Below are 70485 nucleotides of genomic sequence, written 5' to 3' on the forward strand. Positions count from 1 at the left end.
TCCTGAGTTGGAAGGGATCCTTAAGGATCATCAAGTCCAACTCTTGACACCGCACAGGTCTACCCAAAAGTTCAGACCATGTGCCTAAGTGCACAATCCAATCTCTTCTTAAATTCAGACAGGCTCGGTGCAGTGACCACTTCCCTGGGGAGCCTATTCCAGTGTGCAACCACCCTCTCTGTGAAGAACCCCCTCCTGACGTCCAGCCTAAATTTCCCCTGCCTCAGCTTAACCCCGTTCCCGCGGGTCCTGTCACTGGTGTTAATGGAGAAAAGGTCTCCTGCCTCTCGACACCCCCTTACGAGGAAGTTGTAGACTGTGATGAGGTCTCCCCTCAGCCTCCTCTTCTCCAGGCTGAACAGGCCCAGTGACCTCAGCCGTTCCTCGTACGTCTTCCCCTCCAGGCCTTTCACCATCTTCGTAGCCCTCCTCTGGACACTCTCCAACAGTTTCATGTCCTTTTTATACTGTGGTGCCCAGAACTGCACACAGTACTCGAGGTGAGGCCGCACCAGCGCAGAGTAGAGCGGGACAATCTCCTCCCTTGACCTACTAGCGATGCCGTGCTTGATGCACCCCAGGACACGATTGGCCCTCCTGGCTGCCAGGGCACACTGCTGGCTCATATTCAACTTGCTGTCTATCACGACCCCCAGATCCCTCTCTTCTAGGCTGCTCTCCAGCATCTCATCGCCCAGTCTGTACATGCAGCCAGGGTTTCCCCGTCCCAGGTGCAGGACCCGGCACTTGCTCTTATTGAACTTCATGCGGTTGGTGATCGCCCAGCTCTCCAACCTGTCCAGATCCCTCTGTAAGGCCTTTACGCCCTCATTTGAGTCCACAACTCCTCCAAGTTTGGTGTCATCAGCAAACTTGCTCAAAATACCCTCTATTCCTACATCCAGATCGTTTATAAAAATATTGAAAAGTACCGGCCCTAAAATGGAGCCTTGAGGGACCCCACTGGTAACCGCCCGCCAGCCTGACGCAGCCCCATTTACCATAACCCTTTGGGCCCTGCCCGTTAGCCAATTGCTCACCCATCGTATGATGTTTTTATTTAGCTGTATGGTGGACATTTTGTCCAGTAGGATCCTATGGGAAACCGTGTCAAAAGCCTTGCTGAAGTCCAAAAAAATCACATCAGCTGGTTTCCCTTGGTCCACCATACGGGTGATCTTATCATAAAAGGAAATCAGGTTAGTTAGGCAGGACCTACCCTTCACAAACCCATGCTGGCTGGGACCAATGACTGCTTTGTCCCCCAGGTGCACCTCAATAAGTCCGAGAACCAACTTCTCCATGATTTTACCACACACTGACGTGAGACTGACAGGCCTGTAATTGCTAGGGTCTTCTTTCTGACCCTTCTTGAAAATTGGCACAACATTTGCCAGCTTCCAGTCTACCGGGACCTCTCCAAATTCCCAGGATCGTTGAAAAATAATTGAAAGAGGTTCCGCGATGACATCCGCCAGCTCTTTCAGCACCCGGGGATGAATCCCATCCGGACCCATGGACTTGTAGGGATCCAGGTGGAGTAGCAAATCCCGCACACGTTCAGGGTCAGTTGGGAGTTTGTCATCCCCGCCGTCCCGGCCCTCCAGCTCAGGGCACCCTGGGTCCCAAAGCCCATCATCGGCATTGAAGACAGAGGCAAAGAAGGCGTTAAGCGTCTCTGCTTTGCCTACGTCATCGTCTGTGAGGGGACCTTCCTTATCAAGGAGTGGCCCTATGTATTCTTTAGTTCTCCTTTTTCCATTTACATATCTAAAAAAAAACTTTTTATTTTCTCTCACAGACACAGCCAGCTTCAACTCTAGCTGTGCTTTGGCCACTCGAACTTTCTCCCTACAAACACGAACAGCATCCCTGTATTCTTTCCATGACACCTGGCCCTCCTTCCAGTAGCGAAACACTCTCTGTTTCCGCCTAATCTCCATTAGAACGTTCCTGGTCAGCCACGCCGGCCTCCTGCCCCGCCTGCCTGACTTGCGATATTTAGGAATTGCCTGATCTTGTGCTTCTAGGAGGCATCGCTTAAAGAGTGACCAGCACTGGTGGACATTGAGGCCTTCAAGAGCAGTTTCCCAGGGGACCTTGCTGACTAGTTCCCTGAGCAGCCTGAAGTCCGCTTTCCCCATATCTAGGGATGAGGTTTTGGTGACACTTTTCCTTCTGTCACCATAAATTTTGAACTCAACCACTTCATGGTCGCTATGACCGAGGCGGCCACCAATCACCACATCTCCCACCAGACCCTCTCTGTTTTCTAGCAACAGGTCTAGGAGGGCACCTTTCCTAGTTGGCTCCATTAGCACCTGCACCAAGAAGTTATCATCTAGGTGCTTCATGAATCTCCTGGACTTGCTCGTGTCAGCCGTGTGGCACTCCCAGTTAATGTCCGGCAAGTTGAAGTCCCCCATAAGGACAAGGGGAGTTAATCTCGAGGCCTCTCTTAGTTCTGTAAAGAATAATTTATCGGCGCTATCGTCCTGGCCAGGCGGTCTGTAATAGACTCCCACAACGACATCCCCTTTATTCCTTCGTCCCTTGATCCTTACCCAGAGGCTCTCAACTTTGCCATCGCCGACCTGAAGTTCCACACAGTCCAGCCCCTGCTTCACATACATCGCCACCCCACCACCTCGCCTACCCTGCCTGTCCCTCCTGAAGAGCCTGTAACCATCTATCACAACACCCCAGTCACAGGACTCATCCCACCAGGTTTCGCTTATGCCGATGATGTCGTAGTTGCGGGACTGGGCCAGGACTTCTAGCTCATCTATTTTATTCCTCATACTGCGTGCGTTTGTGTAAAAGCATTTCAAGCGCGTCTCCTTACACTCAGCACCTTGTGGATCTGACCGAAGGACCTCACTGGCACACAGCCCCTCTGATTCTAGCGTACCATCCCTTAGGTCTTCACCGGCGCACCTGGTTTTAGCCCCTTCCCCCTTCGACTCTAGTTTAAAGCCCTATCTATCAGCCCTGCCAACTCCTGACCAAAGATCCTTACCCCTCTCCGAGAGAGGCGCATCCCATCAGGTGCCATCAGGCCCGGTGTAGCGTAGACCTTCCCGTGATCAAAGAAACCGAAATTCTGCCGGTCACACCAGTCTCGAAGCCACGAGTTTATGTGAACAGCACGCCTTTCAGCTTCGATCCCCCCTATCGGAAGGACAGAGGCAAACACCACCTGCGCCCCTGATCCTCTAAGTAGTCGCCCCAAATCCCTAAAGTCTCTTTTGATCGCCTTCGGACTTCTCGTTGCTACTTCATCGCTACCAGCCTGAAAGACCAGTAGCGGGTAGTAGTCAGTGGGCCGTACCAGGCGCTTGACTTTCTTGGCAAAGTCTCTCACCCGAGCCCCAGGGAGGCAACAGACTTCTCTGCGGGTTGGGTCCGGTCGGCATATCGGTCCCTCTGTCCCTTTCAGGAGAGAGCCCCCCATAACAATAGCCCTTCTTTCTTTTTTGAAGGATGATGTGGCAATGCGACGTGTAGGTCGCATTGTCTTAGGCGCCCCCTCCAACTGGGACGGGTTTTTGTCTACTTTGTCATTTAGATTGTCTTGCTCTAGTCCTTCATATCGATTATTTAAGGGTAGATGAGAAGGTGAGGTGGGCAGAGAGAGGGCTCGCCTACCACCCCGAAATATGTTGTATTGTCCTTATGTCACCTTATGTCACCTGTCACCGAGGCTTCTTATTTATTGTTTTGGTTTGCTTAGAATGTAAAAAATATTTTTGGAATTTATAGGGAACAAAAAGAAGGATAGGGGAAGCTAATATTCATAGCATGACTGATTGGTCTCACATTGATGCTTTGCAAGGATGTCCTTTCTTCTTGCAGGTAGAAATAGAAGAAGGACAGCAGCCTGCTGACATCACTCCAAACTCTTCCACACAACTAACAGACAATATCGGAAAAAAAATTCTGGGCAGGCTTCCCTAAAGATTTTTTTTTTTTTTTTTCTGATGTGTACCATTGGCTGTGGGTGTATGACTTGTGCTACCTTAGGGCTTACTCCCAGCAGCAGCATTCTGCTGACAGACAGTAAAATGAAGTGAGGAAAAAAAAGGTTAACCTCAAAGTGACATGGTCACTTGGTGCCTATTTGGTTTTGAACTCTACCTTTAGAATCAAAAATGTCTCCATGCAAATATGTTTCAGGCATTATGGTCATCAATGGAGTGGCCAGAAGTAGTCATTGCAAGGGTGTAGTTCATCTCACCTGTGATTCCTGAGTTGGGAAAACTCAATTCAGACTTAGAAAAAACATCTTATTATGTAAAATGAATAGGGTGATGCTTTTAATTTAATTTAATTTTATTTTATTTTATTTTATTTTATTTTATTTTATTTTATTTTATTTTATTTTATTTTATTTTATTTTATTTTATTTTAATTTTATTTTATAATTATCCTTTATAAAGTGTAAAGTATTCTTAGGCAGGCCTTCAGCTATACTTAATTTTTAGGTGCCCTCAAGTACACCTGAGTTAAATATTGGTAAGAGTCCTTCCTTAATAGCTTTTAGTCCGAGGAGTCAATGTACCTTACACTGAAAGGTACAATGTTACGGTAGATTAAAAGGTAGATTGAAAGAGGTAATGGAAGTTCAGATTACTTTTCAATAAGAGCTATTTAGAAAGTCTGATGTTAGATCTTTTCAGCCAATTCTTAGATTAACTGAGTTCATCAGGAAACGTTTAACCAACATATGTGCACTGACAAATCAAATATCCTTCTTGCCAAGTCCTTATGAAATAGCAGAGAGGTGGTGCAGTATGTCTGATTTGTTTCTTGTTTGTACTTCGTTTTGTTATATCATGCCAACAGCATATATTGTACTGTACCACATATGGATCATTGTGTGTCTTTTGCCTTAGCACTACAAGGAGATTTACTTCAGTTAATGACTTGATCTGAAAGTCACATTGGAAGAAAGCAACAGTACATAAACAGATTTTGTTATTATTCTTGACTTTTTGTTTTGTTGAAATGTCATATTTTTCATACCTCTCAAGTGGGGAAAATAAATAATAGTTGATGTCTTCCTTTTCCACTATTCCAAATGAGCTTAAGCCAAAGGATAGGGAAGATCTGTCATGTTCAACAGAGAATGTATTAGGCACCATCATTTCCAGAGGACGTGACATATATGGTAGATGATGCTGGCTAGGAGATGGAGCTGAGCCACCCTTCACACTTAAAGCAGGCAGGAATGACAGCTGCAGAAGAGTCTTTTTCTGGGACTTGCAGCCCTGTGGAGAAGGACTTGGGGGTTCTGGTGGAGGAAAGGCTCAACATGAGCCAGTAGTGCATGCTTACAGCCCAGAAGGACAACTGCATCCTGGGCTGCATCACCAGAGGGGTGGCCAGCAAGGGAAAGAGGTGATTGTGCCCCTCTGCTCTGCCCTTGTGAGGCCACACCTGGAGTATTGTGTCCAGGCTTGGGGCTCCCAGCACAAGAAGGATGTGGGACTGTTAGAGCGAGTCCAGCGGAGGGCTACAAAGATGATTAAAGGTCTGGAGCACCTCTTCTACAAAAAAAGGCTGATGTTCAGCCTGGAGCAGAGAAGGCGGGGTCTCTGGGGAGACCTCATTGTGGCCTTTCAATACTTAAAGGGGTATTATAAAAAATGTGGAGAAGGACTCTTTACTTGAGTAGATAATGATAGGACAAAGGGAAATGGTCTCAAATTAAAAGAGGATAGATTTAGATTAGACATTAGGAGGAAATCCTTCACTGTAAAGGTAGTGAGGCTCTGGAACAGGTTGTCAAGAGAAGCTGTGGATGCCCCGTCCTTGGTGGTGTTCAAGGCCAGGCTGGATGGTGCCTTGGCCAACCTGATCTAGTGGGTGGCATCCCTGTCTGTGGCAGGTGGGTTGGAGTTAGATCTTTAAGGGTCCTTCCAACCTGAGCTGGTCTATGATTCTATGATTCTGTGATTGCTCACCCAGTGGTGCCTTGCATGAAACACAGTGGGGGAGGACTGGAAGAGCTTGTTGCGTGCTTTGGCTGTGGGATGGGGCAAGAGAATCAACACTCAAATGAGGAAAGCTGCCACAGAACAGAACAGGTCAATCACTGTCAAACACTAAATGAAACTGAAATACAAAAATTAGATTAAAAAAATCTCACTTCAGCATAAAGCACACAGATGTTTGCCTTAATCAATTAAATACTAGTTTTGTCTCATTCATAAGTTCATCAGCCACTGTTGCTTGTGTCCTGCCGGTAATGCACCGTCTGTCATCTCCTGCCCCAGTGAGTTCATGCAAGTTCTTGCTCCTGATGGAATGCAGGTCAAAGACAGTCAGGCTGTGTCAGGTCATTCCTTGCCAGAGCATTTCATAACAGGCTCCCATCACAATGAGCAGAAAAGATGTCCCAGAAACTCCCAAATTTTCCATTTCCCTCTGTCACCATGCAGCTGGCATAAACCCTCACATAGGAAATGACTCTGGGTCTTCAGCCAAGGCAGCCACTAGTGCACCGTCTCACCTGCCTCTGTCCTTGTACACTGTGTACACCTGCTCACTAGTTTGGCACTCACTTCTACAGCAAAAGGATGCTTTTGGCCGTGCCCTCCGCCCTGTCCTGTGCCTTCTGCACTGCTTGTTGACAGGAAGTATATTAAGTACACCTCCCTCATCTCCTTCCATTTCCTGACACAGGACTTCTTTCTCAAGTTATTCTACATCTCCTTGGTTAGTGTTTGAAGTTGGGAAATGTGACAGATATGCATGTCTGTAAACACAGTACTAAAATGTCACTGTTTTCTGCAATATTATCCATGCAAAAACTGATTCCCAGACAGTAAGAAAATAAGTAAATCCATCTGGGAGAACTTGTCCAGAAGATTAGACTGATGAGAAGAATAACTGGTAGTGTGTTCCCCTACAGACATCTGTGTTGTATCACACTATGGGCTTCTTGTATGATATTGAAGAAATTGCAATATCCAGACTTTCTAAACAATTGATGGGAAGACGGTGTCAGCACAGTGAAGAAGGACTGTCCTCCTGCTAAAATGGTCCAGTGCTGGCTGTGCCACTGTGGTGGCACCATTTTTAGGGCTGTTCCATTTCTTTGCTTTCCTCCTTTGGCTTCCAAAACCATTTTGCTACCTGTCTGCTTCTGTCTCCGGCAGGACTGAAAAGCATAATGAAGGCATATATTATATCACTTGGTGTTAGTGTCAATTAACTTTTTTTCTTTGTGTTTTAAATAAATTATATTTCATCTGTTTTATTTATGATTGTAGTTACTCAATATCTGCAAGCATAGCCAAAGGTTTTGTTACTTATTGATTGCTGAAATTTTCTTGGCTTTAAAATCGTCTTTCAGAGAATTTGTCTGTCATCATTTTTGTTTATGATATGCACTGTTTTCAGAGCATGTAAACTATTGGTGACATATTTCTCTTATATTTTGTGATGGTGATAAGCAACTTCTTAAAACTGCAGAGTGCCCTGGTGAGGGCCTTGTGTAGGTTTCAGCAGATCGGTGTTCAGGTCCTGTTTCTACTGCAGATTCCCTGTTTGGCCTTTGGAAAAGCATGGTGGGCACTCTCCCCATAATGCAGGAGCGCTACTAAGCTCAGACCTTCCCTGCAATTCATTAGCCTTCTTTACCAGGTGTAACACTGGGACTTACTGTATTATTTCCTGACATTTTTTCTGTCTGGATCGGGGAAAGGCCTGTTCTTATTTAATGCTGACCATAATCTAGAGCTAAGCCTCGTGGCTTTATTAAAAGATGATAAGAAACAGAAGCTACACAGCAATTTACTGCTGGAGTCACAACACAGGTCACACGAAGGCTGATACGACCTTGACTTCCTTGCCCTTTTGCAGCCTGAACAAGAGCTTGGAAATTTGCTACATATTGCAAATGACTGCTGAACAGAAGCTGTTTTATTGGCTTGGTCCTAAGTCATTTGAGATGTGTTTTGGGTCAGACGAGTTCAGATACAAATATTTAACCAAATCTTTTGAGTTGGTTGATCAAAGGTCATTTCTGTGGTCATCTGAAACACAGTGGTAGGGTTTGTATCTTATCTCAAGCACTGCCTGTGTAGCATGTTGCAAATAAACATGTTATGTAAATTTTTAAATGCTGAACCTTAATATATGCTGGACACATCAGAGCCTTTGTCTAATTCCTGTCAGAAGAAAAGCAGACATCAACACTGCGATTTTATACAAGGTGTTAAACAAGAGTCCTCCCTGAGAATGGTATTTTAGCAGCCGAGATGTTATTTGCAGTAGAACAGGCAAGATGATTTCCACAGCCTAATCTGCTAAAAGCAAATGTTTGGTGAAATGCCAGATTTTAATGTAAAGAGAGAGGAGCGTGGGGATGGATATACTGGATCATGACTATAGCCAAGCCAACCCAGGATCCTGGCTCACAGTGGCTCAAAATGAGGTCCCAAGGAATAGGATAAGAGTAAGGCAACCACAGACAAATCATTTTCAGATTGCTCTCCAGCCTCCAGTGATTCCTGAGCCATACTTTGTATCTTTGTGTTTGAGTATCCTCAATGGATTTTTCTGCCATGTCTTTGCCTGATTACTTTTGAACACATAAAATCTAATAATCTACATCCTGCTAAATGGTGTTCCACAGATCAAGGAAGTGATGTGTGAAGATCCACCTTCTTTTGACTGTTTAAGTGTTGCCAGTTGCTATTTTAGTGCTCTGTACAGGAGGAGAATATGTATTCCCTTCTTACATTCTCCAAAACCCTTACAGTTTCACAGATGTCTACTATAGCCTTTTTTTTTTTTTTTTTTTCCTCCTCCTTGACATAGAGACCCCTTAGTATCTGTCCTACAGTCGAGGAAAACACAATGAGTAAAATGTTTGGCACAGTCTCCTCATCCATGAAATCAATCTGCTAAAAAACAAAGAGTATGAAGAGTATGGGACGTCATCTAAGGCTGCTGGTAAACTTCCAGACTCCACCACTGGTCAAGCCTCTTGCTTTCATGTTTCACTGCCTAGGTGCTGCCCCCCACAGCAGCAGGAGTGGGAGGATGCTGCAGTGCACTGTGGATGCAAGCCTTGTTTCTCCCAGTCAACTCCCAGCCTCTGACTAGCAAAAAGAAAGGGCAGAAAGACTTTATCCTTGTAATGGCTAAGGAAAGGTGGGAAACTTGGTCTATATGGAGTGCTGCTAATGCAGCTGATAATTTTCTGGAGTTTGATCTGCAGTCTTCGTGAGTTCAGGAAGGTCTTTCCCCATCAAAACATGTAATAGCCATCCAGCCTTCCTTGCCTACTTCTTTCCTTACTAAAAAGTAGGTTTCCTTACTATGTGTCAAACACATAGTTCACAGAATCACAGAATTTCTAGGTTGGAAGAGACCTCAAGATCATCGAGTCCAACCTCTACCTAATGCTAACAATCCCCACTAAACCATATCCCTAAGCTCTACATCTAAACATCTTTTAAAGACCTCCAGGGATGGTGACTCCACCACTTCCCTGGGCAGCCCGTTCCAATGCCTAACAACCCTTTCGGTAAAGAAGTTCTTCCTAACATCTAACCTAAAACTCCCCTGGCGCAACTTTAGCCCATTCCCCCTTGTCCTGTCACCAGGCACGTGGGAGAACAGGCCAACCCCCACCTCACTACAGCCTCCTTTAAGGTATCTGTAGAGAGCAATAAGGTCGCCCCTGAGCCTCCTTTTCTCCAGGCTGAACAAGCCCAGCTCCCTCAGCCGCTCCTCGTAGGACTTGTTCTCCAGACCCCTCACCAGCTTCGTCGCCCTTCTCTGCACCCCCTCAAGCACCTCCATGTCCTTCTTGTAGCGAGGGGCCCAAAACTGAACACAGTACTCGAGGTGCGGCCTCACCAGAGCCGAGTACAGGGGGACAATCACCTCCCTAGCCCTGCTGGTCACACTGTTTCTTATACAAGCCAGGATGCCGTTGGCCTTCTTGGCCACCTGAGCACACTGCTGGCTCATATTCAGCCGACTATCAACCATCACTCCCAGGTCCTTCTCCACCTGGCAGCTTTCCAACCACTCATCTCCCAGCCTGTAGCTCTGCTTGGGGTTATTGCGCCCCAGGTGCAGGACCCGGCACTTGGCCTTGTTGAACTTCATGCAGTTGACCTCAGCCCATCGGTGCAGCCTATCCAGATCCTCCTGCAGAGCTTTCCTACCCTCAAGCAGATCGACACACGCGCATAGCTTGGTGTCATCTGCAAACTTACTGAGGGTGCACTCAATGCCCTCGTCCAGATCATCGATGAAGATATTAAAGAGGACCGGCCCCAGCACCGAGCCCTGGGGGACGCCACTAGTGACTGGCCTCCAACTGGACTTGGCTCCATTCACCACGACTCTTTGGGCCCGGCTATCCAGCCAGTTTCTAACCCAACGAAGCGTGCGCCAGTCCAAGCCAAGAGCAGCCAGTTTCTTGAGGAGAATGCTGTGGGAAATGGTGTCAAAAGCCTTGCTGAAGTCAAGGTGGACCACATCCACAGCCTTTCCCTCATCCACCCAGCGCGTCACTTTGTCATAGAAGGAGATCAGGTTCGTCAAGCAGGACCTGCCTTTCATAAACCCATGCTGACTGGGCCTGATCGCCTGCTTGCCCTGCAAGTGCTGCATGATGACTGTCAAGAGGATCTGCTCCATGAGTTTCCCTGGCACTGAGGTCAAACTGACAGGCCTGTAGTTTCCCAGGTCTGCCCTCCGGCCCTTCTTGTAGATGGGCATCACATTTGCTAGCCGCCAGTCAACTGGGACCTCCCCTGATAGCCAGCCAGGACTGCTGATAAATGATGGATAGTGGCTTGGCCAGCTCCTCTGCCAGTTCACTCAGTACCCCTGGGTGGATCCCATCTGGCCCCATCGACTTGGGCACATCCAAGTGCTGTAGCAAGTCACCAACCAGTTCTTCGTGGATGGTGAGGGCCACATCCTGCTCCCCATCCCCTTCCACCAGCTCAGGATACTGGGTATCCAGAGAACAACCGGTATTGCCGCTAAAGACTGAGGCAAAGAAGGCATTGAGCACCTCCGCCTTTTCCTCATCTCTTGTAACTAAGTTTCCCCCCGCATCCAGTAAAGGATGGAGATTCTCCTTAGTCCTCCTTTTTGTGTTGATGTATTTATAGAAATGTTTTTTGTTATCTTTAACAGCAGTAGCCAGATTGAGCTCCAGATGAGCTTTGGCCTTCCTAATTTTGTCCCTGCACAGCCTCGCTACATCCTTATAGTCCTCCCTAGTGGCCTGCCCACTTTTCCAAAGATTATAAACCTTCTTTTTTCTCCTAAGATCAAGCCACAATTCTCTGTTGAGCCAGGCTGGTCTTCTTCCCCACCAGCTCGTCTTTGGGCACGTGGGAACAGACCGTTCCTGCGCCATTAAGATTTCCCTCTTGAAGAGCGCCCAGCCTTCCTGGACCCCTCTGCCCTTCAGAACCGCCTCCCAAGGGACTCCACCAACTAGTGTCCTGAGCAGCTCAAAGTCAGCCCTCTGAAAGTCCAAGACAGCGGTTTTACTGGTCCCCTTCCTGGCCTCACCAAGAATAGTGAACTCCACCATTTCGTGGTCACTCTGCCCAAGACAGCTCCCGACAATCACATCCTCCACCAGTCCTTCTCTGTTTGTGAAGAGAAGGCCTAGCGGGGCACCACCCCTGGTAGGTTCACTAACCAGATGCGTCAGGAAGCTATCTTCCACGCTCTCCAGAAACCTCCTAGACTGCTTTCTCAGGGCTGTGTTGTGCTTCCAGGATATTTCAGGGAAGTTGAAGTCCCCCACAAGTACAAGCGCTGACGATTTCGCAACTTCTGTCAGCTGCCTGTAGAACTCCTCATCAGTCTCCTCATCCTGGCTTGGCGGTCTATAGCAGACCCCGACCAGGACACTAGCCTTGTTGTTCCTGCCGATCCTAACCCAAAGGGACTCGACCTTGTCATTCCCAGCCTCGAGTTCTACAACATCGACAGACTCTCTAATATAGAGAGCCACCCCACCACCCCTTCTGTGCTGCCTGTCCCTTCTGAAGAGCTTATAGCCAGGCATTGCAGCACTCCAGTCATGAGAGTTTTAGCAATTATGTGTCTAGTTTAGGAAAAGGGTGCCCATTATTCAGACTCCCCATACCCACATTATTTTTGGAAGGCATTGTCCACTCAGTCCTGGCCCACAGAGAGCCTGAGTACTGGCTGATGCGCAACCCCTTTCACATCCTTTTGTACAGTGGTTTGTCCACCGTGTTTAAACATGTTCCAGGACAGGATCACATAAAAAGTCACATGAAAAGAAAATACATGGCATAATGCCATGCCTTGTAGTTGGGGTAGAATGGAAGGAAGAAACATGTTGGACCCAAGAGGCTGATGGGTCTGAGTACAGTGTCTGCAGTAGATTGCTAGCATTTTAGAGACACTGTGCATGATGTACAGACAAGATTTGGCAACGGAGTCCTGGGATTAACTCTTTGGTATCAGGTAGCTGATTCACTGTTTTGCTCCACTTTTCTGCCTGAAAACATACACATTTCTTATCCTGTTTATAGGTTTTGGGATTCCTGTGGGGAGGAGAAGTGAGACATAATATTTTATGTAAGCTTTTATATTGTGTTAAACATTAATAAAATATTATTATATAGCAATTGTTATAAAATAATAAAGTGATAATAAGTGAAATATTACATAAATGTTGTATTAACTATTAATAGAGACAATGATTATGTCATTCCCTGATCAGGAAGCCTTTAACTTTCATGGCTCTTCACTTCTTCTATGGATTTTCAGCTATTTTCTAGAAACATCATTAAATGAAAAACACAGCAGTTTGCTTTAGGACTCTGGTTTGTAAAAAACTTGTAAACTCCTCAGTGATCATGCAAATGCTGTAGATAGCATGACTTGTCTGGTTAAAACAGATTATGACAAACAGATTTTACTCCAGAAATCGAGGTGAAATATCAAAGAACTAGGGATTATGTCCTTATTTTCTTTCCGTTATTTATTTATTATGTCCTTTTTGGAGGGAGTTTTTTTCAGTTCCCTCCATTGTGGACACATACTGGAGTGATACTGGAGTGACTGGCAGGAATTGCTCTATGCTTAAGGGCAACAGCAAGAGTTTAAGCATACCCATAGCAGCTAGACTCTAGTCTTTCTGCATTTGAGTTTGCTTGGCAGCATTAGACCATGATTTCTTTAACACTACATGAATGATTACCTAAAGGGACACAAGCTGGAGGCGTAAAAAGTCCAAGTATACAAACAGAGAGTTCATCACTAGTTTGTTCATTCTTATCGTGGACAGATTAATAAGTAATCTCCTATCTCAGCAGGAATAGTGAGGTGCTATTGGCTAATTTCATCTGTGTGCTTTTGTACTACAGCATATAACTAAGGATGGATTTGGAGGTCCAACCTCAGACTCTTATGAAACTTGATATCTCTTTGTCAGCCCACCATGGAGCTCCTGGGACTGACTACTATCATCTTGCTGGCCTGCATCTCATGTCTTCTTCTCTTTGCAGCATGGAGAAGGATATCACAAACAGAGAAGGAGCCTCCAGGTCCTATGTCCCTCCCCCTCATTGGAAACATGTTCCAGCTGAACCCATGGAACTTGGCTGAAAGCTTGAAGGAGGTAAAAAGCTGTCTCCTTTCCTGTGTTGTCTCCATTGCCTGTAATACAAAGCGCAGTCCAGACAGTCTCAGTTTAATTCACTAGTGTCAATGCTGCATTGACCAAACATCAAGCTTGAATAGGAAAGGTTTCCCAGAAATGTATGCTTCTGATGTCTTATACTGCGTATTACAGTAATTGTACTAATGACGAGTCCTGTGCTGGCCTCATGGCTATACTGCATTTTGCAATAGATTTTTTATGAGTACTCTGATGTTATTCCACTATTCACCACATTCCTTTTGTGTCCAATTCCTCACCACTCTGGCAGCAGGGTCTGGCCTTGTTTGAGGGAAGACCCTGCTCTATTTTGTTGCCTCTGCTCCTTGTCCTATAGGTATAATCTCCTAGGAGGGGAAGCAGTAATTGAAGGGGCTGAAGGAAAGGAGTTTGGAGGTGCTGTCCATTCCCTCCCCTGGCTATTGTCATGCATCTGTCAAACAAAACTGGTGTATTGTAATGCCTGGGAGGGGTTTGATGGGGGCAGTTTGGCTGTAGTATCTGTTCCTTAGGGGACTGTGAGGGGATGGTGGTAGATAGATGGGAAGGGGCTGAGTCGTCACTGGGTTTCCAGACACTTTGAGCAGGGCTCTCGTCCACAGGGTGAAGGCTCTCTGGGGCAAATCCCAATCTCTGTGGGAGGTCAGGCAGTTGAGAACCTCCAGGCTTCACATCCAGCCCCAGTGAATCCACAAGTTTTAACAGTAGTATGAAATGGTGATACTCTAGTGTTTTGCCAAATACGAATACAGGGGAGGTCAAGCAGTAACACAGGTGACCAAATCACTAGATTATGCAACAGGAGACTTTTCAGTGTTCTTGTCAGCAATCTGCTACTGTTTCTTTCGTTCAGCTTTCTTTTATTTTCACTCTGTGTGGCAACATCATACAAGCAGCACAATTCCTCGAAACACCTCTCTGGAGAGCTCAAAGGTGTGAGTGCCTGGCACTGTTAAAAAGAAACCCTTGTGGATTAAATATGCTTGAGTCAACATTTATCCCAACTCTAATTTCACACACCCTTAGCATTAAGTGAGATGAGGATCTGTTGAATCAAAGCACACTCCCAGCTTCCACACTGTGAGTGACACTGAGCCTCTAGCTGGGGTGCAGTTAAGCTGCTCCATGTATTGGTGCATATCAGACCTTTTGTCTGTCACAGTATTGTGGGATCTTCAAGTGTTTCCAGAGATTAAAAAAAAAAAAAAAAAAAAAAAAAAGATTTTCATATGAAAGGCTAGCGTTGACCAAGCCACTTCTGAGTGTTCACTTTGGAAAAAAATGTGGCAATGGCTAGCATCACCATGTCCATCAGCAGATGCACCCATACCCATATGAGCTTCTTTTTGCCTTGCTGCTTGTGACTGTTGAGCATCACAAGCACCCTGCATTGTTTCAGAGCCCTAGGTCACTCGGTTTCCCAAAAATACTGGGACTATAACTGTCTTGTTCTTAAAAAGTGAACTTCAGAAGAGGTGTTCCAGTTCAGACCAAATGGCCCAAGAATCTTTCTGCAGCTATAGCTAAAACCAGATGCTTGGGAAAGAGTACATGATAAGCACAAGGATGCAGTGACTATTCACTGGTGTACTCATCCAATTTACAGAGATCTGTGGATTTTAGAGACAACTGTAGTATTTTATGTGCAAAAACCCTTTAGGGACTTGCTTTATCAAGTGTATATAATTGTTTTTTGAGCTCGTGCAAAGTGTTACTATCTACCACATACAGTAGGAAGGTGTTTCAGACCATTTACCAGCCTCGTGAAGATTAATTTCCTTATCTCTGATTTGGACCTGACACATAACTGTTCCTATTCAGATACCCTATTTCTCACACAATTCCCCTCTAGGTGTACTCCATAAGCGAAAGATCTCTGCACTGCTGCTAATCAATGTCGTGCCTCAGTGATGCTGATCTCTTAGCTACATTTTTTTTTTTTTTTTAACATGATTAACATCCAGATGTGGTCTTTGTGTTCTTTCTTCCTACAGCTCAGCAAGAAGTATGGTCCTGTCTTCACTATACATTTAGGCCCCCAAAAGGTTGTGGTGCTGTATGGCTATGAAGCTGTGAAAGAAGCCCTGATCGATCAGGCAGATAACTTCAGCGGAAGAGGCAGTCTGCCATTGCTTAAAAAACTCTTTGAAGGCACAGGTATGTCCCTGGTAATGTCAGCATGCAAAGCCCAGGCAGTCAGTGTTTCAGGAATACAGCTGAGAGGGCAGTGGTGGATTTCATTTACTAGTTTCATACATAAAAAATAGTAGGAAAAGATTAAAAGCCCTGCACCTTTGAGTAAACTGAACCCCTGGAGAACTGTTTAAGATCCCAGGCTGGCTTCAGTCTGTTCCTTTCTATTTCCACCACTCTTCTAATTCTGGTTAAAATCTTGTTCATGAAACGTGCCTCTAAGATCTTACTGTCTTTCTCCCATTTCTGAAAATACTGGGAAGATACCCACAGCTCAGGAGCCAGCAAGAGGAAATCCCAGAGCATAATAGCAACAAGCTAATATTGTCTGTCCTTGTAAGGGTCACACTCAGGATTGGGCCCTGGGCCCATTCACTAGGACAGTTCCCAGTATGGCATTTAACCACATAAGTGGTTATTCCAGAGTACTTATGTTCCATGGTATTTTAAGGGATCACACATTGTGTGAAAGTGCACAGCTGAACATCTGGTCAGTTACCTCAGTGCAAAGGCCATGTGCTGGTGGCCAAGTTCAGGTTAGTACCAGTGGTGCCTTCTTATTTACATCCTGATGTAGTTTCTCTTATTCTGTGAATAAAATTCTATTTTACTCAAAGTGCTGTGATCACATTGATCAGATTTGTCATCTCCAGAACTGAAGAAAAGTTAGATTTGGGGGCATACATGTACAGCGATTGTGGTAGAACTCCACAGAGAGGCATATTTGCATGTTGAGAATTTACCACGTAACACCTATTTAGGGGGGAAAACATCTGTTTCTTCTGTTTTTCCTTCCTGTCAGGCATTGTAACCAGCAATGGGGAGACCTGGAGGCAGCTCCGACGATTTGCCCTCACCACTCTGCGTGACTTTGGGATGGGGAAGAAGAGTATTGAGGCACGAATCCAGGAGGAAGCTGGTTTTCTGGTGGAGAGGCTCAGGAACACACGTGGTAGGACATGGACTTTGTGCCTGCTAGGACACTGAATCTGCAATGGGACAGTGAGGGCAGTGGGGCTGCTTCGCCAAACCTGTGACCCAGGAAGTGGGTATACAGCTCCTGTTTCTGCTATTTCAACCTACAAATGCATTTTTTTAGTAGTATGCAAATTAAGACTACTTATTTTATGTACCTCCCCTGAGAGTGGCACCACCCTGGACTACAGGCTTCCTTTGCACAACCAACCTTCATGAGTGATAATCAGCAAGGGAGGAAAAGCAGATGGACCTAAATAGATGACAATCACTGTTTCCTATGAGCCTCTAGGAAATTGTGACCCTTCATCTCTGGGTCACTTTGTTCTGGCATCTTTTACTATGTACTAAAATGTTGCGCAAGCAAGATATATGCAAATGAAAAGTATAAAGCATATTTATTCTTAAAGCTAACAATAAATAGCTAGGAGTACTAATCTACTAGGCTTAGGGTTACTATGCTCACCACTTCTAATGGGACTGTGGATGGGTCTTTGCTGGCCAGGGAGTCATCAGACAGGCAGGCAGAGAAAGGTCGGCTGCAGTGCTCCTTGGAACAGACTGCTCCTCAGTGCTGTTAAGTTGCCATTTTCTGTTGCCTTTTTTTTCCTTTAAGATTGTATACCTTTTCATCTTGATGCTTCTCCTCTTCCATCCTTGATATGTACCGCTGTCTGCAATTTTATATTTCCTGTCTTTCGTGGGTCTAATACCACTTTTTCTCACACAGGTAATTTTCTAAGAAGTTTATTCAGTTATGTTATCAAAATTCTACTTTTGATCATAGGTATCTGAACCCCTAGGAGAGGGCTAGACAACTGAGGTTATGCTAATAGAGTTTGTACACAGGGTGCAATAACTTAAAGACACGGATAATGCAAAGTCCTTAAAATTTTCCTTAGATTTTGGAGGGATTCTTCAGGCTGTTTCTAATAGTCTATAATGCAGAGAGGCATGTATCATCTGAAGAGGAACCAAGCCACTCAGACCAGTGTTCTGGTGAGAACAGGAAAAAAGAGGTATTTAAACCACCTAGACAGGAAAATCAGATCACTTAAAGTAGAGAAAAATAAATTGGATAAGCCCTCCACCAGCTTCTCAGAGAACTATACAACTCTGAGTCTCAAAGACTCATAGTAGATGCAAAACTTCCCCATAGTGTTGGAGGAGGGAATAATGACCAAAATACTGAAAGCAAGGTACCGTTTTATTTTTGTTGCAGAGAAACCTTTTGACCCTAGCTGTTTCTTAATCCATGCTGTTTCCAACATCATCTGCTCTATTGTCTTTGGGGATCGGTTTGATTATGAGGACAAGAAATTTCTAACTTTAATTCAGTTGATGGAAGAAAATAACAGGCTCCAGAACAGCGTACAGACACAGGTATGTGCAATTTCATTTCAGTAGTAAATTAATTAATTATTATGATTTTAATGAATATTTATTCACATTATTCATTTTTTATTGGGGTAAATTTTCCTAAATGTGGAGAAGAATTTTCCTAAATATGGAGAAGGCCAAAAAGTCAATTAAATGATCAAGTCCTGATTTTGCGTGGTGGTTTTTTGTTGTTGTTGTTGTTGTTTATATGTTTTTCTTTTAATTTACGGACTCCAAACTGTTTGCCCAGAGAAGGGTATCATTGCAAAAGTAGCTCAAGTGGAGTCTATCCTTGAAACCATAATGTAAAAAGCATTAAAATCCACTTGAATAATATAGGCCTACTGTTCCAAAATATCTAATTACTAATTTTTGTAGTAATAGTTAGGGGAAAAAAATTATTGTATCTACATTGAGCAAAATGTGCTTTTGCATCATTTTATTTTTACAGATATACAATTTCATCCCAAATATCATGGAACGTTTACCTGGGCCCCATAAGACACTCATAAAAAATGTTGAAGATATAAATCAATTTATTTCTGAAATAGTAACAGCACACCAGGAATCTCTGGATCCCAGTTGTCCTCGAGATTTTATTGATGCTTTCATCAACAAAATGGAACAGGTAATGTAAGAGTGAGAGGATTCTGGATGTCAGAGTGAGAAGGTTTTGGATACTAAGAATACCACTGTTTGAATCCCTGTGTTTTCTCGCAGTTGTAGCAGGTCACTGGGCTTTTGCAAACACAGAGAGGAATACACTTCTATTGGCACCATTGTTCTATGCTCACCTTCATTCTACCCTCTCCATTTTATTTTTAAAGATTTTTAAACACAGAACTAACATTGGCATACAGCACTAGGCAAACCTAGGACAGCTGGTGACAAACCTGACTGATGTAATTTTGAATTATATTCCTCCCATATCAAAAATGTTCACATCATTCAGTAGAAGTACCGTAATTGCTGGTGTTCTGGAGATCATTTTATTTTCAAAAGGAAATTAGATGTACTTAAAAACATATGTTACAGGAACAAGACTTTCCTTTGTAAACAAGCTTCTTAGCTTTCTCATTCAAAGAATTCTGCTAAATCTTCCTTTAGGAGAAAGGGAACAATCACTCAGAATTCACCGCTGAAACCTTGACCAGAACCACACTCGACTTGTTCCTTGCAGGAACAGGGACAACCAGCATTGCCTTGAGATATGGACTTCTGATACTCCAAAAACACCCACATGTTGAAGGTAAAAGAAAGGGAATAAATACCTGGAAAAAATTTAATAGGACATGGGTGCAATTTGTACAATTCCTGTCACTGCCACAGGTGGCAATGGTCCCCTGGAAGATGTCTGTCAGTCTTAGTTCTATTCATAGGAGAGAGGCATTAGTACTAAGTTTGTTCATATATTCTTGAGGCTCTAAAAGTTTTGCTGTAGCTCTAGGAAGAGGTTTAGGCAAACAGACAAGAGACTTGACCATCCAACACTTACTTATTTCCTAACAGAGAAAATGCACCAGGAGATTGACCGTGTGATTGGCCGAGACCGAAGTCCTTGCATGGCAGACCGGAGCCAGATGCCCTATATAGATGCTGTGATTCATGAAATCCAGAGATTCATTGATTTCCTTCCACTTAATGTCCCACATGCTGTGACCAAAGACACCAAGTTCAGAGACTATTTTATCCCCAAGGTCTGTTCCACTGTTTCTGAGAAAGGTCATAATCTCTTGAAAACAATTATGAGTTCTATTCATTATCTTTTACTTCGCTTATTTTCAAACACAGAGAAATAATATATAGAATCAGAATAATTTAGTATGGGAGAGTATCCTGAAAGTTATTGAGTTTAGCCCCCTCCATTGTATTTGAAAAAAACCTTTCCATCCTCTGTGAGAAGGAGATGGAGCTTTCTATTTTTCACATAAACATGAACAATCAAAGTTCTAATTTATTTAAAAGCAATGTTAAATACTCGAACCAACCTTACTATTAAAATTCATTACAGAACATCTTTAGCATACTTATAGCAGATATTTGTATTTATTAAATACTCATTTTAAACTGGTCAAACTTTGCTGACTCGGATAAAATATGTTCTGTTACCTTTTAAAGAGGTAGGGGAGTAAAGGATCATGAATTGTTTTTCAGTTACAGTGTCTTTCCAGCTGTGCTCTTTTGCTTAGGCAAAGAGTGCTTTTAACCTTATTATAGCATACATGGGTTAAATAGTGATTCTTTTTACCAATTTCCTGTATCATCAGAATTTTTGTGTCCCATGTGCATGTGCAAACTTAGGTATACAGAGATCTGGGATTGACCAGAGGTCTGCTTAGTTTTCCCTTGTTGCTTTCCATCCAATGTGTGTGATGATCACAGAGCTTACCCAGGCCAAAACTACTGGGGAATTAAATAAATGAAAGCTGGAGCTTCCTATTCCAGTCTTCAGGGTTATCAGGATATTGACTCCATACAAACTTTGGCACTGGGTTCTCTTTCTATAACAAATGATTTCAAAGCTGATACAGTTGACAAGAGAATTTACTTTTCAACATTCTAGAAGATGCATATGGTCCTCTTGAGGTATCATTATGCATTAAGCATTATGCAGTGCTCTAAGTTTTTATTTCCCTTTGTGAAATAGTCCTCCTGATTTTTACTTATTATAAAAATAATTGTTATTGAATGAACTGCTTCTCTGGAGGAATGTAGCCAGTTAACTCCTATACATGAATGAGTACTGTTGATCTCAGTCAACTCTTCTGAAAGTTTTTTCCTCAGGAAAAAAAAAAAAATCCTGTTTCCCTAAACCTTTTAAATCTCACCCAAAAACCCACTTATGGCTCATGAGGAGTTCTACCAGCCTTTCTCATGAAATTTTAATTTTGCTACTTCTGACAGTTATATGTACTGAGACTACTTAGCATTTAAACCAAAGCAGTGCCATGCTGTTCAGCTGTGGGAACTGCTCAATACTGCTGTGTTTTGGCATGTCCCCACTTGAATTTTCTTCTCTCTTTGCTAATTCAGGACACTATGATATTCCCTATGCTGTCTCCCATCCTAAAAGACAGCAAGGAATTTCCAAATCCTGAAAAATTTGACCCAGGACACTTCCTGAATCCAAACGGTACCTTTAAAAGGAGCGACTACTTCATGCCATTTTCTGCAGGTAAGAGCTCTTTCTGCTTCAGATCCTAGGCTGTGCTTTGCTAGAACCTCCAAACATTTTGGGGGCTCTGTCACCACTGTCTGTACAGTGATGTAGAATAGAAGAGTCACTTCTGGGCAACCCTAACCCCTGTACTAGAGTTTCAGTTGGCTTACTTTCTTAGTAGTTACAAAAGACCACCCTATGCATTCTACACAAAGGGATGCATGAGGTGAGACTCACAGCCATGCCACTTCTCTCTCTCCAGACTTACCATCAAACAGCAGCAGAACATGAAAAACTGAAGCTTTCAAACTGCCTTTCCCCACTGAGTGCACTCACATTATTTTGGATACTGAACCCCTAGTTTAATTCAATTCACTTCCCAAAAAAAGCTCCAGTGCTGCCCATCTATTCTGAGATGTCTGAACTTTCAAGGAACAGGGGTTAAAATAAGTTACCAGAAAAATTACTCTACAATCACCTCCTTTTTTATTATTTGTTCTTTGCAGGAAAACGCATCTGTGCAGGCGAAGGCCTGGCCCGGATGGAGATATTCATATTTCTAACATCCATTCTGCAGAACTTTACTTTGAAACCTGTTATGGATCGGAAGGACATTGACACTTCCCCAATAATCACCAGTCTGGCAAATATGCCCCGATCTTATCAGGTCGGTTTTGTTCCCCGTTAGACAATGAAGACAATTGGCAGCTCCCAAATTCATGAAAATTCTTTTTGCATTGAAGTCATTTCCCAGCTTGATGAGACTGAGATCATTGTTATATTCTTTATGGAGATAAATATTATGCTTTAAAAAAAAATTTGTATGGTGTTTTGATAATCACCACAGCCAGCTCTAAACAGAGGCAGAGTAGGTAACTGCATAGCAATTAGCAAAAACTCCCTATGCTGAACGATAGAGGGTCTCCTCTGCCTAGCTCAGGTTCCTATCTGGTTCCTGACATCCTGATGTGTCAGGCTGTGTGGACTAGTGCTGTGAGAGTCCAGCTGCTGCTGTCTCTGTCACCTGCTCCTCTCAGCACAGCAGGAATAGATGCTTGCATTAGAGGCTTTTTCCAGACCGTGCTTGAGGTACATTTCTACTCTGTTTTCAGTCTGTTTGTGATCTACTTGTAAGCATAAAGCAATATGGAATGATTTTCTTCTGTTAGAAGATGACCATCTACTGTAATCTTGCCCCAGTACAAATCCTCTCATATGATGGGGATGGAGTTAATCTGATGGCTGGGCAGATGGGTCCTCTCTTGTGTGATTATAATGAAGATCTGTAAAATTAGAACTTATACTGCAAAATAAAGAGCAAGTAATGCACTGAATTGCTTTGATAAGATCCTAGAAGGACATGTTTTACTAGAAAACCTTTCTACACAAAGCTTAGACTCTCAAATGTTTTCCAAGATTTGTACATATTTGACTTTTATTTCACTCATTTATATGAAAAGATTTACAGCTTGAAGACTGAGCTACAATGACCTATAAAACTTATATTTTCAGTAACAAAGTGGTAGAAGGCTCAATTGGCCTTATTAGACCTATCAGAACCAGAACTGTGATTACAGCACTGACCATTGTGCAAAAGAGGACAAATAAAATAATACTGGGATCCCCATGACGTCATTTACTAGCTGAATGGCAGCTTACATCTTCCCAGTACTTTTATGAAGTATGTAAAGATCTCTAAAGCAATTTTACAACCATTAGGCAGAAAGAGATAAAAGGAGTTTACATGAGATGCCAAGCATAGATGTACAAATGTAGAACTAGATTTCCCAACTTGATCGCATTTCCACCAGTGTATAACTTATAGTGATTACAGTGACAACAGAGAGCTGAAACTATGCTATGTGGAACAATGCAGCAATTGTAATATTGCCACAATGGCATTAGCTGTTCATGTAAGCAGCCAAAACATCTTTCCTTTTGAAGTATTAATTAGTTTGATATACCTTGAGTTGTTAGCATGGCATTACAAAGTCAGTCCATAGCAAAAAATATTACAGAATCACAGAAATATAAATGTAAAAAAAAAAAAATCTAGCTTATAACCATATACAACCAGGACCAACTGTTAGGAGACTTCACGGCAGGAGAAAAAAAAAAAAAAGCACTCTGTACTTCCCCTTCAGTTGTTCCATGACTAAAATAAGCAAAGCAAATGGCCTAAGGGGCAACTTCCCTGTTCCAGATATCTTCATCCATGCTGAATAAATAGAGCAGGCAGCCAGTACAATTCAGCAATAAAACAGCTTTAGCTCACAGAGACTCCACCATGATACCGAGCAGAAATTAGAGATAAAGGAACACTGAGGCTGACTACTGAAATAGTCCTGACTGTTTCAGGAAATACTTGTCCCATAGAGATGACCTACCCAGCTCCTAGTGTGGAAAGCTGGGTGAGAATGACAACACTGCCACCTGTTTTCCAGGTAGTAACCCAGACATTGCAAAATGCAACAGACACCATCTACAATAGCAAGAGAATGGGACCATTTAATGCCTGTAAGCCAAAGGTCTGTTCAGCTTCAGACAGGTTTTGCTCCTGTACTAAATGAAACATCAGCTCTTCCCTTTTCTGACTTTGCAGTTACATCCTCCTCCTCTACCCAGCAAGAATCTGTCAGGAAAGTACATGTTCCTCTGGAGAACTACTAGGACAGTGGAATATGTCCTCTTCCACCAGACTCTTTGTCAATCAGAACCACTTTCACAACATCACATCCATATAACACCACTGCACATACTGTGCCCAAAAATACATTGTGAACATGACACCATCCTTCTTACTGAGCTGAAACAATTTACCAAAAAAGAACTTTTAAATTACACCCATATAATTACAAGAACATGAGCAATTCATACTACATAGAAATGAAAAGTGCTCTTTTAGTTATTCTTTAGCTGCAACATTTTTCCTATGAAGGGCAAAGGAAATGGCCCAGGAAGTAGCTTCCCTGTTTCAGACATCTCCACTGCTGAAGAGACAAGGAGGCAGACAATGAAAAATAGCAAGGAAATGGTTGTGGCTCCCAGGGGTTCTGTTCCAATGTGAAGCAGAGATGTGGGATCAAAGGAGAGCTGATGCTGCATCCTGAAAGTCTCACTTTATGTAGCCTATGGTAAAAACAACAATGAAAAGATAATCAATAGATCTAATTTCTTCCAGGTTAAACATAACTGGTTAGATAAAATCACTGGCTGCTGACAGACCTGCATGAACTGCTTTAATTTGTTATTTTTGGTGACCTCTGTCAAGGTTCAACTTTGTTCTACTGTAATATCAGAAAGCAGGGACAAATACTAATCATTAACAAACTTCATCATACTTAAATATCATGTTTGTGTTCTTATTACTTTTGCTTGTATGTTAAATATCATGTTTGTGTTCTTATTACTTTTGCTTGTATGTTTTTTCTCAGATGTAACACTCACATACAACAACATATATAATAATTATATATTTAGCTTCAGGCCAATATACATTTGTGATTAGCACCCCATTGGATATCTTTTAACATTTCTATTGAACAAAGAGTTGCATGTAAAAAAGTATACTCCATTCTAGAAGAGTTATTTTTCAGCTGTTGAACACATTGCAGTTTCCATTAATGATTTAAGACCCCATCCTGAATACTCTGGACATTTCCACAGAATATTGTTCAGAAAGTTGGATCAGACTCAGAATCATAGAATCATTTAGGTTGGAAAATACCTCCAAGATCATCAAATCCAACTGTTAAGTCCAACTTCTGAAGAACCTGTTGGAGCAACTGAGTAGAAATGCCTCAAGGGTGTTTGGGAAAAAATCCTTCTCTGGAATTGAACGCTTCTGTTTCTGCTTACCTGTATTTTCTAGGCTATTAGTCCCTGGTTTGCAGTTACAGTCCTGTCAAGAACTACAGACTTGTCAAGAACTGCTTCAGCTTCAAAGCAGCTGCACAAACCACTTTGACAAGATACTTTGTCCCTTGATTTTTATTTGTCAGCCCCCTCTTCCCTGTGTGATCTTCCATGTTCTTCCCTTCGAGCACATGCTGCTTTCTTATTATCTTTTCCACCAGGAAATGCCACAGAAGAGAAGAGATGATGTTTTAATATCCCTTGTGTCTCCTCTGAGATGTCTAATGGACTTTGTAGGAAAAATGTTTGAGCAACAACCAAGCTGTGCCTTGGCTTTTAGACTATACAATTCACTAGTAATATGCTGTCCACACACACTTCTCCATGCCTCTTCTGTGGTGCTGCTTTTCAAGGACCTGCCAACCTTGCCGTGATTTGAATTCTACCAGTCACACAGAGGGCCCTCAGGCAGAGAAGGGAATGGTCATTTAGAGACAGAACTGAGAAAGCAGCTGCCAGCTCTTACCACTGGCATATAAACACTCAGGTACCCATTCTCGAAAATTTCGTCAGTAAAAATTCACTTGTGGGACAAGCTCCTCTTCCCATCTCTGCTTCCTGGAGATATGATACTCAAAACGTTTGTGAAAGAGTTTGCTATTTCTTAGCTCTCTTACCTGAAAACACTACGTGAAATCCATGGCTAGACAGACTTCCATCTTCAGAATTCCTGAGGCTCCAGAGTTCAAAGAGTTCATCTTTGTAATTGTAAAATATCACTGTATTTTCTACATGTAGAAAAGCAATTATTTCAACACAATATTGGTTCTTACTTTTCCTGCTTTAACTGCTTTATCTTGGCGAAGTTTTCTCTACTGACACATCACCCCCTTGTGGCCATCTTGCAATCCTGTCAAGAAAAGACAATGAGCAGAAAAATGCTGTATTATTTTTCTTTGAAATTTTCTATGCCCTGATCATACAGATTCCCAGAACTTCCAACAGCATTCTGGTTTGTATGTGGTGAGTGGATCTTACCACATCAAGTCTACCTGTGAGTAAAACAAGCTATGGCTAAGCCAGCAGTTCTACTAAACCAGATCCAAACAGGAGTGTCACTGCAGTATATTTAAACCTATTCTTCAGCCTTCTTTGTAAAAAGAATTTTAATTAAAAGAATTTTAGTTAAGAATTCTAAAAGAATGTAAAAGATTCTTTGTAAAGACACAAATCAGACACTAGACCTTTGACTATAAAGAGATAGGATAGGGCAGGCCGGGAAGCTCCATGCAGACTGAGCATTCTCCAGGTTGAGGTAAATGCAGAGGTAACAAGATAAAACGGCTTTTGCTTGCATGGGAGCGTATTTACTTGTCCACTGTCACTCTGTCCCCTTGATGCACTCGGCCCTAAAAGATGAGAAGCAGTACCTGTTAACACCAGCAGTGTGGATGCTCTCTTTAGAGGATTCCAGCTTAGTTTCCAGTTTAGAGGATTCCAGTTTCCAGGATTCTCATTCCAGTTTTAGTTGTGACATTGACAGAATCCTCTGCTTTCAGACATGCCTTTGGAGACCCTATAAGGTGCTGATTAGTGGTGTTCTGTACAGTCATAATCTGCTTAATCAAAATTTTCCAGTTATCTGCTGAGCAGAGGACAAACTCTAGCCTTTGTATCCTTGACAATGTGTTATTGTTTAGCTAGCAACAGTCTTTGAGTGCAGTCTCTTCTATCCAAACACCCTGGCAATACTTGTATCCAACTCCTGTGTTTGGAAAAATTCCTACTGGGTTGCCATAATGTCCAAAGCTACCATTGCCAATATATGATGCTGCATGCACACATTAGGGAAAGAAAGTCTTGCTGGCACAGGATGAGCTTTGTACATTGAACACTACTTGAGGGTGAAAAACACAAGTGTCTCATATTTTCTTTTACGAAAGACTTGTAGCCCTGAAACTTCTTCACCATTGTGTACCTCCCCATGGCCTCAAGACGAGCAGGTGCCCTACTAAAGCAGCCGCAGTAGGAAGTATTAGAGGATGTGAACAAAAACAGAGAGGAGACCTGCATTGTTCTTCATAGTCAGTTCAGATTACACAGCAAGGCTGCTGTAATGATCCCAGTAGCAGAGGATTTTTCTTATTCACGACACTATGAGCCTTGGCATCTTAACTGGAATGTGGATGTATGTATTAAGGAAAACTGAATGGTGACTGCAACACTTAAAGACAGAGCAGGGCTGCCATGCATCCAGTTCTGCACCCAGCTTGGTTCTGTGGACTGTCTCCGACTGAGGATCTTAGTACATGGCACAGATCCAAGAAGGGAGTGGATTTGCACCTAAATTGAAAGCATGCTGCTATTAGAGTATGGAGCCTGTCTGGGTCATGTTCTCAGTTCAATACCTGATTGGCAGGTTATCTGCCAGGAGCAGAAGAATGTATTTAGCTTGCTGCATAGTGATAGGACAAGCACTTTGTGCTTGGTATTTTCCCTATCGCATAAACATGATCACAATGCTCTAGACAGCATCTTATCCTCAGGAGATTTTACATCATCAGCTGTGATTCTCCTCCATAATGGCAAAGAAAAAGGACAGTACTATCAACTACACTGGTGAGTCTGGCTGAATCATGTCCACCTCTTGTATAATCTAAAAGTGCATGAAACCCTGGAGACACAGGACTTGTAGACTCTCTACCACCTTGTCTTATTGCCATTGATATATTATACTTCCCCATATCAGAGATCACCAAACAGGCCACTGTCCAAGCTGTCATTCATGCCAGTCTCTAGGAATGAAGATTTTAGATCTGCCTGGTGAAGATCCTCTTGTCTAGCATAACTGTGAACACAGCATGAATCCTAAAATTATGATCTGTGAGATTTTAAAACACGTGCTGTTATACATGGTATGATTTCCTCCAACACAGAAATAACTCATCAGTTGGTATCTCTTCCTGTTGGACTGGAGGATGTTGCTTTGATAATGATGCTAAGTGTTTAGTAGCTAACTACGGATAAAAGCAGACAGACACAAATGCATGGATGCCTCTGGGAGACTTAACCCTGTTCTTAAGATACTCATTCAAGAAAATCTTTCAAAGTGAACTTGGCCTTCTCAAATCCTACGTCAAGGCCATCTAGAATAGTATTTACCATGTTACACCCAGGATTTTTAAAGTGATGCTGAAGGCTCTCAGAGGTCTTGCTTCACTGCTTTTACATAGCACTAGGAAAAACTGTCAATCAGTGGCTGTACACAGAATTATGAGTTTTACCATATTGTCACCTGACTAATCATTCTTCTAAATAGTCTGTAAGAAGTTTGAACTTCCTCTTTCCTACATCAGCATTTGTAGCATCATCTACTGCAACTCACTCAAAAGCCAGCTTCAACTAGTATAAGTCAATAGGAACCAAAAACCCACAAATTTTGAGTGGGAGTTTCTGTTCAGTGAAAAGGGCCTTGTTAAATTAGCAATTTGGAGCATTGTTAATCTTGTATAGAAGGAGGTTTATTTGCTGGGCATGCCCCTTCAAAAACTACCAGGATCAAAATATTATACAAAACTTCACTGGGAAAGCAGAGAAAGGATATGCTAAGTTTGCTAAGCATGTGATAATGTGATACAAGAATTCCACCTGAGTTCAGGACAGGTAAAGAATATAAGTGAAGAAATACTTGACACAGAGTTTAAAGCATGTTCTCTTGTATAATCTCCAGTAACTGGAAAGAGTTTGTCTTTATTAACAGACCCTTTGAAAAATAAAAGGACAACTTACATAGTCTTTCCAACAGGAATTTGAGATTCCAGAGAGACAAATGCAGCAAGTTGTTTTATTGTAAATTTATCATAACTAGTCTCTCTGTTGCAAACAGATGAAGATGGATATCAAACTCAAGTATTTTCAGTATCGCATTTATAACTCCAAAGGCCAGGGAATCTTCTTTATGCAGAACTCAATGAAAGAAAAAAATAGGTTTAGGATAAACCTGCTGCTACTATGGGAAAACATCTTTATAGGTTATTCAAAGCTTTTCCTAGGTAGAATGTTTCATGTGAGACATAGGACTAACACAGATAGCCAGTATCAACATACGGGTTAGGAACAAGTTTCAACTTTTCACCGTGTAACAACGGAAGCAACAGAAACATTTTAGAAGAGGAAAATACCATTCAGCCTTAAGCATGAATACAGCCTACTGTATTCAATAGATACAAAAGATTACCAGTCACGATGCTAGCTGTTACCAAATCCTTGTCAACATATAAAACTGGTGTTGTGTAACTTAAGCAGGGATCAGTCTGACTCATACCCCAACTTAAGTCCAACTTAAAATCCAACTTAAAGATTGTTGTAATTTCATCGTTTCTCCAGTTTTTTGTACTTGGCTTCTGCAAGAGGAAAAATAACAGTATTTTAGGACTCAATAGGTAAAAATCTTAAATCTTGTATGCAGCAATACAAGACATCTTACAACCAAGTTAATTTAAAGAAATCACTTGAGACCATTTTTTCCTAAAGTACTTAGGCAAATCTAATTGAAAAATGGGATTGTCAAGATCTAGGTGCTTAAGTCAGACAACTCGTACTAACTTAAGCCAAGAAGACTTGGGTGCCTGGTGGAACTTAATAAATCTCTATTTGTGGGATTAAATATCTATCTTTAAACTTTGCATCAGTGCACACTGCAAAAAAGAAATCAAGCTTCATTAACAAGTTGTAGTTCAATAATACCTGTATTTTATCTCCATGTAATTTGATATATTAATCTTTTATCAACTCTTACCACTTCACACACATTTCTAATGTTCATTAACTGGAAGTGGATCAACACTATGCTGCAGGGGCAACTCTGCCACTCAGACTTGTTAAATAAAGTAAGAGTTTACTTTGTCTTGGGAAATCTCCTTATAAGAGAATATGTTGCTAGGTAGTAACAGTAGAAGATAATAGTTACCAAGTTTTTTGGAATATGCATCCAGTTTATAAGCTGCTTGCTCCAGAGCTGCAACCTGCTCCTCAATTAGGTTGATTTGTTCCAGATATGGCTGAAGAGCAGCATCTTTAAAAAAAAAAAAAAAAAAAAAAGCAAAGCTGTTAGTTCTTGTTAATTCAATTCCAGGAAACAGTTCATACTTCAAACATAAGAATTTCTCATAATGTTCTCCAGATAAAATACTTCAAAAGCTCCTTCCTTTTCCTACCCCAAAATTGAGTGGTGATGCTGATAGCCATATTCCAGCAACTTACAAAAAGCTTAAGAGGCTAGACTGGATTACTGGAAAAAGCTTACTGGCTAGACTCCACACAAATAGAAAAACAATGTGCAGCAAAAGAATTGTTATTTAATCCCTATCAGTCCAAAATTTGGGGTAGAACAGGACATAAATTCTCTTATGCTAGTCTATGTAGACTGTAGTTTTGTAAAGATATACAGAAGATTGGCATTGTCTAACAGCATGTATATTTCAGTGAGTTTTCTTTCCCTGAGAGCCTATTGGAGTGTAAACTATCAAATCTTAGATGTTTAATTACCCATACAAGTCTATAGTTAATTATACCCCTCCCTTATTTGGTTTACTTACATTTTTGATTTAAATCCTTCAGATTTCTACTGATGTTTATGGCAATATCTTTCATTTCTAGATACTTCAAGCTAGTCAACTTGTTCATGTTTTCCAAGAGTTTGTAGTCTTCACTGGTGGCTTAAAAACAACAGAGTACATTTTAATGTTCATGCAGGTTGAACTGGATGCAGACTCTTCTAGAGAACAAGAAATTTCAAAACAATAGCTAAATATAATGAAGAATAATTTAGGTGGTAGTAGAGGCATTAGTATAATGATGTGCAAAAAGAAATGACATTCTGTGAAATGTAAAAATCAATTGGACTCATGAATTTTTTCTAAAAAAAAAAATAACAAACAAACAAGAAACAAGCAAACTTGAGAAACTTCAGGTGGAAGGAAACTGTCATTCCAAAGACAGGCTCCAATTCAGCAAAACATATAAAGGAAGAATGCTTCAAAGATCAGAATGGTTGATAGAGCTTTGGGCAATCCCTGAATTTTTTTCAGTCTCACAGACTTCCTTGCCTGTTTTACCAAAGTCACTTTCATTCAGATTTTCAAGACAGAATCCAGTGAAATTCAGAAGATAAATTAGCAAGTTTCCACTTCCTGCAGTTCCCTATCTGTTTAACAGAGATAAGAGATCTTCTACACATTCACAGAAATGTGAAAGGATGATCATATCAGACAGATCATCAACCTTATGAAGCATCTCAGCTAGACAGGTATCTACTTAAGTAACCTAACGGCTGAGTTTCCCTTGCTTTTAACGCAGAATTAGATTAGATGACCTACAGAGGTCCCTTCCAACCTATATAATTACATGATTGCCTGATACAGGCTCAAAGCAGTTGGACAAGACTGCTGATTTTTAAAACATATGTGTGTGAAGCACCTATGAGGAACAGAACAGTTACTGCCAGCATTGTCAGGTATGATAAAATAGGTATAGTTTATACAAGCAACACAACAGAGTTCCTGGAAAAAATATGAAAAGAAACAAAAATGTACTTGCCTGTCAGTACTGCAGTGCCTTACCTGTCAGTTCACCTGTTAAGTAAGTGGCCATTTTGCTGAACATATCTTTACATAGTTCATTGATGTCCGCTTCTGCGGGCTCCTTAGCTTCCTCTGCTGTTTCAACAGCAGGATCCTCTAATCAGGGCACACACATTACAGAGTTAGAGAAGGTTAGCAGGTACAGAAACAAGACATAAAAATGAAAAGGTCCAAGTGCTTTATTTTTGTTGGTGTTGTTTTGTTGCTGTTGTTGACTATGCCTACTTTCCATATAAATTGTCTACTTTGCACAAAAGGAGAACAAACCAAGCCTTTTCCTTAAAGAAACATCAAGATTATTTTTCAGTAATACGTTGGGAAATGCGTAAGGGGAAGGCACCTGGCCTGACTGCATTTACAAATATCAGCCCTGCCTCAAAGGAGTACGTGGAGAACTTCTGCGGGACGTCGCCTCTAAGAACTTTGTGCACAATTACATTGATTTTTATTTCTAGTCGCTGCCTTAACGTACAAAAACTGCCCCAAGCCCGCTTCACAAGGGACAAACACGGATTGCCATCCACGGCAAACGACGATCAGCGCTCCCCTCCTCGAAACCCATCTCCACCACGCTCGGCCCCTGCTCTGCTCTCCCACAACCTGGCAGCTTGCTCTTTGTCCTGTGACAGCGTTTGCCCGGCCCGAACGCAGAGACGCCCAGTCCCCGCCCGTAGGGGGATCGCAGATCCATGGCAGTTCGCTGCCATCGGACGGACGGACGGACAGACAGCCCCGGGAGCAGGCAGCGCCCCACCACGGCCCCACCGCCGCCACGGAGCCCCCCCGACCCCCGGCCCCTTACGCTTGGCGGGCTGCGCGCCGGCCTCGGGCAGCCCCTCCGCCGCGGTCGCCATGGCGACAGGCCCCTGCCGCGGCCCCCGCCGCCGCCGCCGTCGCCCTCACCCAGGCCGCGGTCCCGCCCCTCGCCATGGCGGCGCAGGCGCGGCCCTGGAGAAGCGGGGCGGGCCGAGGCCTTCTCGCAGCGCTGGGCGCTGCCCGGCGGGGGCGCTGCTGACCCCCGGCGTGAGGGGAGGCCCCGGCCCCGTACCCCGTACCCCGTACCCCGAGGACACCGTAACCCGAATGTTTATTGCACTTTGACAGGGCAGCCCAGTTCCAAGGGTTGCGGCTCGCACAGCCGTCCCCAGCACATGCTGGCAGCGTTTTCCTTGGCGTAGCAGCTGCGCTGCCGTGTGAGGGGCTTCGTGCAGCCTCAAAGCTGGGGTTGTAAGGGGACAGCTGCTGGCATGCTGCAGGCTGTGCTGTGTCAAGCTTTGCTGCAGTTAGCACAGCAGGAGCTCTGTGTCTTACTCTGTGCATAGTATCATATATAGTATATATATATATATACACACACACGCTATACTATATATAGCATTGATATATAGCATATATATAGCATGGCATAGTATATATATATAGTATAGCATAGTATATATATAGTATAGCATATTATATATATAGTATATATATATATATGCATCTCTATATAGAAATGGCACAGCCAAACAGGAAGCCTGCTAAAAAGATTTACCATACATACAGGTTTTTATTCACTTATTAAAAAAGAGGGGAACAAAATCCCTTCTTAAGTAATATAGAATTCATTTTTACAGTACAACTGTTATCATATTTCTCACTCTTAGGTTCCATGGCTTATACCACTGTTTAGATGCCATCAGCAAAAGCTGCTTCTGCAAGTATCTTCCACAGAGGAGCTACTAGAAGTATAATTCTTGCCTGGCACTGAGAGCACATTCCCTGTATAGACGTCAACCTTGAATGCATCTCCAACTCATTTTGATTGGTTTCTGGCTCTCCTCAGGTGTGACAGGCACCAACAAGAGGCAACATATCGACACATAAATGTCATCATTACTTTATGCCATGTGGTGGAGAAGCTCACACTTTCAAAGGAAAATGTTTCCTTGTGTATATTTGTAAAAGTTAGCCACAGAAGAATGAAGCTCTATAATAAACAGTTTGATAAGCACCTAAGAATTATGACAAATACATTCCCTTACAAAAAAAAAAAAAAAAATCATTTATGCAATCTTACAGTAATACATTTCCTCTTAAAAAACAAAATCATACAATTATATGGAGATCATGGTCCAGAAACACTGGGACAGGATTTCCATCTTAAGTCCACTAAAGAGTCAGTTAAAATCTTTGGCAACCTCCAGCAGGCTTTAACAAGCTTTGCTGTTTTAAGACCTGAGAAGTTGCAGAGCAAGGCAGTGCAGGAATCTATGTGAACTTTTTCATAAACCGTAGTTTGGCATAGGCAATGATGAGGAAGATAACAGTCATGCAGAAGAGAGCCACTATGTTTTCCCACATTGCCCAGTTGGTAGGTGCAATTCCTTGGCTGCACAGGTATGCTTCACCAGAACACCTGCAGAAAAGCATGGGACAGAAGTTTATTATATCTGGTGCAAGATACTGTAAGTCTTCAGTTGGTTACTTTTATTTTCCCGTCATACAAAGATTTCTCTACCCACAATTATGCAAGACAGAGGTGATGGAAATAGAGTGACTTACCACGAAAAAATAAAGCTTAAGGGACAAATCTGGATCTTTTGTTCTCATAATTTTTCAGATGATTCGATAGCATCATAATTGTTTCTTACGGATAACTGGCAGTTTATGAGCAAGCCTCAGAACCACATCAGACTATGATACATATAAAAATATTTAGTTTTATGCATCAGTAACTGGAGGTCCACAGCAGGGGTTTGGGGCCCAAAAGCTATAGAAATAGTTCACTTACTCTCACAAACACTTATTCTCTGGGTAATTGTAAGCTCTGAAATAGTCTGACTTGTCCTTTAGCAAGCCATTACAATTCAGACCCAAGAACAGTCATAAGGTAAAGACTTACATGTCTCCTGAAGTAACTGAAGGGCAACTGCCTGCATCTCCCACAGACACTGTAACATTTGGATCCTTCTCACCACAGAAGTAGAGACCCCTAAGCTCATTCACTTGAAGAGCCTAGGGAAAGAGGCAGACAGCAGTTTTTTACAAAGAGCTAGTGACTTGGGGTGCTAAAGCTGAAACACCTTCAAGGTGCTTGATTATTAGAAGATATATATCACCACTCTTGGAATCATGTTACTTTTAGGTGTGAACTGAGTGGCCCAGAAAAGTTACTTCTCAGCACTTATTCTGAATCTCTTAACCACTAACTTTCCAAGGAACTGCTCCAACGTCTACATGCAGGATGATTTGGTGTCTGAATCTGTAACTTCAGAGTTATATTTCAGTGATTTAGCCATGGGTTTCTGTCTTGCCAGCTACAAGACCCCGTTTATCCACCTTTATCTGAGTCAATCTCCTCTCCCAGAAAACCATATGGCTGCATAGTGACACCCCAGCACCAGCACTATGAAGCAGGAGGAGTCAGCTATTCAGGTTAGGAATTAGCGCCTCACTGGGCAGTTTGCTCTGCTGCTGTCAAAACAGTACTAACATTGTGGCACAAATTAATTGTTCAGTCTTTAAGGCTTTCACCTTTTACATAGATTAACTTTTCTTCCTTTTTGAGGATGGCTGGTTTGTTCTTTCACCATGTTCATGTGAGGAAAGAAACCAAGCTAGACTTTTAAGAGAACTGCATTTATACACAAAACCTCCCCAGGATGCAGCATGGTAGCCACTACTCACAGGAGACCAATGCTACATTCTACTCACAGTGAGGCCATATCGAGGGATGCTGAAGTACTTGAGCCAGTTCAGCCAGCCCATTACAGAAGGGAGGTTTACTAGAAGACCTGAAAAGATCTGAAAGAGAACAAAAGAGACTGATGAGTCACAAACAGTTTACTGCAAACCATGTCATTCCTGCAAACCCCACTGGGCAGCCAAGTTACTGCAACAAAATCAGCTAATCTAAAGTTTATTTCAACCTTTTTCCTTTTAAGCAATCTAGTTGATCACTTAGATTTGTAATACTGTCCTTTTTTTTCTAAGGACAATTTACAAAAACACCTTTTTGAGGCACACTTTTAGCACAGCTCTGGTGACACCACACCTACAGAACTGCATTTGAGCAAAGGTTTGACCCTTAGATTACAATTTAGCAGACTGACTGAAGTCTGACTACAGCATCAGTAAAATTGCAGGCAGAGAGTAACAAGCTACTGGACCCATTCCTGTAGAGAGCCTGTCTCCTAAATCCATCTGTGCATCTTATGTACTTACAAGCATCAGGACAAAACAAATAGTGATGAGCAGATTCGCCACAGCCACCACTTCCATCCCAGCACTGATAGCCAGAGACATGGCTGTGGCAGTGTACGACACCAGTATCAGCGCCAGCATGAAGAAGAAGAATCGGCCTGCAACAGCTTGGTATCCTGTCAAAAAGCAGAAAGAAAAAGTCCAGTTAATAGCCACATCACGAACTTCGGAGAGGTACCCTCGGGCTCCTACACAAGACATGAAAAGGAGGAAGAAAGGCTGAGTCTGGAGTTGGCAGCAACTGTGAATGCTCTAAAGCAGTACCAAAAGACATGGACAAGCAGGTTCCCATCTCTGATTGCTGGTGTCTCTGCCCCTGCTCCAGAGTCTTCAGAAATTATGATGCCAAGCACTTAAAATCAGCTGAGGGTTCAACCAGTTTCAATTTAGATAAACAAAATAAACTTTGGCTAAGTCAGAAATCAAACGTGTTAGAAGACGACAGGTTCAATGAAAGCATCAGTTCATTACCAATCATCCAGTAAGTGATGCATGAGAATATTATGGCTGGAGCAGTTCTCATGGGCAGTAGATCTCCTATCATCAAGGCCAGGAAGTAGGCAGACACACGGTAATATCCACTGGTGTACTGATGACTGTGAGGACAGGAAGGAGGCAAGTTTTACAGGTTTAGAGGTTATCTAGGAAACAGGTTCGGTATATGTGTCTGGTTTATCCTGATTCAGTTTGTTCTTTCTACCACTGACTCCTCTATATGCAAGTTGATTATTTTCTCTGTGCTGCCACTTCCCACTCCAAAGTAAGGGCTGATCTATCTCACAGGCCCTGCAGCAATGCTGGGAGCACTCTGAGAAGATGAATGAGAATGATTTAGACTACTAAATAGCATATTGGAAAAAGGCTCCTAAAGCTCTGTTCAAAGAGAATGATCCTAAACACAAGAGCAGGGGAAAGTATGAGATTAACTGGAGGAACAGTTTATCCACAGCTATCTCATACAACTGTTTCTAAGGGAGAAGGAATGATAGCCAAGAATGAGAAAACACCTGTAGGACATTAACTCACCTCCAGTTCACAGGGCAATTAAATATCATTATGATTGCCTTGCTGCATAATGGAGCTCATGGAAAGACTCAAGTGGTGAGGTGCCAGAATCCCCACCAAGAGTAAGCAGGCCAGACTAGCAAGAAATGTCAGAGATTCATTCCTGAGCAGCTGTTAGGGGTAGTACTAAGCAGTTCTGAGTAAGCTGCCAGTGGTCATGTGCACATCTAAACTAGTGCCTCACAAAAACACAACACTCATTTTCCAGGCACAAATCTCCGTTTTCCTTTTTACTGCATGTCTTTTGCCCTTTCATCCCATGAGCTGGAGGCTATTCCAAACCATGTTTTCAACATGTATATATACACACTTCTTTATGCACACATATACATACACACATTTATATATGCATTTAATATACATATATATATAGACAGATATACTTGATTGTTAAAAATATCTTGTAAGCCAGTCAGCAGCCCTTTTCTTCTGCTCATCCATTGAGAAGATTTTCTAAGAACTCCCCCTTCATCTTTGCACAGTCTTACCACTTTGGGACCACTGCAAAACCCTGTTTCAACCAGGCCAGCAAGAGGGCAGGCAGGGTTCACAATCTTCAGGATTCACATGCAGACTTCAAGAACAGGCTGTTACCAGAAGTGGAAAAAGCACTTCTTGGTAAACCGTGATACAGCAAGCAAGTAAAAGCATTTTACTTCTCCCTTCCTTCCCTCACTTCTTAGCATTTGAGCTCCTTGCTTTACTGACTGATTTAGCACTACTATTGCATCCTGATGTTGGAAGAAGAAATCAACTCTCAAGTCCTCGTTGGTAGAAATATTTTTTGTTAGCTTTTAAGATATTTCCCCCCCTCACTGCAGGGTAGGAAACAGTCCAAGAACATCTCTACTTACACAAATAGTTTCTTGTCTCTGATGAACAACTCAATTGCAGAGACACTGGAAAAGCATTGGTTTGTGGTGACAAAAAACAAGGATCCAACACTAGAAAGACAAAACAGAAGTCAAGAAGTGAAGAAACAGCCAAGTTCAAGTCAGCACTTTTCTGTCTCTGTCCATAGAACAGAGAGGTTTAATTGTGCTACTGTAGATCTTAGCTGCAAAGTCAGGTTTATTCCTTTGTCTTCACCTGCACATCTCCTTCAGACACGTGGAAGCCCAATGGAACTGTGGGTCCTTTAGGACCTCTGATAGTACCATTCTGCAGGGTGTTCAGGCTGGTGAACCCAAGCCGCCTTTGTGGTCCAAGCAGAGACCAGAGCCTTTCTTGTGGCTGAAACCTGTGGTCTATCAGCACAGAAATGAGCAAGCTGCATCTTTCCAACTTACCGATTCTGAATGCCACTTTGATCCAGTTTTACACCAAAAAAAATGGCCCCCACAACCAAGGCTAGAATTATCGTCACTGCAATCTGGAAGTGAAAAGAGGAAAGGGAGAATGGAGTCCTTCAGATGGGCAAACAGGGACAAAGCACTAGATGGTCATTAAGGTATATACAGGGTTTAACATTCATGCCTACCTAAAACTTTGCAGTGTGAATCCATGTAAACATAAAACACATACAATTAAAAACCTTTAGCCAAATTGTCGTGGTTTATCCTTTTCCCTTTTCTCCTTCCTTTGATCTTTAGCTCGTAAAAGCTAGCAGAAGCACACTCAAAGAACATCCCAGCTTGAAATGTCAAGTAAGCCTCAAGATCTATGTCTCCCTCGAAGGTCCCCATGGGAACCAGATAATGGAGCATTTCCCCCACTCCCCAGTATTCAGTGCCGTAGTCCTTCTGCTATTTTTTTTTTTCCAAAGGCAACAACCTGAGTGGTAGTGGTACATGACTTTTCTGTTCCCCTGACTTTGAAAACAGAAGTGTGCTCAACAAACTTCAGACTGTGGGACTGAGATCAGAAGTCTGAGACTTCTAACAATTGTTACCAACCTGTGCAACAGAGGCCTGTGGGTTCCTGATGAGGTTTTTCAGGGAACGCTTGGACACCCAGTACAGCTGGGTGAAGAATCCATTTGCATAGGTAATCTCGTGCCCTTGCTTGGATATTTTATGATTGCTTCCCCGTCCCAGCTCCACTTTTGCCAGCGCTTCCTTTGTGCTCTGGTACAGGCTGGAGTTGAGGTACTTCTGGTGTAGCACATCCACCACACTGCTGACCACATTCTGTTCCACTGCTCCATTTTCACTGTTTACCTCTAAGTGGCAAAGACAAGATACGGCTTGTGATTCCCCGTGAACCCCTGTCTTCAAACATGGCCCATCAACATGGGTCTGCTCTGGAGGCTGGACAAAGATATGATCAGGAATAGCCAGAGAATTTGAATAATTCAAACTGTAGCTCTGAGCTTAAGAGAAGAGCTTGAGTGAGAGGGTTTCCTTGCAGTTTTAATCCAGCCTGGATCATCTGCGTGTTCTTTGTGGCATAAACATGGCCACAGTCTTAGAATAAGCCATTAGAAAACCTTCATGGGATTTTTGGGAAATCAATGATTTGCCATGATCCGTTTCCCAAAAGGCACCACTATGAACACTGTTCCCTTAAAATCCTTCAGTCATGGATATGCTAAAGCATCCCCAGACAAATCTTCCAACATTCACTCACAATATTGTTAGAGAATTTGTTTTCACGTGTAGTTCTATCTAATCATTCTTGATGCCACATAAATCTATTACTCTTAGGCCTATCTGTCTTCTTCCATATGGCAGCCCCTTACATGACTGAAAGCTTGTCTTCTTTTCTCAGCTATTTCTTGAGACTAAGCAATTCTAGTTTTTCTGTCTTTCCTACATTTTGCAGACAACTAATATCTATCACTGTCCTCCTATATTACTGAAGGAAGAAAAAAATCCCCTTTAAGTCTTCTGAGATCTTGAAACAAGCCCAAAGCAAAGTATATCTATTAGTAGGAAAAATAAAAAGATAGTAAAGTGTCTTTAGAATGGAGAAAACACAGAGAATGAAAGCTTGCCATAACTACGTTTAACCCAGGTGGGTTTCTCCTTGACAAGTTACCTTTTCCTGTGTCCACGGGTTCATTAACTTCCTTGTTCGCTGCTACAGCAGTTGAATCACCATTTATGATATCAAGGAAGAAGTCAGCTGGGTTGTTAAAGGGTTCACATTCATATCCTTAAAAATAAATAAATAAACAAAACCCATACAACAACATGTTTGTACTACACAGAGCACAGCTTGAAAAGTGAGGTTTAATACTATATCACCCTGCTATGAGAGAAAACCACTGCTTCACTGCTTTTCATGAACATTAGTTTACAACAGTAGAATGGGCAGGATTTGGCAGATGGTGAAACTGAGGTATCTATACAGAGTTTCAGAGCTGCTTATTCCTCACTGATTTCAGATAAGGAGAAATCTTCAGCTTGCTTCTTTCTACAGAGCTCAGCATGGACAACTCTTGTCTCCTTCCCAGTGAAAAAAGCTTGCAATCAAAGCTTGCAATCCAATGTCCATGACTGCATCTATACTGGGAATTCACTCCATGTTCTCTGTCCATTATAGTCAGAAACCCTCATCCTCCTTATCAGTAGAGGGGACAACCAACCAACACTGCTATTATTAATCCAACTTAAGTCACACCATGGTTTTGCCCATTCAGTCACCCACCTACGTTCAGACTAGAGCAGATTCTTGGATCAGCCTCTGCAGATTGCTGCCAATCTGCAGGCTGTGGTTCAAAACTGACCGGGTCTGCCATCTAGGCTTGGCAGAACTAGGAGCATCATCTTGTCTGTTGTGCATCATGCTTCTAAATGTCCAAGCAATTTTGTTTCTTTGGCCTGGTACAAGTCAAAACAAAGGCAAGAGACGGCTGTGCTCTATTCTACCTTTTTTATTTTTATTATTTCATGTTTTCTAATTCTAACCCAACACTATTCGGATTGTCTATGTACAGCCTACAGTATTGTAGTGATAAAATAGCACAAGAGTTTTATCAAGCACAAGGGTAAGAACCTACTGACAGTTTAAGCTTGGTAGCTGATTAATGTTACTCTTGGCACAGAAAGCTTACCAATAGAACTAAAATAGTCCAGGGCCTGATTTGCAGGACCATGGTACAGCACCTTCCCCAAGGCCAGTAACGTCAGGCTGTCAAACAGCTTGAATATGGAATAGCGGGGCTGATGGATGGAAAATATGATGGTTCGGCCTCTTCTAGAGAGCCTGAAATAGAAACAAAAATTCTCCCAAATACACCACACTTTGCAATTCAAAATAGTCATATTAGCTGAAGCAAAATATAAGCATCCAAATCCAAGACAAAAGCTTGTCAGCTTGCTAGAGTCTCAATCCATTAAAGTTCTAGTTCCTACTTCTCTCTCACCATGTCAGATGCTGCCTGCAAGACCTTCAAGCACCCATCATTACAAGAGACTTGCTGCAGTCCAGGTAGGCAGAATGTTATGTTGTCTGTGGCTAGCAAAGGTTAAGCACAAAGGTTAACCACAGCTGTATATAAATCCTCGTTATAAGTTTTCTGTACCAGGTTTCAGCGTGACTAACAGGAAAGGTCCCATTGCACTCAGTGGCATAGCCAGGCTTTACACAGCAGGCTGCTGAAGTCTGGTCAGCTGAGGTTTCTCCTAGCTCTTCTGCTGAGGACGTACTCTTTACAGCAGTCAAAACTAGTTTTTCTTCAGGTTTGTCAGATGCTTTTTCAATGCTTTGTCACTGATGCCCAACAAGTATCTCCCGTGATTAAGACCCTCTATCCACAAGCAGCAGGGTAAGAGGTACCCCTGGACAAAATCAGACAATATGCCACAAACACAGGAGGAGTGTTAGGAACTCATTCTCATTACATGAGCCTCATTTGGACCTCTTTGCAGCAGAAGATAGTTCATCTCCAAAGCAGATAACAGGGAGCACTGAGGGCAAAAATGCAGGTGAAGTTGGATCTGAGTTACAGGCCATTGTCATAACAGAGGAAAAGCTTTTGTAATAGGCTCAGCTGGGAGGCCAATAAACTATGATTACAAGGCTTGACCTCACAGTCCACCCCTCTCTGTGGCAAAGGGAAGCTGTCCAAGCTACATCTGCTTTTTGGGCTCCAGTCCAATGCTTGCTGTGGAAAGATTCCCATCAACTTCAAAAAGCTTTGGACAAGACCCAGATAAAGAGTTTACAACCACTTCTGAGTCTGCTAGTCTAGCTTTAAGAAAAAAAAACAACAAACACATACCACAAACATTGTAGCTACTAAGTCATAGCAACATTCCTTTTTTAAATAATGAGATAGCAAAGAAATTTCAGCAGAGCCCTGAGGAATCAACTCTTACTTCTTCAGGAGGATGAGAACAGCGTTGGCTGTGCTGGCATCAAGGCCAGTTGTTGGCTCATCCAGAAAAAGAACTGGTGGCTCTGTGATGAGCTCCATCCCAATGTTGGTTCTCTTCCGCTCCCCTCCGGACACTCCCCGGATCAATTCAGTTCCTACCTACAAGCAGAAGAAGTCAGGCATTTGCAACTATTTGTTCTGGAATTCAAGGCTCACCAAACCCATGAAAAGCAGACCTTTTCATTTTCAGTTTCCCATCAGTGGACTCTCAGAGCCAGCAGCAGATGATGGGTCTGATTCAAAGGGCACTGTGAGGGACCATGTAGCAGTGAGCAGACAGTGTGATTTTTAGTAGTGCCAGACACCTTTGGCATCGGGAAACAAAGATGACACTGACAAGAGCCATGAGGAGGCCAGAACAACCAGAGGCAACTTTGGTAATCGGGGATGCCTTGCATGGGTAGCTCACCTGCTACCCAAGTAAGTGGGGATAAGTAATATAAAGTTAAAATAAGAGTACAAATGCAGCTGGGAGGAGCAAGCTCTGCACAGAACTCCTCCATCACAGCCCAGTTTCCCACCCGCATAGCGTTCAGCATGGTAAAAACAATTCCCCTGTCTTGTCCTACAAAGCCAGGAAGCCACCACGCAGCGTTCCAAGGTGCTATGACTAGTCAACTTTTTCCCCTCTGCTTATACAACATGCTGGATGTGGCCCAAAATCTTCCCTGTTTAGTAACAAATACACATACCTCTTTCCAAGCTACCTCCTGAGCTGGAGTGATTTCCTGTGTGTATTATGATCTTTTCAGATTCCTGCTTAGCTTAGTGTAGCTATGCTACATAGTCCATACAGCCCAGAGTCAAGTAGCTTAATTTCCAGAGGTAGCAAGATTTCTAAAATGGATATTCTCACTGCTCACCTTAGAATTAGCCACTTTGCTCAATCCCAGCTCGCTGATTATCTGGGTGACTCGCTCTTCCTTCTCCTGAAAGCTGATGGAGCTGGGGAGTCGCAGGGCAGCAGAGAAGTGCAGGTTCTCCCTCACTGTCATGGTGCCCATGACAACATCATCCTGAAAGCAGCACAAATTGACAGCTGAAAAGCCTCACTCTCAGCTACCTGACTGGGCACTGGAGTCCCTGTGGTGGCAGTTACTGGATAAGCTGTTTGTGGACCACGGGGGAAACTGGACTGAGTGACAACTCCTGCTTCAAAGCATATAGAACACAGAATTCAAGACCACTCAAAAGTCAAAGGGAGAATGCAGCTTTCAGGCTCAGGAGTGTAAGTGCAGATGGTACTATACTGTTCTGGAAGTGCACTTTCCTTACAAGCTATAGTGAGGCAGAGCAGGTAGCTGTTTCTGCTGCCAGTGCTCAGCATTTGCAAGATGTGAGTGCGGAGACCATTAGCAGTTTAATAGTGATAACACATGACTTAGCAGGTTTACACACCCATCTGCATAGAATAGATAATACATTAAATATGTATGCATTTAGCCTTCAGTTTGTTATGACTCTTTGGGTCATTTTTATCAATATAGGGAGTAGTGCACAGGGGTGGGAGGGGAGAGCAACTGTTTAATGTCTTGCCCAGTTGCCAATCATTTCAAGGTTTCATTTGTTTGCTTTTGACATTGGAGAAACAGATGTCTCAAACTGGGAACACTTGCAAGAAACTTCCTGGCCATTTATGAGGATTTGGGGATCTTTAACCTGCAGCACCAAGATTTATCACCAGTCTTGTCACATGCATCCTCTCAAAAGCCCCCCAGCTGTCAGCTTTCAGAAAGGCTGCATATTTTGTATCTGCCTGCAGGCAGAAGCCTGGATGGATTCCAGATTTAGAGGCTCATATAACTGCCAAGAATCCCCTTCTCCTCAGCTCCCCCAGGGCTGTGAGGGTCTATTATTGGTCCAGGCCTCCACCCACTTCCGCAGATTCAGCCAGCTTTTCCTGTCTGAGTGGAACGAAGCTCTGCCCCAGCCAGCCAGAATCAGAGGAAGAACAGTAAGGATCTGCTTACTTCCTAGAATTATTGTTGGACAGCTTGAAGGTACCTCTGCTGACTAGAACTGCCACTGAGTTTTACAACAGGAGATTTCGGGTGTTGAGAGGTTCCCACCAACCAATCCCTGTTTTAAATTTAATTATTTTTTTTTATTTTTAGAACTCTTGCTGGAACTTCAGGAGATCAAAAAACAAAGAAAAAAAAAAACAAGCCACAGTAGCCGGGTGGCTTGGGCACCCATGCAGGTTTGGGAAGCCAAACACCTCCACGCTTTACTTGGCTGGAGCAAAAAGTTTGCTCCTCTGTTTTCAGTGTTACAGGACAACACTGTAACACCTGAATTATCAAATTAGACTCTGTAGGGATCATTGAACATTACCTTACTTAATGTTTTCATGCTTTTGCTCATCTTTGCTCCATGCTTTTCTCATCTTATGCAACAGAGCCCTGCCTTTTTTGAGAAGCTGTTCCTCTTCCCACAGCAGACCTACTCACTCACCAGGGAAGACCACGCTCTCTCTCATTCATGTAGTGGTGAGCTCCATCCAATGTGTTCCCCACACATACACCTCTTCTCATGGAGGACACTTTTCAAAGGCTTTACACCAAAACCTATGCTCTTCCCTCCCAAGGTCTCCCAGGCCTCCGCTGAAGGCATTTACTCACCTGCACGACATATCCTGAGATGCACTTGAAATTTGGAGGCTGTGGGATGCCATCTATAAGCACTTCTCCAGACAGGCCTGCCGGGTCCTTTCTGGCAGCCAGCACATCTAGCAGACTTCAGACAGACACCAGACGTTAGGTTTTGCCATGACAACTGCTTTTATGTTTGACTGGGTGAGTGCCACCACTCAGGACTGCAGCTACAGCCTGCTCATGGCACGCTCCAGACCAAACACAGGGCACTGAAAGGGGCTTCCTTTGCTCTGGGGGCTTCATTTTTTTGTACAGAAAGCCTGATGCAGATGGAGGATTCTCAAGTGCCAGCTATGCCACAGCAGTATTGCAATATACAGACCCTCAGAGCCATCAGCCCCCTACAGACATTAACTCAGCCTCCACGCTAACAGTTAATCTCAGACGTGCACACAAAAGCACCCTGCCAAGCAGCTGCTGTCTGCTCTCCAGCCAGGAGAGCACAGAAGAAACTACTTTGATCTCAAGCAAATTAATCCAAATTGGTATAAACAAGACTACAGTCAAGATTAATTTCAAAAAGTCATTTTGGTTTAACATATCTCTGGTTTCTCCTTACTGCAAATTAGAGGTCAGACTGTCTACTAGCTATGTAAATACCAATGAGGTCTGGCTCTTGCAAACATCCTGATCAGTTGGCAGTCTCCTTAGAGGGGAAGATCAAGGGTCACCACAACAACACACCTGCATGAACCCTGGCCATATTTGCCTGTCCAAGACAGTCTCAAAGGAAGAATGACATAGCACTCTCTTAACATTTTTATACAGGAGAGAAAACAGCATCAGCAGTGGCTGGAGAGAGCCTGCAAGGTACTTCTCAGTGCTTTCATCCAAAGTTTTCAAGCATGTGCACTCCCACCACCAGGACACAGCCAGGCTGGGGTGATGATCCCCAGCAGGTATCCTACAGCCTGACATTACCCTATTCTTGGCAGTCGGGGGGGTTGACCCTGCATCTCGGAGGAAGTTTTGCTACAGCAACATCACCAGGTTGACTTCCCTCCTGCCCCTGAGGGACCTTGCCCTCATCCCCACCCCAGGGCAGGTCTGGGACAAAGCCTACACCTGAGCTTCAGTCACCCCAGTTCAGCCTGGTATCTTCGCTCTGGCCACCATTAACGATGAAAGCAGTAATATGGATCGTCAGCTGGAGCAGATGAGGGGCGTGACACCACTGCAGGGCTAGAACTCGAGCAAAGCCAACATCAAAGGGACAGGAGGTCTGGCTGCATCTCCAGATTTCTCTCAGGCACATGCAAGTCTAAGCTTGGGGCTCCCTCATATCTTCCCCAACCCTAACAGTCCCACAACCCCTTTGAGCAGCTGACTGCCCATTTAAAGAGCAAAAGAAAGTACTCACGAAGATTTACCGCTCCCTGTTGGCCCCAGGATAGCATTCAAGCCTGGCTTCATAATGCCACTGAAAGAAGGAAAGAGTTATTCCCAAATGCAGGACTGTTCACATGCAGCTCATAGTAGAAGTCAGATGTGAACAAAATTATTGACATTTTCAGAATTGTTGAAAGAAAAAATTCAAGATTATTAGGAACTTCTCCTTAAATGTGAAATCAGTAAGCATTTTCCTTTCTTGTCCCAAACTGCCACTCAGAACAAAATCAGAGCTGGACATGCAGAGCAACCTACAAAAGGCAAATTATGCATCTTCCCAGCTGAGCTGGGTCTGGAAAAGAAGAAACAATTGCCCTCTGTTACTTATTTCCTCCCACCACAGCTCAGTCCAGAGTTAAGGAAACCTTCAGATCTTCTGGCAGAAGAGTTCACACAAGTTTGGTCCTAATCTGCCTAGATCTGAAACTGCTCCAGTTATATCCTAATTGTTATGCCTAAGGCAAATTAGCAAGTGCTCACATGAACGGCAGACAGGAGGGTAGTCAGTACAACAGTACAGTACAGCTGAATCTGGAAAGTGACACTCAGGTCACTGATTCACAGCAGCAGATTAATTCCTAGTTACGTCAGTTAGGTCTAGTTAGGTCAAGTTCTAGTTAGTTGACTTGACAGTTCTAGTTAGGAACTTACTAAACATTTTGAAGGATCTTCTTTTCCACAGTCTTCCGTCTACACAGGAATCCACTGGACTGCTTAACGGAGTACTGGATGTTATGGAAACTCACGACAGAGCCCCGAGGGGATCGGAGGGACTCCCGTGTTGGAAGAGAACGTTGGAAATTGCCTGCTCCTTCCTCTTCTCCAACAGAAATGATGCTGTGATCAAATGTGTCTGCCATTGTGTCCTTGTTGCACAGGTCGAACTCCACTGCATGAAGATTTTTGGGGCTGCTGTTGTTTTGGGCAGTTCCCACCTACTGAGACAAAGAACACAAAAACACTCAGGGAAGAAGACACGTGAGCAAAGAGGTCTGCAGAAGGTGTCCTGAAAAAGCACGTTCATGCACACCACTCCAGTTCTTACAAGTGCCAAGTTTCCAAAAGGATGGACATCCGCACTGGAAGACATCCAGTAGTCCCCAAAGGCATGGAAACACTTAGAACAATGCACGCAGCCTTTAGGAACAAGACATGGATGTTCTTGAAGAAGTGACACTAGTTCAAAGAACATCCGATGAGGTAAAAACCAAGCCTGTTTGTGATGGTCAATGCCTTGCTTGACACAGTGGGGGCTACAGATGCAAGCCGCTATGCTTAAGCTAAAGAGACTGAAGCTCCCCTCCATCAGGTAGAACATGCTTAATCCGCTTCATACCCCCACAAAGACAGAAGAGAAAACCTTATTTGCTGGCACGAGTTTGTTTCAGTGATATCAATTTGATTAAAATGCAGTTATACATATCGCTTAGCATGTTTCAGTGATGCCAGTATCAAGATGCTTCACAGCTACAAGGAGGAAGAGAAGCTTGGATTTGTCTGCAAGCACAATTCATTTTGAAGAACGGCAGTATTCCCTTCTCCCACAGGTACATCCCACAGTAAAGAAAAGAAGGGTATAAATGGGTATATTACGGAAAATTAAATATGGTATCTGTTTGAAATCATGGGGAAAGTTATAAGCCATCCCAGTTCCAGCAGATAAGCTGCTTCTGTAGCGCAGGATGAAAGCACCTGGAAGGAAGGGCATGAGACCAGCAAAGGGAAAGAGCTGTTCTCCTTGCCCATGCAGCAGCACCTACACAGCAGGAAAAGTATTAATACTGCCATAACCATTAACACTGCTTCCCTCAGTAGTCATAGCAACAGAGCTATTTTGTCAAGGGGGTGCTTCACTTTCTGCTGCTGTAAATGACTGAGACCAAGTTTGAACCCCTTCTCTCGTTTAAAAAATAGAAAAATAAAGGTTTAAACTTCTTGTCTTGACATTGCATGGGAAGAACTTGGAAACCCTGCAGTCCACACGTTCTGCAGCCCAGGCAAGGGTTGAGCTTAGCCTGCACCCTGCCTTTTATCCAGGTGACCTCACAACCAAAAACCTTCTTGTCCCCTTTCCAGGCAATCACAGCAAGGAAGATGGGAAACACGACATGCCCTTTCCAGAAACTGAAGGGAACAGGTTAAAATAACACAAACTAGTCTAATCATTTACTTCCCTTTTAGCTGCTGGCACAAAGGTGTTTGTTGGAAAGCTTAAAAAGTTACTGTGATTGTGTGGAAAGCCAAGACTGTCACCAGGATAATGAATGAGGAGAAAGAACCATGCACAAAGACATCTGCTGCTGATTATCTGAGTTTTATGGGAAGGCAGATGTATTCCACAAGTGATCTTTTTCCTGCCATCTGCACCCACAAAACACCCTTTTCCCACCATTTTCCCTCCAGGACTGAGATGGTGAAAACCAATAGGACCAATCACTGCAGAAGCAACAGATAGCTCAGGAGGTGAGATGGTCTCACTCTTAAGAAATGGGAACTCCAAGAGCCAGGTTAAAAAACAAAGACAACAAAAACAAAACAAACAAACAAAACAAACAAACAGAAAACAGAAACTATCCCTTTCCTATCACTTAAAGTCGCTTGGACACTGCCCTGGGCAACCAGCTATTGGTGGCCCTGCCTGAGCAGAGGGTTGGACCAGATGACCTCCGGAGGTCCCTTCCAACATCAATCATTCTATGAAAGCTCAAGAAATCGTAGTAGTTTTTATTTCTTTATAAGTAAAGGAAGAGTGACAGGGGGGAGAAGAGGAAGGGTTGTTTAACTTGGATGCATCCTGTGGCTGGTGACCCCTGGGAAAGCCTTGCCTGTGGGAAGCAAGAAAGGATCTGCTGCTTACATCAGCAAGAGAAGGCTTATATATAAAGGTTGCACAACACATTCGAGGGAAAAAAAAAAAAAAAAAAAGATGACCACGACAGCAAGGGCAAAGACCCGGTTAGACTTTTGAACATTCGACTGTTTGTAAACCTCACATGTGCTTCGGATAGCCAGGTTCCTCCCTTTACAACCCCAGAGGTTGTAAAGGCTCCCTTTACGAACCCTTCTATACGTGTTTTTGCAGGGTTACCGATAAGCACCGCTCCACCTTGTCAGCGCCCTGCGGGCACGAGGGAGGATGACAGAAGGATGCAGCCGGCCCGGCAGAGGCTACAGGTGGGCGCGGGCAGCAGCACCCCGCGGGCAGCCACCCCCCGACCCCGGTACCGGCACCGGTACCAGCACCGGCACCGCACCCCAAAACGCTCGGGGACAGCGCCGCCCGCAGGGGCTCGGGGTCCCGGTCCCGGTCCCGCTCCAGGTCCCTGCCGCGCTCCCGGTCCCTGTCCCTGTCCCTGTCCCTGTCCCTGTCCCTGTCCCTGTCCCTGTCCCTGTCCCTGCCCGTTACCTCCGGGCCGCCAGGCGCTCCGGGCGGCGGACACGCGGCTCTGGCTGCGGCGCTGCCTCGGCGGCGTTTTATAACCGGGTGCGGGCGGCGGGTTATATAAAGCGGTGGCGGGGAGTGCCCGATGCTCTCACGCAACCCCCGCCGGGACCCGGGCAAAGGCGGCGAAGCCGTCCCGTCCCGTCCCGTCCCGTCCCGTCCCGTCCCGGGGCGGTGCCGCCGTGCCGGGCCGCCCCCCGCTCCGGGGGCCGCGCAAGGCGAACCGGCGGTGCGGGGCGGAGCGGTGGAGCCCCCCGGCGCCGGGATGCCGAGGGTTTGCTTTCTTAGTGGAAGCTGCCAAAACGCCGCGGTGCGGCCGGTACGTGGTCCACGGCCCATGCACATCCATCGAAGGGAACGGCTGGAGGGTGGGGGGCATCCCCCTATTTCCCTCCTTCCCTCCCTCACCCCTCTGGAAGGCTCATTGCTCCCAGGGGGGATTTCTCTGGAAATCCTCAGCTGGGGCCAGGGATGGTCCTGGCAGTGTCACCTTTCGAGGGTGCCACACTGAGACAATACCACCTAGCTGCACGCCTGCTGAGGCCCTGTGACCCCCCCCGGGGGGTCATGGCAGCCCTCCCTGGTCACCCGTCATCCATCACGCTGCCATGTGTCCCCGGCTCCAAGAACGTGTGAAAGCAGGAAGATTGGTTTCCGCTGGTTTGCTGTCACAGTTTCTCCTCAACCTCCTGTTCCCAAGCACTATTGTCTTACTATAAATAAGCTTGTTCTGCTCAGGCTCCTTGGAGTTACAAGTGCAGGAAAGGTCTGCTTTTTTGGTTTATAAAGATAATTTATATCAGCGCTGTCAAGTCACGCTATCAATTGCCTCCGGTTTGACCACCCTCTGCACAGCAGCTCTGTACAGAATTGCATTTTCCTAACAACAGCTCTTGCTGACGGTTTGAGGGTCAGATAAGCAGGAGCATGCCTCTAGCTACTCAATAAATACCAGTAATAAAAAACTCCAAAGGTTCACCTATCTGCATACTTGCCTATATGCATGCCTTTATCACCTGTATGCAGACATGCTGACTCAGTAAGCAAAACAGGTACTCACGTTCCATGCAGCTGCAATGCTCTACAGGGCTGAGAGGAGTCAAGAACAGGGGGGATTGTGGGGGTTCTGAAACAGTTTTAGAGATCTGTCAAGAGGGCAAATTTTGCCATAGATACACTCAAGATTCAGGCTTGCTGAATAAGGATGTTATTTGCAGTCACTCTGCGGGGCAGAAGCAGCTCAAGTTCATGTTTAGTTTGCACTTTAACTTCCCCCTTTGAGAAAAATTTGTGTGCACTGAAGACTTTTGTCCTAGTGCTTCACCAAGCATGCACATCTGTGTCCAAGGGTATTTCCATCATAAACGCTCCCTCACCCTCCCTGTGCTGTGGTGACAGCCCTCTCATCACATGCCTGGGACAGTGAGAAAAGAAACCGGTGTGCTTGGGAGCAGGAGTCTTCTTCTGAGCCACGAATTCGCTGCTCCACATGGTGCCTGCACAGTGGTGCAGGAGAAGCGCTCTCTGAAGCAGCACAATTAGAGGTTTGGGTTCCTCTTGACAGGTGGTTTCAGTTACTCGGCTGCTCCTCAGGCAGAGGTGCTGCTTCCCTTCACTTCGTGGAATGTAAAAAAAAAAAAAAAAAACACAAAACAAACCACTTCTCTGCCCCCTGTGCCTAAGTACATCCCAATGGCATAGAAATGCAGAACTGAGATATGGGGAGGAACCAGATCTGCCAACTAAAGCATCTGGCTGGAGGCTCTTGCTTTCCTCTAGCCCACTCCTGAAGTGACAGTCTTCTGGGCTTCTTCAAGGGCCTTTTGATCCTCAGACTTTTTCATCTCCAGCTGGGCAGCCTGGGGGAGGACAAAAGCTCTCCCTTGCTGGGTGCACACACAGGCTGTGCCTCAGCTGCCCTCTTACATCTGACCGTACCACAGGAATTGGGTCTGGCTGCAATTAAGCTAGCAACAGGAAAGAAACGAGGGAGGGGAGAATTTTTCTGCTGTGTCATTTTACTGACCCAGTTGATCTGAATCATAACACTGCTGAGGCAGACTTTTGTCCACACAGGAGCAGAAACCGTTGGCCAGAGTGGTGGCTTGAGACAAATACGCATAGCAAGCCAGGAGATCCTCACATCAAACACTGTATTTTTCTCTCACCAAACCACTTGTAGGTTGGTGCTTTTTGCTTTCTGATGCTCATCCACAGAGAGGGGCATTTGCCTTGCAAATTCTCAGTCTTTGCTTCTGATTAAAGGATGTGGTCTTCAAAGAAAGACAACCAAGGTATTATTAGCCCAGCATAAATCTCTAGCAAGCACCAAGCCACAAAGCCTTGTCACTTTTACTGAGAGATTTTAAATTCAGCTACAAGCTTGGCCTTGATACACTATGGCAGCAAGGCAAGATGAGCCTGGGCCATGTGTTAAATCCCATGCAGGTTTTAGCACATGTTTTGGGTCTTCATTCTTGCTTCTTAGATGATGCTGCCTTGAGTTTCTGACGTGTTTGTTACTACAAGGTTGCAGAGCAGGAGAGACCCTGATCCTGAACATGGGGAAGGGAACCTGGCAGGAAGTCAGGCTTAGAGGAGTCCTGCTGAAAAGAATTATTCTCGTTTGAAGCTAATTTAAACATTGTTCCTTTCTTAGGGGATCTGGTCACACTAGACATGTCCTGCATGTGCCCCAGCACACAGAGTGGAGATGTTGCCAAGTACTATGTGTTCATCTCTCTGTTGAAGGTCCAGTCCTGGCCTCTTCTTCCCTCCTTCCTGCAGCTTGAGGCACAGGTTTGCAAAAACATCTGATTGAAGAGGGTGGTGGGGGTTCCCTCTAGTCCAGCTTTACACTTGGGCCTCGGCTTGCCACCACTTAACTCAGAAACAGCTTTGTCTAGCAGAATTGCCAGACAGAAATTTTTCAGGTCTGTTTCTTCATTGCTTTCCTTGGGCTGCTGCCTTCATTGTCCTGAGGATCCAGGTTGTTTTAATCCCACCTAATGCTGAATTTCATAAAGCTCGTAAAACATTTCAGGGACTCAAGCCAGCAAGAGAGTGGATGAAAAACATGTGCGGGAGGAATTGCATGCTGATGAGTACGATTTGCTTCTCTATTGAATGCAGCAAGAAGCAGATCCCAAATGCTCACAGTGCAAAAGCAGCTCTGAGAACAGTGAAGAAGACAGCAGTATCAGACATGGTGCATGAGTGAGGAGCATTTCTTTTCCAAAAGTTCCAGATAAAACTAAACCAGTCTTGGCTTTTGCAAGACTTGAAGATTATGTAGAAGAAATATGATTTTGTCAAGTTTTGTTAATCATTTAGTCCATTATCTGAATACCTAGTAGTGCTACAGTGGTAATAGGTTAAAGATAAGAAAGGATTCAAACAAATCTAAGAGGAAAGAAGATCAATCTTTAACTAGTGTGCTACATTCAGATATCACTGTCTTGACTGACAAAAATCAAGAACAGCTAAACAATAGGATCAATAGAACCACACATAGACATTATCTGGATAAAGCAGGTAGACAAGGATTAAATATCTGTAGTCTAAAGTATCTAGATGATATAAACCACCATTCCACTTCTTTGGTAGATAAAACACTAATATCATAAATATTTACAGATATTTATAGCACCAACTTGCTGCTGTTAGTGAGGTTACAGAGAACCTAAGATTAGCATAAGATGTATAATGCAAACACAGAGAGATGCTCCTTCCCTCCTTCCCCCTCCCCCCCACATCTAGAAAAATGAGATATGATGAGAAATGAGAGGGAGATAAAATAGGTAGAAAAAGCAGAAAATGTAAAGTTTAATTAGAAAGCTTGACATAGCAATCTAGACCAGGAATATCTCTAAGTCATGCAGAATAGCAGCTATGAGGTGGGTAAATTTTGAGAGCCTGCTAAGAAAGAAAGCCCCCAGGTCCTCTCTAAAAAAGCAGGTATGAAGAGACACCAGCCATGACTGCTGCATGCTCTTACATCTTTAGGACAAGGCCTGGGACTGCAGACTGCCAGGAGGCGAAGCAGACCTGAGGTAAGCAGAGGCAGGCACACAAATTCTCCTACATTCACCAAGAGCTCCTGGGGCAGGATTCCCTCAAATGCAGTTCATGTTGCCATTTGCAAGTCAGGCATGGCCACTCTGCAGTTCTGCTTCCCGTTTGAGTGCTTCATTGCCCACAGCAGTTTACAGGCTTACAGTGTGTTTTATCTGCCCAAAGTTAGCTCTCCAGAGGTCTGCTCTGTCCCTAGGCATGAATGTTGACATACACAAGGTTACGTAGGCATTTCATGTCCTTCCTCAGGAGCAAAGTCCAGGCCACCCTACCAGCCGTTCCTAAAAGCAGTTTAAATTTTATACATTCCTATGTCCTGATTCATTAGCATTTGCTGCTGCAGCCCTGGACAGATTTGATTTTTTTTTCAATAGGTGCTATACACCCAGAGGCGCGGTGTCTCTCCCCGAAGGGACGCTGCACAACAGCAGAATTAGAGACAGCATGACAGTAAACAGCCTGTATGCAGGAGGAGGAGAGAGAAACAAAACCAGCTCTGGTTTGTTTATAGCTTCTCCCTTCTTTCGCACTTTCCTAGTTGCCTGACAGTGCTCTGTGACCCTGACAGAGTACTGCACTACATCCTTCCAACACAGGACAGAGCCTTGCATTAGATGACAGAAAAAGACAGAGTGCAAAGACTCAGAAATCACAGTTGTCCTCTGCTCTGGTGCAGACTGCAGGAGAACAACATGAAAACCAAGGTAGAAAGACAAGAAATCACTAAGTAGCACATGTTGTCAAAGAGAATCCAAAGCAGTGGACCAGGTTACATGTTTGACTTCAAGAGGAAGGTAGTGACATGGATGAAGGGGAGAACAAAAAGAAAAAAGCACTTGGTTGCAGAGCTCACCCAGATATGCCACAGGAAAGAGCTCCACACTCCTGCATTACTTATCCCAGATCTCTTTATGCTTACCTTCTGGCTGATCCAGCTGGTTACACCCTACTATGTCCTAGGTGCATCTCAATACTTAACAATTTTATCCATTAAAGACACTGTCTGGTATTTGTCTTAGCCACTGAAACTTTTTTTTTTTTTTGACAGTGTCATTCTGCTCCTCTCCAGACCTAATTTTCTCTCCTACTTTGGAAACCTTTATGCAGCTGGGGATGACCTTTATGCAGCTGGGGATGACTAATGCATGCAAAAGGAGCAGAGGGAGCCCAGAGCTACCCAGGGACCACTGAATGGCAACTGGATGTCCTAGGGCAGTAAACGGTAATTCAAGAGAGGCAGAGAGAATAAAGAAACGTATCAGGAAGTCTAAGATAGATATGAATGGAGAGTAAATGAGAGTCTGAGTGTGGAACACCAGGAGGGGTCACAGGTGTTGATGGCACTGAGCTTAGCAATTCATCAGGACATCAACACATCTAGGTGTAGCTTCTCTGGGCACTCAGACTGGGAGAGAAACAAGACAATATCTTTATGACTCACATTGACTCATGACAAGATAAGAAACTGAACACTATCATCTCTCTTAAGGGCATGGTTATGAAAATGCACCTGCAAGACCAACCATTTTCACTCATCTAAGAGGAAACCAGGAGATATGAGAACTTGACAACTGTCATTCCTTGTTGTCTGTCATCAACAAGGATACCCCTTACCACATCACCTGAACACAAGTCTCGGTGCTCAAATTCTGAACAGCCAACAGTCCATTTGGACAAACATGACAAGGCTAGCAAAGCAGAGCTGGAAAGGCTTTCATCAAAAGCTCTGCATTCCTTTAATGCTTCTGGAAAGTCTTGAAATGGGTTGGATGCCACAAGTTTCCTTCCACCATTTCCTTCCACCACTGCTTACCTCTTCTTTTAAAGGCACACTCCTTGTCACATACCTTAGCGTGATCCAGTAAGCAGCTCAGGAGCAAGACCCTGGCACTCTGTCATTTCAGCTGGTCCACTGCCTTTGTCACCATATGGCAGCGGTGAAGAATGCAGGCCTGTGGCAGGGCTTCTTCTGGGGCTGTACAGGACAAAACCTGCTGTGGCAGGACGGGTTGATTCCTGAAAAGATTCTGAAAGACTGCCATCTCCCATTTATGTAACTGCTGTCTATCCCTTATGAAACTAAGGAAAAGCTCTGCCCTTTTGTTTGTCCTAGAAATCTTTGTGCACAGATCCAAATCTTGCTTTGTTCAGCTAACTCCGGACGTGTCTGAACAATCTTTTGCCATGTTCAGGCAACATGTGTGCGCGTGCATATGCAGTTTCTCTATCTCTAAGAAAGCCATTTGCTATTATTTCTGGTGCCTTTCACAGAAGGGGACCCTGAAAGTAATCACAGCCAACAGAAATGATTGCTTGGGATGGCTTCTCAGCCCTTTCTCAGGCAGCACAAGCCTGGTTATCTTCAGGCTCCTCAGCCTTACCTGTTGCTCTGATGGGCTGTTCTTCAGGCTGCTGTGCCCTCTGGCCCCTGGAGGCAAGCATGGTAGCTGAGAAATGGCTGGTGTCCTCAGGGGATGGCAGTGGTCAGGATACATGACCAGGCAGAGCTGGTCTGGGACACGCTGTGCTGTAGGGCCCTGTCACAACGCCAGGTGTGCAGGCTCTATTGGTGACATGCCGTGGCATGCCCCGGTGAAGCCCGGCTTTGAAGCGTGACCTGAGGCCAGAGACCTGCCACCAAACTCTACATTCTGTTTTACCAGCTTGACTTTGGTGTTCCTCTTTCAGAGGCGGGGTGCAGCCCTAGCTCACCGCACCCAGGGGCCGGCACCCTTCAGCCACCTGCTTCAGCTCACAGTACCTGTGTGGCTGGCTGTCAGCTATGCCTGGCATTTCCCACCTCTGAACCCGGGCTACCAGTGAAGCTTCCTAGTTGGTTTCTCAAGCAGTGTCCTTGTTCAAGAGTCCAGCAAAAGTCCTCTCCAGAATCCAGTGCATTCCTTTTAATGCCCCCCTTGATGACTGAGCTCAGGAGGAAGGCTGGGCCTCACACACACTGAAATTCCTCCTCCTTCTACTGCTCTCCCAGTACCTGGCTCCTTGTGTTCAGGTTTGGAGGCCCTAACTGGCATTTTATCTGGGTTTGTGATCAGCTGGCTCATCGCATGATGATAGCTTCTTGCCTCCCTTTTCCCAGGTCTCTAATAAACTGTAGCTTTATACTGTTAGTTGTCCCCTAGTGTTACTCTCCAAGCAGCTTCTGCTATGGAGTGTTTGTGGGAAGTGTGAGGGAAGACCTGGTATCATAAAGTGTGTTTTGGGAACCCTGGTTTCTGCTTCTGTCTTTTTGCCACTGAGAAAGTCATTTTTTCTGTGCCTCAGTTTGCCTCAGTAAGGTAAACATAACACTTGCAGCAGAGGTCTTTTGAGAACAGTTTGCAGGTGTTTTCTGTTAATGGTGCTGAATGATGTCTGCTGGAACACCAAATACTTTTCTTATGGTATCTCCAGAAGCTCAGCTGTATTTGTCAGGGTATGGGGAGTCATGTGTTCCTTTTAAATGTGCCAAGTTGGACTTGCTCATTGGTGAGGCAAATACATGTATGCCATATTCCTCAGAGACACAGCAAAGAGACACTGCAAGAGCTTCCCTCGTTCATGGCCACTGCTGGCTGGGGCTGCCTCTCGCCAGCAGCCCAAGTCCATTTTCAGACACTGCTGCTCTGCCTCCCCCTGTGCAAGGCAAGAAGTCTCCCCATGCCTCGCTCATGCTTTGACACTGTGGTTGTGACACTGCTTTCTCCTCCTGGCTGGTTCTGTGAGCTCTTTAACCACCCTAATGCACAGCAGTTCTCTGTGAGTTCTCTGTGAGACAGGAGCTCCCCAGCTGGATGCTGCAGTTTGTATGGGGCACCTTCCAAATTGGAACAAAACACATCCGTGCTCCCACTATCGAGGAAAAAAACACTTTACTTTCCTCACGAGACGTGTGTCATCTAAATAATACCAGCTGCTGCTGGAGGCCTGACAACATGCATCTGAACACAGCAACTACATGAACTTACCATTCAGTGTATTTATATTGTTTCTCAACCAGCTTGAACACACAATTGAGTATTACACATGAGTGACTGCTGGGGGCAAGTAATTGCCTTGCTCTGCTCTAGGACACATTGTTTACATGACAGCATGTCAAGGAACAGACCAGACACAATTGCATGGAGATGTACATGTAAGAGAAGTCAATACAGGCACAGGAATCTAATAGTAACAGAGCTGGTTTTACACCCAGTGACACTTACACAACCAAAATCACAGCACATGGTGAGCAGAGTGGCCTTTCTGACTAAAAGCAGGGAGAAAGGAGCTCATTGACCAGATTCTGGCTGAGACCCAGGAGACCCTGGGTTCTCATCTGATCCCTGCCAGACCCGGATCAAAGTTTCTCAGCAGAAGAGTATGGAGACTCCACACTCACTTTGCAGGGAAAGCTGCCTTCCCAGGTCCTGAGCATGAACAAACACAACAGTGAAACATGATCATTTTGCTCCTCCAGTAGCCTGCTGCCCTACATAGCAGCCTATGTTACACATGACTTGGTTGCCTGCGGACAATTGTCCCTGCCCTGTTGCCCCACCATCACCTTTTTGCCTCACCTATCTTCCTTGACATTTACAGGGGTCTCTGAAAGAGAGGAGAGGTTGGCTCCTGGTGTGCAGTGACAGCAGGGCTTTCGTGCTGCCCTGCAGTGGCTGCAGCATCCCTGCCCCTGTGGGTGAGCTGCAGGAGGGAAACAGGAACACCGGGTGGTGCCAATAAACAAGGAGGTCTTGTGCCAGCTTCTCTGCTGGGCAGAAACACTCTCCCTGTGAGAAATCTGAGACTTAATTAGAGCAAGGCCTCACCTTCTTGTTTCTGGTGGGACCTGGATGCAGGATCTTGTGGTCCTCATGGTAATTGCTATGCTGAGGAGCAGAACCTCATCCAACAACATATCTTCCACTGACTCTGCCAGCACAGCATCAGCCACCTGAAGCAGACATTTGCTGCTTGGATGTTTTCCATGGTGCCAAGCTTAGTTCTTCACGAATTCCAAATTATTTGATATCTGCGCAGTAATGCAGACCCAGGCCCTCTCCTGCTATTCTGTGTTTCTGGAGGAGGTAGGCACCCCTCTGGAGATTTCGAGGAACATCTTGGTGGTGTTTTTTTTGCTTGTTTGTTTGTTTTTGTTTCAGTTAGGTCTCAGTAATCATTGTCTGCTATTGAGGCAGGATCTCAGACAACGTCCAGCAAATAATTTTAAGGAAGAACTTTCCTCTCTGCTTCTTGAGATGCTGAGCACCCAGTTCATTAACCACAAATTTTCCACCTGCAGTCACAAACATTCTAATTAGAAGCACATAGTTCTTCTGATGGATTATAATTTTGCAAATAGACTTTCTGTTTAATTAAAATTTTCAAGAGTTTCTCAGGTCTCTGACATAGGGCATTTTCTCCTGAATAAGACAATAGCTTCAATAAGACAATAGCTTCAATGCTGAGAGTAGAAAGAAATAAGCAGTATCCTTGCACTGTGTTCAGCTGGAAAAGCTGAAAGCAAAGAGCTCTTGCTCAATTCTGAATTGAATGGAACTGGGAATCAAGAACCATGGCAATGTCTCACAGGGAAATCTCATCCCCAGTAGTAGCTGATGGGACTTAGAGCTGTGTGACCCTGCAGGTTGTGGATCCACAGCTCCTGGCAGAAGTCCAAGCACCAAGTGGGCTGAGTAACAAGGTCTCACAGCTCCTGCTGGGCTCTTGCAGATGAATGACCCTCTTCTTCAGTTTGTCAATGATGTTGTGTAGCTGTGACTGGAGCTTGGACCATCTGGGGACAGCATTGATCCTCCTGAGGTCCCTCAGACACTCCCAGGGAGGCTTTCCCCCAGAACAGATGGACACATCCATCTTGGAAGCATGGCAATACAAGCTGCCACTGCTCAATATCCCCACTGAGCCTTTCACTACACTGCATAGCACATTAAATAGTGCAGCATTCACCTGACTTGTTAGCAATGGTCTGGTACAATTCACATTTCCATTGGCTTTAAGCCTACAGAACCTATTGCAGTTAACTATTGTGGAATACCAGCAGTTAACATAATTCAAATAACCTTGACAGTGGTCCTGTCCTGAAGTTTTTCCCCAAATGAATTTTTTTCTTTTTTTTTTTTTTTCAGTCTGTCGGTGGTTGCCTTTCAGTGGTGAAGTGATCTCTAAGCTAAACTTCACAGCAGCCTGAGGATGAAGTTTACTATAAAAAGTGGAAAATAGTGTAACCAACAAGTAAAGTTTTGCCCCTGCTCATTTCACAAGATGATCTTGTGACAGCATTCCTCAAATATATTAACCATTCATGTGCTTGTTAGGGTTACAATAACATAGACAACACAAAACTGAACTGATGAGCTGGAATGTAGAACAACAGGCCAGATTCTCCAAAGGTGTAAATTAGAACACATTCCTCAAATGCTGTGCTGACTTGTATTAGCTGCAATATCTGCCCCAACTGCAAGGAAAGAGGAGTCTCCAAGTGAAAAATGCCTGGAAAAAAAGCATCTTGCATGGGATTGAGAGGCTGATGTTCATCACATCTTTCACAATATTCCTCAAACAAAATTGGTGTCAACATCCACAAGTGCAAGCAAAATCATTACCTTGACAAAAATGGGAAGTGTCATAACTTTGTAAATATGGTGCTAGTTTTGTTCAGTACCTTGAAATGCAGTACAAGGAGTGTGAAATAGACAACATATAGATATTTTTTTTGGTGCCAACACCTGTGTTAGAAACTATGAAGTCTGTTCCCTAACTTTCAGACCTAGGACTTTACCAGTAACAGATGTTTCTCCATTTGTATGTCAGATTTCCTCCTAATTACTCTGGGAGTTAAATCTCATTTTAATTATCCTGAGTTAGATGTTTGTATCCTCTTTTCTCAAATTCTGAATCTAAGGTACAGAGAAGGTTACCAATGTGTTCTGGAAACAAACACCAACAGAAGAAAGTTGGTGGTAACCAGGTAGATGCAAATAACTATTCTTTCCTTTCTGTCTCACACTAACGATTGTATTCTGCCATGTTTACACTTTTACCACCTCTTTTCCTGTAGACAATTCTAACAGTAACCATACATTGTAGAGAACAAGTTGCAATTTCCCACTTTGGATCCAAGTGTTTCCAGAGCACTGAGGTCTTTACATGTCAGAAAAGTATAGGTAAAAGTACTTTAAGTTGTCCTATTCAAAGACAAAAACCTAATACAATGCCTGGTTCCAAATTTCCACCTGGTCCAGAGACAGTGGGGCTAGAAGTTTCAGGTTTGCAACATCACACTTTGTTACACTGGTAAAGAGCATCCCTGATTTTTCCCATCATCAGTCCCTGGCAAGAGTGGTGTCTGCGTTCAGCTGTTCTTACTATTCTAACAGCGGGGAAAAGAGCTGACAGTGACTTAGCACTGCAGGAGCCAGACAGGGAGCACTGGGCTGTTCACTAGAAGTGCACGTCAGATTGCAGCTGGATGTTCTTGGGCACCTGAGACCCTGGTACACTCGATCTGGGCAAGATGGGGCAGACCCCATTTTGGGAAGAGTTGTCACTTGGGTTGTTTCCCTGTAGACATTCCATTCCCCAGCCTTCTGCTTCTTCTTTCACCAGCTGGTCTAGGTTCTCGTGGAGCAGTTCTGGACTGGCTTCTTCATCCTGTTAACCAGAAGAAATTGTGACCTTCTTTGTTAGTAACATAGCGAGAAGTCTAGCAGCACTCCAGGAGAGAGACAAGCTGTACATGATACTTAAAAAAAAATTGTTAAAGATCCAATATACTGTTTGCTGCAATGCTTTGATTAATATAAAAACAAGTATTAGACAGATGAGAATAGAGATATTCCTTTTTGTCCTTTAAAAGAATGCTCACAGAAATCCTGTGTCACTTCTTGTGACCAAAGGAGGCTGGTTCATGTAAAATTCTGACCCTGCCCAACCCTTTTTGTCTTAAATCAATGGGGATTTGAAATACAAAGATAATACCAGGCCCATTTGCACAGCAGGGCTGGTCACCTACCCTGAAGTTGGTTCAAATGAGTGGTGGAGCACTACCAACCTTCCTACCACTATCCAGTGGCTTGCCCATCAGGTCCTTTCTCTTCAGCTTGTTTCTTTCCAGGACTTCGAGCTTGCTCACAACTGCATCAATCTTGGAGCCAATGCTGTTTATGGACTGTTCCAGATGCAGCACACGTTGCAGGAGGCTGGGGAAGACATGAAGAACTTTTACAACTTCTTTTCTTGTGATGAACACTAAGATTTGCAGCAGGTATCTTATGGACAATGGGCCAGATCTCAATCAGGAATGAATGCTCCACATCAGAGATGCTGATTCATACTCACTGAGCACATAACTTCCTGCTGCATTGGATTTTCATCTGTGATCAGTGATTCTGCAGGGGATGGATCCCAACCAGTTTGATTACAGTCCAGACACCTTATAATCATACTATTATTTAATGCTTTACCCTCTTCTCTTTTCATGTGCCCCTATGTGAATTGCTTAGTGTTTCTCAGTAGCAGAATTGGGATACCCTGATTCTCTGTACTGTATTTATCCAATGCTCCTCTCTTGGAACAAGCAGCCACGTGTTATTCTCTGGCATGGATGATGACATTTAGCTAGGCTATAAACCAAGGATGTTTATTCCCACAGGGACTCTGTAAAAGTATCAAATTTCCCTGGGCAGGTTATCCAAGCTACTTTCTGACCTGAAACATGACAGCGTATTGCTTGTAGCTAGCTGACAGCTGCAGAGTTTTTTCAAGAAGCAGAAAAAAAAATCTTAGCCTGATCTTTTACGTGAGCAAGCAAAACATATTACAAGAAATGCCTTGATTATTTCCTGACATGAGCAGTTACACGTGTGCAAGATAAAAAAGGACAAGATCTTACTGCAAATGCTCAGCACCAGTGTGAATAGTTACATCAGGGGAGAAAGCAGCAGGGATCAGACTTTTATTTGCAGAGGGGTTAAACTAATACCAGCACCAACATACACTTGGAACTCTTCTTTGGAGACCCAGCTGGCCTTATTGGCACGGTTATTCTTTGCTTCCACATAGGTCAGACTCTCATCTAAGTTGTTGCCACCATAGGACTTCCCCAAATTTTCAATCTCTGTATTCAGAGCAACCTGGAAGATAGATAAAGTTACTCCTACAAAACTGGATATTAGCTGCGTGACAGTTTCACTTTGAATAACACACGGCTTCACAGGCAGGTCACATACTCAGCTGCTATTCAGACAAAACTGGAGCTGTGTTGACTGCTTCATTTACACCACTAACCCCAATAGTCCTGTGACCACTTAGGAATGATCTCTACCAAACAGAAAGTTTCTTTCCTTGCCCTTCTTTTACCCTTTTTGCCTCTAGGTCATGCTTCATCTGCTGCTGCTCCTCTTCATCAAGGATGTGGTTGCCATCTTTATCAAATCTGGAGAAAGCTGCTGTGATCTCATGGTCTGCATGGCCCAGTCTGCAGAAGAACAGAAAGGGAAAGCTCAAGGCACTGAATTACACAGGTAGGCTCTAACTGTACAGGAACACCCCTTTTGAAATCAGTGTATTGCTGCCTCTTGCAAGGGATAGTTATATATCCCATATAGGAAGGAGACAGCAATGCAACCCCACTTAGATCAGGAGATTAAACATGTGAGGAAAGATAAGAACTATTGTGTGTGTGTGCGCACATGCATGTGGCATTGCCCCAGTCTGAGCTAACTGCTCTCTAGGTCTTGAGTACCACAGAATTTAAATTACAAGTGTGACTGAAAGGGATAAATGGTTACCCCTCAAGTTGACTCACTCACTCTTTCAAACTGTTCTTGAAGTCCTCAAAGTCCAGTTCTTTAGTTCCATTCTGCAGTGCTTTCTGCACATCGGAAATCCGCTCCTTTTTCAGCTTCAACCTCATGAGTGTCCGGTTGTAACTCTGTTAATAAAGGTGTAAATGGGTATGGAATCATGTAGGCAGAAGAGTGAAAAACAAGAAAGAATTGAAAACACAATATGGGTGGAGCAGATGCTGAGTAATGCAAGGAGCTGTTGAGCTTTCCAGAAGTACAGATACAATGTAATAAAGTATATAAATATATATGTTATATATTATTATATATACTTATATATAAAGTATAAACTAGCTTCACTTCTCCAAAGCAACACCAACATGGTACCCAGTCTCCATGAGAAAATTTACCTGACCTTCCACTCATCCACTGCTTAAGATAATGTCTCAAATACCGTTCTTTGCAAAATATTGGTTCTAAAACATAGACACTTGTGAACTTTCAGGACCTTTTCTGGAATTTGTCCATGGGAAATCCAGATGTAACCCACCAGATTTGCATCACTGTAAAATGCTCAGTTCATCAAAGCAGAACCTGTCACTTTATTTGTTATTGATCAAAGTGCACAATATTAACTATATCAAGGACTGAAGAAGCTTTGTCAATAGACTATCCAGGGAAGGGAAGTCACTCAAAAACTCTACCAGCATTCTCAAGCAACAGGATTCCCCCAACCTTTGCTTTATCGTCATCCAATTGCCAAAGCACCTGTAAGCTTGATCTATCCCAAAGGGAACTGTGACTCCTGTTGCTACTGTGCATGTTAGAAAGGTGGACCTGGAGCTGGCAACCATTTTTTTCTCTAATACATTCCACATAGGTCAAGAACTCCAAGAAAATGTTTCAGGATTTGGCTAGAAAGTAGCACAGCTTTTGCTATTCATCACCTGCTTCAAGATGTCCGAGAGCTGCAGCTCATCCTTCTGGCTTGAAAGTTCCTCCTTGACTTCTGAATAGGTGTCATTGATGATGGCCAGAAACATGTTCTAGAGAAAGGAGAAGAAAATAGATGAATTAGCTTGAGTCACCTTGCCTGCTCCAGCAGCTGAGGCAGCAAGAGACAGACATCTATGTGCAGAGTTTAGTTAAACAAGCATCTGTTTTCACATGGGGCATACCTTGTGCAAATTAAAGTGGGCAAAGGGAAGGACCAGGGAGGAAAGCTTTGCAGCTAGAACAATGGCCTAAGATACATTTGTTGCCAGGTCTAACACCTTCTCTGTTAGCTTCTCCTGCAAGATCTTAAGTTACTTTTGAATCCCTGGTACTCAGAATTTAACATAATGAACAACCCTCTGGGTCCACTGCCTAGGAAGACAGCTGAACTGATCCTCTTGAGTTCAGGTACTACACAAGTGGCATTCCCAATCAGTTTTAGTCTTCAAGATAAATGATGGAAATATGGCCCTTAATCTCCCTGAGTATCAATCAAATCCCCAAACGCAATGATGTGCTCTGTGTCTACTTTGGACTATTTGTACCACAAAGCTGTTGTAAAGGAAACTTTCTTTCTCTCTAAGCATTTGCACTGCGCCTAACATAGGGGAGGGATTGCTATGACGGGTATCTCCAGCACTGCTGTCAAAACAGAGGCAAGGAGGCCTTTCTTACTTACCAGGAGCACAAAGAAGACAAAGAACACGTAGGTGACAAAATAAATAGGCCCAAGGACCCTGTTGGCATTGTCAATGGAATTGTAGTCAAAGTCACCAAGAATGATCCGAAACTGGGTGAAGCTGGAGGAGAGGTAGAGCACAAGGTCACACAAAGGCACATACATTTATTCTACCTCCTAAGATAGTCCTGAGGAGAACCCTGAACCCACCTGCAGCCTGAATGGTCACAGGCGGAAGCCTGTGAGAGAGAGAGGTAACCTCTCACAGGACCAGATGCCAGAGGACTATGGAGCACAGGCTGAAAAACACTGCTATAGCATATGCCTCCCTAACATCACGTGTTGCCTGACTGGGCACGTGGACTGAAGGATTGTCCTTCTTAACTCGCTTCCCTGACACCCTTACTAGGGTACTCATCTACCCGCTATTCTTGCCCCCATTTAAGGTATCCTGATCATTATTTATGGGGCTTCTCTGGAAATTGGCCACTGAGGTGACTCCGTTAAACAAACGAACCAACAAACAAATATTTTGCAATTAAAAAGGAAAAAAAAAAAAAAAAAAAAAGGAAAATAGAGACAGAAAGGGACACACAGACCATGAAGCTCAGAGAAAAGGGTCTGGACATCCTGGAGTCTGAAAATCCTGTCTAGGAAAGGCAAAGCTCCATTTTGGATTCCTTACTTTTCATCTATTGAGAGAGCTGGGAATGTTTTTCATGTCTAAGAGAGAAGAATAGGGTTTTGCTTCCTCTTTGGTTCAAGTTGTGCCAATTCTGTGATGTTGAAATGTCTTCTTCTGGTAAGAAATTATTTATATTTGTTCTCCTTTGAAAATGTCTATCTTACCTTCTTTAAGTTACTATATGGCTTAATTTAGGAAGCATTGTGTTAAATTTGTGTTATAATTGGCATATTAAATGACTACCAACTTTCAGAATGACCTGTTATGTTGAGGCAGAAATGTTATATTAAAATCAGATATAAATGTAAAATATATCAAATATAAAATAATTATTTTAATTGGATAAGCATAGTTGTGAAATATCAACTACTATTATATTTAATTTTATATATTCAATATTAATTCCAACACTCTTATTTTTTATATTTAATGTTTTATATAAAACAAAAATAACAAACAGTTTGACTTTTTCCATTTTGGTGTTTAAAGCTAAATATTGATAAATGCATTACTTCCAATCTTTCTTTTGAAAGCCCTGAAGCAAGAAACAATATTTGTATCAAATCTTTGTTTTTATTAAAATGCACTATCTGAGGAAAAATGGACAAGTTTTCAAGCAGCTATTGTACACTGAAATGATGTGATCTGTGGCTTTATCTAGAAGCTAGAGAATTTCAAAGCTCCAGAGCTTCTATCTAGACCTCTTCCTTATTAAAGAGAAAACACTTTGAGCTTACCTCAGAAGACTTATTTTGAGTTATTTAGTTCCTACTCCCAGAATTAGAGAAGTTGAACCTAAGTAGACCAAAAGCCACCTGCTGGTGTATAAAAACACAATTGCCAAGGTCTCAGCAGCAATCAAAACCATTCTACCTCTTTTATGGACTCACAGCAGATGAGAAGAAGACATAATGATCTGGTGAACACAAACTATATTAACAGCTCAGCTACAATAATTTTCTGCAGAATGACTATATGCTACACTGCACGCAAAGCGTCCTTGGTGTGCCTAACAACTCCACATTAGCTGAAAGCTGCCTAGACTACAACAAAACAGAACTGAACTCTCAGCCTGAAAAGGCTGGGCTTTCCTTTGACCCAATGGGCTGCTTACAAACATCAGACAAACAAAAATCTGTCTGTAACCTTCCATTTTCTCACTACATTCTTTTGTCCACGAGGATGTTATAGGTGTGGAACTGTGAGCAACTTTTTAGCCATCGTGACTTTATCACATGAAATACAACAGGTGTCTGAATGACATCCATATTTGCAATTGTGGATAGGTTGGAAAGCAGTTAAAGTTCTTTTGACGACAGCTGGTAATGATGAAAATGTGGTTACAACTAATACACTTACATGCATTTAACAAAGGTACTGAAGTTTTCCACTTGTGTCCCAAAAAGAAGGTAACCCAGCTGGGCATAGGCAAAGAAGACAATGAAGAACATAATGGCAAAGCCCAGGATGTCCTTGGCACAACGTGCCAGTGTGGAGGAGAGCTGCGTCATTGTTTTGTTAAAGCTAATATACTTGAATATCTGCAAGAAGAAAGAACAGGGACAAAATTAGGCCAAACCACCAGCTAGATCAGTCTCTTTCCTACATGTACTTGCTTACTAAGACAAAGTTTCTCCATGGTACCAAAGCACTGAGGAGACAACCAAGCTGGGGGAATAGAGGCCTAGAGTTCAGGTTGTTTGCCCTGGGTGTGCCACCATTTTATGACTGGGTCATAAATATATGACTTTTTTCCCTGAGTCAAATGAAAATTTAAAGGAGGGAGTGCTATGAAGGTGAAAAGCTGCCTGGATTTACTACAAAACAGAGCACATGACACTTGAGGAAATCCTTCCCTGTTCTACAGGTGTTATCCTCATTCACTACGAGAGATGGAGGAGTTAGCCCTCAGGATATCCAACAGAACAGGTCTGAGACTGGAGCCCAGGCACCCCCCAGATCCCCTACAATACCTTGATCCAGGCAAAGAATAAGTTGACTGCATTCATGTTGTTGTACTGAGTCTGCCAGAATGCCAAGAACTCAAAGTCTGCATAGGTGTCAGGGTGTTTCAACAACTCTCCCAACAGTCTGTTCACCTCAATGGTGCGAAAGATGTGAAATCCAATAGCAACAATGGAGAGCTGTGAAAAAGAAGGGTCTGCAGTGAGTGTAGAAGTGTCCACAGATATTAAAGTGCCACAGAATTACGTGGTATCACACTTCATACCTACACTCTACTGGTGGGGGATGGAAATAAGGCCCTAATGGACTGAGTGATGACCTGACTTCACAGCTTCTCAAGCATCATTAAGGGAAGAATTTTCTTCTAATACCTGATAGAAAAGCATATGACCATTTACTCTGCCAGTCCATTTTTCTATTGGAGCAAAACACGTGTCAGCTCGTCTTATCTAGACCAGTTTCCCCATTCTTTCATTAGCTGTGTCTTGTACCCCTTTGCCCTTTTCCCTCCCTTCCCCTTCCCCCCACCCAAAAAAAAAAAAAAAAAAAAAAAAAAAGCGTGCAAGCATCCTCACCAGGATGACAACCACATCCAAGATGTTCCAGATGCTGGTGAAGTACTGAAGCTTGTGGATACGCAACTCCAAAATCTCCTCCACCACATAGTAGAAGATGAAGACACAGAAGACGATTTCACAGGCAACAATGAAGAAGTCCCATGCACTGACATATCGTATAAGCTTGACTGTCCGGATTTGCCAGGAGGGGATGGCACCACCAGTGGCTGGAAACTCAACCACTAACCTTGAAGGGAATGAGAAAACACTGTTAATTACAAATAGTGGGATGGAAGCATCAAATCTGAGCACGAGCTATCCACCAAATCGCGACTGGAAGAGTTGTGCGTGTGTTTATGCATTCTTCTCTCTGCTGCTTCACTACTTGTGATAGAAAAGCATGAAAGCTCAAAAGAAGTGTGTCTACTTGTGTCAGAAAGACCAAGTCTTCTTGCTAATCCATACAATATCTACTGATGCCATTCAGTCCTACACCCCATAGTGGAACAGATTATTTTTGCATTTTAAGAATCTGTGACATTGAGAAACAAGCAAGAGGCAGAAGAATTTCCAGTGGGACTCAGCCTACCTCAGAACACAGAACAGATTGATATTTGCATTATACACAGAGAAATCAATGAAGACAACTCGTGTCCCCCGATCCAGCCACAACTTCTCCTTCAGGATTTGCAGGGCTTCAGCACTCTCTTCTCTGGTCAACTTGAGGTCTATGTAGTATCCTCCCCCACTATAACTGGTTAGTCTTCCCCAGTGAGATGAGCCACCCAGCTCTTCCTCAGAATGGTACCTCCACCTGCAACAGACAAGCCATGAGAAAAGGCATCACTTACCACCCACAGCCTTGGATAGAACCTTGCAGTCAGAACCTTTCATCTTCAAAGGACAGAGCAGTTTAATCAAAGAGTTGGCACATAACTCCTACTCCAGTTCTGAGCTTACACCAGTTTTTCATTGTTGATAGATTTCTGATCTAGTGCTTCCCAGCAGTGACACAACACAAATGGAGGGAAAATTCTGCAGGCTCATTGGCTATGCCATGGCCTTGTTTGCTTTTAAGGTTATTCACAGGGTCTGTTGTATTGCCTCCTACCATGTTGCACGCAGTTCTCTGCTTAGAACGCTCTTCGCTCTTGCACACAAATTTCCGTATGAACAATAGCTTTTTTTTTCACAGATCAAGACTCAAGCAGCAAGCAAGGGGTCATTAAATGGCAGCTGCCTCACTTTATTATAGAGGAAAATCCACATCAGTTACATGAATCATCAGTAATAAATAAATAAATAACCAAGTGTGACGGTGATTTTACATGTTATATTCCATCTCAGTGTAGAATTAGAAGTTAAGAAATCTGGGTCTTAAGAAAATGGTTCAGACACCTCTGTCTGGAGAAAAAAAAAAAAAAAAAAAAAGGCAAAAAAAGCTGGGAATAGGTTTTCAAGATGAAAGAGGTGCACTCCTTTAAAAACAGACAAACAATGTCTACCTAATTCTCATCTGGATTTCTCATGGCTTTCTCAGCAGGTTCCACTCCAGCATTCAGTCCGTCTTTCCTCAAAGAGTCTTGATGCAAAGGACTTGCTGCCTCTAACTGCAAGGGGAATTCCAGCCTTGTGTGAGAAACTCACCCCTACTAATTCATTCTGCAGCTCAGCATATCTTATTTTAACCAGAAGAGACTAATTTGGGGCAATTTAAAAAATGTAAAAATCA

The 70485-nt window shown here is 43.6% G+C and overlaps 4 protein-coding genes across 5 annotated transcripts in view; 1 reads left to right on the top strand and 3 right to left on the bottom strand.

Moving 5' to 3' along the window:
• The first annotated feature begins 13446 nt into the window (after positions 1-13446).
• On the top strand, positions 13447-24804 carry LOC309880227 (cytochrome P450 2H1-like). The gene is made up of 9 exons (XM_082764855.1): positions 13447-13651; positions 15685-15847; positions 16686-16835; positions 18081-18241; positions 18690-18866; positions 19346-19487; positions 19748-19935; positions 21272-21413; positions 21905-24804. The coding sequence occupies exons 1-9, from the start codon at positions 13472-13474 to the stop codon at positions 22084-22086; spliced, it is 1485 nt and encodes a 494-aa protein (XP_082620981.1). The 5' UTR covers positions 13447-13471; the 3' UTR covers positions 22087-24804.
• Positions 24396-32811, bottom strand: BLOC1S2 (biogenesis of lysosomal organelles complex 1 subunit 2). The gene is made up of 7 exons (XM_082764856.1): positions 32697-32811; positions 31874-31990; positions 30851-30970; positions 30223-30327; positions 26684-29656; positions 25931-26163; positions 24396-24527 (listed from the first exon to the last, which is right to left on the bottom strand). Exons 1-5 carry the CDS (start codon positions 32746-32748, stop codon positions 29625-29627), a joined length of 426 nt encoding a protein of 141 aa, XP_082620982.1. The 5' UTR covers positions 32749-32811; the 3' UTR covers positions 24396-24527; positions 25931-26163; positions 26684-29624.
• A 618-nt stretch (positions 32812-33429) lies between these two features.
• LOC309879979 (broad substrate specificity ATP-binding cassette transporter ABCG2-like) lies at positions 33430-50318 on the bottom strand. Of its 2 annotated transcripts, none has more exons than XM_082764350.1 (16): positions 49977-50318; positions 47222-47505; positions 46542-46601; positions 45149-45263; positions 43391-43543; positions 42469-42626; positions 41202-41353; positions 40184-40300; positions 39100-39365; positions 38494-38576; positions 38059-38148; positions 36611-36735; positions 36101-36255; positions 35591-35680; positions 34779-34891; positions 33430-34292 (listed from the first exon to the last, which is right to left on the bottom strand). In XM_082764350.1, exons 2-16 carry the CDS (start codon positions 47428-47430, stop codon positions 34145-34147), a joined length of 2034 nt encoding a protein of 677 aa, XP_082620476.1. In that variant the 5' UTR covers positions 47431-47505; positions 49977-50318; the 3' UTR covers positions 33430-34144. The 2 variants fall into 2 exon arrangements, with proteins under 2 accessions (XP_082620476.1, XP_082620475.1); XM_082764349.1 differs by having other exon boundaries at positions 47222-47508; positions 49977-50106.
• Positions 50319-61526: 11208 nt separating this feature from the next.
• PKD2L1 (polycystin 2 like 1, transient receptor potential cation channel) overlaps positions 61527-70485 on the bottom strand; it is a gene marked incomplete at both ends in the record, with an annotated part of 14395 nt that continues 5436 nt past the window's right edge. The window contains 11 exons of the mRNA XM_082764282.1: positions 61527-61736; positions 62137-62284; positions 63081-63217; positions 63444-63561; positions 63896-64017; positions 64819-64917; positions 65547-65667; positions 67591-67772; positions 68205-68375; positions 68772-69000; positions 69343-69567. Of these exons, the coding sequence (XP_082620408.1) occupies positions 61527-61736; positions 62137-62284; positions 63081-63217; positions 63444-63561; positions 63896-64017; positions 64819-64917; positions 65547-65667; positions 67591-67772; positions 68205-68375; positions 68772-69000; positions 69343-69567 (1762 nt within the window). The remainder of the gene's footprint in view (positions 61737-62136; positions 62285-63080; positions 63218-63443; positions 63562-63895; positions 64018-64818; positions 64918-65546; positions 65668-67590; positions 67773-68204; positions 68376-68771; positions 69001-69342; positions 69568-70485) is intronic.

Source organism: Aythya marila (assembly GCF_965140915.1).
Source record: "Aythya marila genome assembly, chromosome: 7".
In the NCBI taxonomy this organism is placed as follows: domain Eukaryota; kingdom Metazoa; phylum Chordata; class Aves; order Anseriformes; family Anatidae; genus Aythya; species Aythya marila.

Coding starts and splice junctions, on each gene's coding strand:
- LOC309880227 (XM_082764855.1), top strand. CDS start 13,472: ATGGAGCTCCTGGGACTGACTACTATCATCTTGCTGGCCTGCATCTCA. Junction 13,652..15,684: donor TGGCTGAAAGCTTGAAGGAG/GTAAAAAGCTGT, acceptor TTCTTCCTACAG/CTCAGCAAGAAGTATGGTCC. Junction 21,414..21,904: donor CTTCATGCCATTTTCTGCAG/GTAAGAGCTCTT, acceptor TGTTCTTTGCAG/GAAAACGCATCTGTGCAGGC.
- LOC309879979 (XM_082764350.1), bottom strand. CDS start 47,430: ATGGCAGACACATTTGATCACAGCATCATTTCTGTTGGAGAAGAGGAA. Junction 42,627..43,390: donor GCAAAGTGGCTAATTCTAAG/GTGAGCAGTGAG, acceptor TTCTGCTTGTAG/GTAGGAACTGAATTGATCCG. Junction 34,293..34,778: donor TCAGTTACTTCAGGAGACAT/GTAAGTCTTTAC, acceptor GCTTTTCTGCAG/GTGTTCTGGTGAAGCATACC.
- BLOC1S2 (XM_082764856.1), bottom strand. CDS start 32,748: ATGGCGACCGCGGCGGAGGGGCTGCCCGAGGCCGGCGCGCAGCCCGCC. Junction 30,328..30,850: donor GAAGGATTTAAATCAAAAAT/GTAAGTAAACCA, acceptor TTTTTTTTAAAG/ATGCTGCTCTTCAGCCATAT. Junction 29,657..30,222: donor TGCATATTCCAAAAAACTTG/GTAACTATTATC, acceptor TTCCTCTTGCAG/AAGCCAAGTACAAAAAACTG.